Source organism: Bos indicus x Bos taurus, chromosome 11, assembly GCF_003369695.1.
Source record: "Bos indicus x Bos taurus breed Angus x Brahman F1 hybrid chromosome 11, Bos_hybrid_MaternalHap_v2.0, whole genome shotgun sequence".
NCBI lineage: Eukaryota > Metazoa > Chordata > Mammalia > Artiodactyla > Bovidae > Bos > Bos indicus x Bos taurus.
In genome coordinates this window covers 56,807,360-56,879,448 of record NC_040086.1, presented here as the reverse complement: position 1 = coordinate 56,879,448, position 72,089 = coordinate 56,807,360, and positions in this window count along the sequence as shown.

Here is a 72,089-nt window from a genome sequence, read left to right as displayed (position 1 = left end):
AATTAAAACCAAAGATTCTATCACTTAGCTATTGTGGTGAGTTAGTCACTAAGTCATGTCCAACTCTTGCAAACCCTTGAACTGTTGCCCATCAGGCTTCTCTGTGTATGGGATTTCCCAGGGAAGAATACTAGAGTGGCTTACCATTTCCTTATCCAGGGGATCTTCCTGATCGAAGGATCAAATATGGGTTTCCTGCATTGCAGGTGAAGCTATTAATATGCCTAAAATTAAAAAAGATGGACCTCACTAACTGTTGACAGGGATGAAAAGCAACTATCAATAGAAGTCCCATATGCTGCTTCCTTATACTATAGGACCCACCCCTTCTATAATTATACATCTTATCAAATAAATAAAAGTACATTCCCATATAGAAACCTGTATTCAAATGCTCATAGCAGCTCTATTTAAAATAACCATGCATTGTCCAGTAACCAAATGAGCATTAATAGGTGAATGGACAAAGTAATGTGATATATTCCTATAATAGATTCATTGGAAGAGAAGCAATGACAAACCTAGACAGCATATTAAAAAGCAGAGACATTACTTTGCCTACAAAGGTCCATATAGTCAAAGCTATGGTTTTTACAGTAGTTATGTATGGATGAGAGAGCTGGAGAAAAAACACAGGCTGAGCGCCGAAGAATGAATGCCTTCAAACTGTGGTTCTGGATAAGATTCTTAAGAGTCCCTTGGACATCAGGGAGATCAAACCACTCAATTCTAAAGGAAATCAACCCTGAATATTCATTGGAAGGACTGATGCTAAAGGTGAATCCCCAGTACTTTGGCCACCTGATGCTAAGAGCCCACTCATTTTAAAAGACTCTGATGTTGGGAAAGATTGAGGCAGGAGAAGGGGATGACAGAGGATGAAAGTGTTGGATGGCATCACCGACTCAATGGATCTGAGTTTGAGCAAACTCCAGGAGATGGTGAAGGACAGGGAAACCTGGTGTGATGTAGTCCTTGGGGTCCCAGAGTCAGACACAACTGAGCGATTGAACAGTGATATTAAAAAATAATAATAATAATTAAGTACTGATACCTGTAACAACACAGATGATTTCCAAAATATTTATACTGAATGAGAACCAAACAAAAAATGCAGTCTCAGTGACTCCATATGTAAAAATTTATAGAATACTCAAACTAATCTATAATGATAGAAATCATATCAGTGGTTATCCAGGGATTCCCAAGGGGTGTGAGTAATCTTTGAATTGTGGTGTATATGTTAATTATCTTAACTGTGGTTATAATTTCACTAGTGTCAAAGTATTAATTCTTTTGTTAAAGGGTGAATTTCTTGTGTATATCAGTCATATATAAATAAAGCTTTTTTTTTTTTTTTTTTTTTAGGAAGAAATGAAACATCATGGTTTCCAGGGATAAATGCTTTCAATTTTAGATTCAAAACTAACCATATCTAAGATTTTTTGTTCAATTTTAGGTTATATGTCTTCCTATGATTGGCTTATCTAGTTTCAGTAATTAGGCTAGGTCTTGTCAAAAAGAAAGCAAATAAAAATGCTAATGGAATCTCACATTCATTGGTGTTACCCTGTCTTCTATGACTGCATGCCTCCCAAATATGAACTGTCTTTGACATTAGTTGACCAATATGCCTAAAGATAGAGTCATCTTTCATTCTAAATCATTCCTTACAATCAGTAAACCTATTGATGTGTAGTGAATTTGATTTTCTAACATAACCCAAGATCATTGTTATTTTTGAACACAAGGGGCACAGCCTTTGCTTATTCAGGTATTTCTTTGCTTTTTTTATTGAGATATATTTGACATAGAAAATGTATTCCTTTTAGATATACAGCATAATGATTTAATATATGTATATTTTGTGAGATGATTATAATAGTTCAGTTAACATTCATTAGTTCACATAGTTATGAGTTTTTTTCTTGTAACTAGAACTTTTAACATCTACTCCCTTAATGACTTTCAAATATACAAAAGACTTCCTTGGTGGCTCAGTAGTACAGAATCACCTGCCAATGCAAGAGACCTGGATTCAATTCCTGGGTTAGGAAGATCCCTTGGAGAAGGAAATGGCAACCCACTCCGGTATTCCTGTTGAGGAAATCCCATGGACAGAGGAGCCTGGCAGGCTACAGTCCATGGAGTCCCATAGAGCCCTACACCACTTAGCAACTAAACAATAACATGGATAACTATCATGAGCACAGTGTACATTACATTCCAGGGGCCTATTTGTCTTATATCTTTGGATCCTCTTCACCTTTTAGCCCAGACCCCAACTCCCACCTCCAGCAACCACCCATATCTTCTCTGATCTCCATTTCTTTAAAATCTCATCTATGAGTTACCTTTTTCCCCCCACCCTGCATGTAAATAAAATCATACAGTACTTGTCTTTCTCTGTCTGCTTTATTTCACTTAAGATAAGCCCTCAAGTGTTATCCACATTGTTGTCATATTTTGCTATCAGAATATATGAGTCCTTTATATACCTTGCATTTTAATCCTTTTCAGGTGTATGATTTGCAAGTATTTCTTCTCATTCCATAGTTTACTTTTTCATTTTCTTGAGGATTTCCTTTGCTGTATAGAGGTTTTCAGCTTAATGTAGTCCTACTTGTTTATTATTGATTTTGTTGACTTGATTTTGATGTTAAATTCAAAAAATCATTGCCAAGACTTTTGCCAACATCAAAAAGCTTACCTCCTCTTATGTTTTCCTTTAGAAGTTCTATGGTTTCCTGTCTTCTGTTCAAGTGTTAATCTATTTTGAGTTGATTTCTGTGTATGGTATAATATAGTGATCCATTTTCATTCTTTGTATGTGGCTCTCTTGTTTTCTCAACACCATTATCCTTCCTCTAATATATATTCTTGAGTCTATCACTGTAAATTACTTGACTATATGTACATAGGTTTATTTCTGTGCTCTCTTTTCTGTTCCATTGATCCCTGTTTCTGTTTTTATAATGATACTATATGATTTTTGAGGGCTTCCCTTGATTCCCAGTCAGTAAAGAATCTGCCTGCAATGCAGGAGACCCGGTTTTGATTCCTGGGTCAAGAAGATCCCTTGGAGGAGGAAATTTCAACCCACTCCAGTATTATTGCCTGGAGAATCCCATGAACAGAGGAGCCTGCCAAGCTACAATCCAGGGGGTCACAAGAGTTGGACACAACTTAGCAACTAAAACACCATATGATTTTGATTACAATATCTTTGTAATATGGTTGAAAATAAAATGTGATGCCTCCAGCTTTGTTCTTTTTCTCAAGATTGCTTTGACTATCCAGGATTTTTTTTGGTTCAAAACACTATTTAGAATTATTTGTTTTAGTCCTGTGAAAAATGACATTGGATTTTTGATAGGAATTGCCTTGAACCTATAGATTGCTTTGGGCTGTGTGGTTGTTTTAGCAATATTATTATTATTTGATCCCTGAGCACAGAATAGATTTCTATTTACTTGCATCATCTTCAGTTTTTTTCATCAGTGTCTTATACTGAAACCAATCCACATATTTTTAGAGTTGTGCATGATCAAGATTTTCTAAAATTGGATTAAATCTAATTGGGTGAACAGATTTTGGTGGGAATGGACTAGGGCAATTTCAGATTAGGTTTCTTGCTTCAAAGTTTTCTTGGAATGCTGCTTTTGATAACAGTTTGTGAATTTCTTTGCCTTTAAGTAATCTGTATTCCCTGATTCCCAGGTAGGTGTCTCAGTGTTAAAGAGTCTGCCTGCCAATGCAGAAGACACAGGAGTCACTGCTTCCATCCCAGGATCTGAAAGATCCCTTGGAGGAGGAAAGAGCAATCCACTCCTCTATTTTTGCCTGGAGAGCCCCATGGTTGAGAAGCCTGGTGGATGGCATTCCCAAGGGTGTCACAAAGAGTCAGGTACAACTGAGAGACTGAACATGCGTGCATGCAATCCAGTTTTACCTTTGAAAGCTTTTCACTTTGGTTAAGTGAATAAGTTTCAAAGCCATCCTCAAGAAAAAAAAAAGTGCAAAAAGGCAAAATGGTTGACTGAGGAGAACTTAAAAATAGCTGAACAAAGAAAAGAAGCAAAAAGCAAAGGAGAAAAGGACAGGTATATCCAACTGAATGTAGAGTTCCAAAGAATAGCCAGGAGAGATAAAAAAGCCTTAAGAACAATGCAAAGATATAGAGGAAAACAATAGAATGGGAAACACTAGAGATTCTCTTCAGGAAAATTGGAGATACCAAGGAAACTTTTCATACAAAGATGGGCACAATAAAAGATAGAAATGGTAAGAACCTAACAGAAGCAGAAGAGATTAAGAGGGGGCAAGAATATACAGAAGAGCTGTACAAAAAAGTTCTAAATGACCATGATGGTGTGATCACTCACCTAGAGCCAGACAACCTGGAGTGTGAAGTCAAGTGGGCCTTAGAAAGGATTACTACCAAAAAAAAAAAAATCCAGTGGAGGTGACAGGATTCCAGCTGATCTATTTCAAATGCTAAAAGATGATGTTGTTAAACTGCTGCACTCAATATACCAGCAAATTTGGAAAACTCAGCAGTGGCCACAGGACTAGAAAAGATCAGTTTTCATTCCAATCACAAAGAAGTGCAGTGTCAAAGAATGTTTAAGCAACTGCACAATTGCACTCATCTCACAAGCTAGCAAGTTAGCCCTCAAAATTCTCCAAGTAGGCTTCAGCAGTATGTTAACCAAGAACTTCCAGAAGCACAAGCTAGATTTAGAAAAGGCAGAGAATCAGAGATCAAATTGCCAACATCCCTTGGATCATAGAAAAAGCAAGAGAATTTCAGAAAAAAAAAAAAAAAAAAAACACACACACACATCTACTTCTGCTTCATGAACTATACTGAAGCCTTTGACTGTGTGGATAACCAAAAACTGTGGAAAATTCTGAAGAGATGAGAATATCAGACCATCTTACCTGCCTCCTGAGAAACCTGTATGCAAGTCAAGAAGCAACAGTTAGATCCAAACATGAACCAATGGATTGGTTCAAAATTGGGAAAAGAGTACATCAAGGCTATATATTGTCACCCTGCTTATTTAACTTATATGCAGAATGCTTGCATGTTTGCTTTGTCACTTCAGTAGTGTCTGACTCTTTGTGACCCCATGGACTGTAGCATGCCAGGCTCCTCTATCCATGGGATTTCCCAGGCAGGAATAATGAAGTAGCTTGCCATAATACATCATGTGAAAGCCAGTTTGGATGAATCACATGCTAGAATCAAGATTGCCAAGAGAATTATCAACAATCTCAGATATGCAGATGATATCACCCTAATGGCAGAAATTGAAGAGGAACTAAAGAGCCTTTTGATGAAAGTAAAAGAAGAGAGTGAAAAAGCTGGCTTAAAACTCAACAGTCAAAAAACAAAGATCATGGCATCCAGGCCCATCTCTTTAGGACAAATAGATGGGGAAAAATTGGAAACAGTAACAGACTTTATTTTCTCGGTTGCCAAAATCACTACAGATGGTGACCACAGCCATGAAATAAAAAGATGCTTCTTAGAAGAAAATCAGTAATCCTAGACAGCATTTTATAAAGCAGAGATATCACTTTGCCAACAAAAATCAACAACATAGTCAAACAACTATGTTGTTTGGCAACAACATAGTCAAAGCTGTGATTGTTTGTTTGTTTGTTTTTTCCAGTAGTCATGTACAGATGTGAGAATTGGACCTTAAAAAATATCATGTATGAAACGAGTCGCCAGTCCAGGTTCGATGCACGGTACTGGATGCTTGGGGCTGATGCACTGGGACGACCCAGAGGGAGGGTAGGGGAGGGAGGAGGGAGGAGGGTTCAGGATGGGGAACACAGGTATACCTATGGCGGATTCATTTCGATATTTGGCAAAACTAATACAATATTGTAAAGTTTAAAAATAAAATAAAATTTAAAAAATAAGCAAAAAATAAATAAATAAATAAATAAATAAAAACCCTCTTAAAAACAAAACAAAACAAAAGGCTGAGCACCCAAGAATTGATGCTTTTGACTCTGAAGAGTCCCTTGGACAACAAAGAGGTCAAACAAGCCAATCCTCAAGGAAATCAACCCTAAATGTTCATTTGAAGAACTGATGATGAAGCTGAAGCTCCAATAACTTGGTCATCTGATGTGAAGAGCTGACTCATTGGAAAAGACCCTGATGCTGAGAAAGGTTAAAGGCAGACGGGGTAGAGGATGAGATGGTTGGATGGTATCACTGACTCAATGGACATTAGTTTGAGCAAACTGTGGGAGATAGTGAAGGACAGGGGAGCCTAGTGTGGTGCACTCTATGGGGTCACAAAGAGTCAGATATGACTTAAAACCTAACAACAATGTTGTTCGGCAGTTTCTAAATATTCTTTAGACCTCCAACTTACTTTTAGATGCTTCAGAGAGCCCCTAAGCATCTCAGATAGAAATATTTAACTCAAATATTTTATATGTTAAATTAAGTAAATATTGAAAGCAAATGGAGAATAGGATGGCAGAGGATGCGATGGTTCGATAGCATCACCAACTCAGTGGACAAAAATTTGAGCCAGCTCCTGGAGATAGTGAGTTACAGGGAAGCCTGTCATGCTGCAGGCCATGGGGTTGCAGAGTCAGACAGGACTTGGTGACTGAACAACAACAAACCAACAAGGAACTACTGTTTAGCACACGGAACTCTACTCAGTGTTATGTGGTAGCCTGGATGGGAGGTGAATTTGGAGAAGAATGGATATATGTATACATATGGCTGAGTCCCTTGCTTTTCACTTATAACTATTACAATATTGTTAATCATCTATACCACAACACAAAATTAATAGTTTGAAAAATAACAACAACAACAAAGATCAAGTCACCTGAGAGGAGATTAAAAGAGTGCAGGCTCTACCCACACCCTAATCTTATCAGAGGCCCCATCTTTGAACCACTGTTATTAAACCTTCATTAAATCCTATGGGGTTAGGACACATAGTTTTCAAGGCAGAGGCCTAATGAGTCTCCCTTTGCCTGGCAAAGCAATAAAGCTATCCTTTTCTACCTCAAGTCGGTAAACCAGGGTAAAGCGTCTGTCTGCAATGCTGGAGACCAGGGTTCGATCCCTGGGTCAGGAAGATCCCCTGGAGAAGGAAATGGCAACCCACTCCAGTACTCTTGCCTGGAAAATCCCATGGACAGAGGAGCCTGGTAAGCTACAGTCTATGGGATCACAAAGAGTTGGACATGACTGAGAAACTTTACTCTACTTTCTACTTCATCCAAAACTCATCTCCAAGATTTGATTCAGTACTGGTGTACACAGACCGAGCTTTTAGTAAAAATACTATTCACTGTATAGGTTTTTCATCTCATTGGTTTAATTTATTCCCAGATGTTTTATTCTTTTTGATGCAATTGTTAGTAAAATCATTTTCATATCTCTTTCTAGTAGTTCATTATTAGTGTTTAGGAATACAACTGAATTTTGAATAGCAATTTTTTGTCCTGAGACTTTATTGAGATGGTATTGCATTTGCTTATTCCAGTGTTTCTTAAATAACCATTCCCATTATTATTTATTGAGTTCCTACTTCAGTTAAACATTTATTCTCCTGTGATGATAGGTTTTAGAGGTCAGTTTGCCTAGGCTACAGTCCCCAGTTATTTAATCAAATACCAATCTAGCTATTACCTAAAAGGGTACTTTGTAGTTTTGATTAAAGTCTGCAATCAGTGACTTTAAGTAAAGGAGATTTTTCTAGATAATGTCAGAGTGCCTGAGTCAAAACAATCTTCTATGAATAGAAACTTTAGCTAATATCCAAAAGTTTCAACCTGCCCTTCTTGATGGCCAGCCCAACAGATTTTGAACTTATCTTACCCGCCTCCACAAGGGTATAAGCCAAGTCCATGAAATATATATGTGACCTACACATACTCACATACCTCTTCTATTGGTTATATTTCTATGACTGAACATTATTCCTTAAACCAGTGATTATGGTGTTTTCCATGCCTTTAAATCATTTTTGTAGCTTATAATTTCTACTCCTAGAAGGAACCAAATCTCATATTTACTTTTCTACATTTTTCCTAATGGCATTTATTTTTATTAAATGTTTCATCATAGTTTTATTGGATCATTGTTCTTCATTTTACTATGATCTTCGTGGTGTTGTTGTTCAGTTGCTAGGTTGGGTCTAATTCATTGTGATTCCATGGACTGGAGCATGTCAGTCTGTTTTGTCTTTCACTATATCCTGAAGTTTGCTCAAATTCACGTCTATTGAGTTGGTGTCTACTGAGTTTAGTTGCTACCTAAACTCTGCAGACCCCTTCTCTGTTTGCCTTCAATCTTTCCCAACATCAGGGTCTTTTTCAATGAGTTGGTTCTTGGGTGAATATTAACAAATCTTATTTTTATAAATTACCTTGCTCCTAATATTTTAGCTGTAGCTCATGCCATAATTTTAGATATTTAGTAACATCTTATTCATATTTTGTACTCTTTATGTGCAAATTTTATTTCTTTGAGAGACAATTTGTTAAAATATTTTTGCCATATAATTTAGATAAATCCATTTTTTCTCAAATGATTCAGAAACTGCAAATTTTGTTTTCATTTTTCTATTCTTTTTAGTTTTCAAAATTAACCTGAAATTCATGTTCTTTATCAAAATCCTAACACTATAAAATTTTATAATGATTATCACACTATATCATTCTTTATGGAAATATATTTTTCAGGTTTATTTATCCTTTTCCTTATCCAATTTCCATATGCTTGATGAACTAATTTTTTTTAGTCTAAATTGTTATAAAATATGCATTTTCCCCCCAAAATACTTGATATTTTAATTATTTTTATAATCTTATTATGACTTATTATTGAGTCATCAACAGAGACATCAGTGGTTTAATGTATGGGGATACTTACACACCTGACACAAGGTCCTGGAGTCCTTGATGACCACTTAAATTCCACCATGTGTGTAGCTGAAGAAGGCCATAGTGGCAGTCTGAAAAACCAGCAGAGGGACAGACCCATCACTGCCTCATTGATAAGAGCACTCTCTAGCTGTGGCCTAAAAAAGTCAGATTGTAGATTGTAGGTGAAGAAGGCATTGGTTGGTTGAGCAGGGGCTGTATGGAGATCAAGACAACAGCTATTTCAAGTGGCCTGATCATACACTTATTAACACAGGTTATTCAAACAATGTTTCTGATTTTTCTGTTCACCACCCTTCCTTTTATAACACATCTTACTCATAATCTTGTTTATTTTTCTCACATCAAGAAGCACTTGAAGATATATGAAGTACTTGCATGTCAGAACCTCCTCTTGTTTAGCTTTATAAAATTATGTACTAGCCTCATATTTTTTAATCCATGTATGAATTTGTTTCCTTAAAAATCTTGAAATTATTTTTATTTTTTACGACAAAATTTCATAGAAAAATTCAGAAAATAGTGTAATATTTTTTGCTCCTGTAGGTAACTTGATCTTTTATTTTCTCATTAATATGATTAAAGGTTATTTTTCTGTTCCATTTTCTGTAAACTTGAGAAATTTGATTATGATATCCAATTGTGGCATTCTTCTAATAAACTTTGTTTAGAATAGATACAATATATGTTTGCTTGTTTCTTTTGATATCATTATTTAACTGGATAACATTTACTTTAATTTCCTAGAGCTGTCCTTTCTATTTGATAGCTACCTGTTCTGAAAGTAAAGTTTTGCTTAGTTTTGTACTTATGCCTTTAAAAAAAAAATGTTTTTGCTTTTTGTCCAAATTTAGATATAAGATAGTTTGAGTTTACAGATATTGCAGGTCCGTGACAAAAGTTGATCTTTTCTGTTATTTCATTTCTCTAAATCATGAATTGGCAAAGTATGGTGCGTGTGTAGGCCAAAACTGTCTACTATCTGTTTTTATAAATAAAATTTTACTGTAGCACAGGTATCTCCATTTATTCATATACTGTCCATGGCTACTCTTGCACTAGAACAGCAGAGCTGAGTGGTTGCAATAGTCTAGGCTGCATGGTTTAACAAGTTGAAAACAATTACTATTCTGATCTTTACATAAAATGATTGTCAACTTTTAATCTTGAATATGGGCTTCTCTGGGGGCTCAGAGTATAAAAAATCTACCTGCAATGTGAGATACCTGGGTTCAATCCCTGGGTTGGAAAGATCCTCTGGAGGAGGGCATGGCAGCCCTCTCCAATATTCTTTCCTGGAGAATCCCCATGGACAGAGGAGCTTGGTGTGCTACAGTCCATGGGGTCACAAAGAGTTGAACATGACTGAGGGACTAAGCACATGGATGTATAATCTTGAATATACATGATTTATAATCTGAATATACAGTGGACATATAATCTTAAATATACATCTATTTAACCTATGTATTGGAATGGGCTATTGAAAGAGTAAGTAGTATAGTAGAAACTTGATTCCACAAACATCCTTCTTTAAATGGTATAATAATTCACCCTGGAACTCAGTGACAGCTGAGCCTTCAAATTTACCCAACTTAGCATCAGCAGCAAGTTGGGACTTTGAGAAAATATCTTGTATGGAAGCATAGTCTGCCCAGTCATGTAAATTTCTGCTGTCTTGAGTTTTATGATATTTTTTGCATTTCTGATAAAATATCCCTCTATTCTCTTTATATCCATTGATTTTTGGACAGCCCATATATCCTTCAACCAGCTCCACCTTCATCACCTTAAAAATCATGGTTTTTTTTTACACTAAAAATTAACATATTATTTTCTATTCCAATCTCAAAGAAGGGCAGTGCCAAAGAATATTCAAACTACTGTACAATTGTGCTCATTTCACTTGCTACCAAATTTATGCTCAAAATCCTTCAAGCTAGGCTTTAGCAGGACATGAACTGAGAACTTCCAGATGTACAAACTGGGCTTCAAAGAGGCACAGAAATCAGAGATCACACTGCTAATATTTTTAGATCTTGAAGAAATCAAGAGAGTTCCAGAAAAACATCTACTACTGGTTCATTGACTATGCTAAAGCCTTTGACTGTGTGGATCATAAATAACTGTGAGAAATACTTAAAGAGATGGGAGTACCAGACCACCTTACCTGTCTCCTGAGAAACTTGTATGCAGGTCAAAAAGCTGCATTTAGAATCAGACATGGAACAACTGACTGGTTCGAAATTGGGAAAGAAGTAGATTGTCACACTGTTTATTTAACTTCTATGCAGATTACACCATGCAAAATGTCAGGCTGGGTGCAAAAATGCCAAGTTTGCTGGAAGGAATATCAACAACCTCAGATATGCAGAATTCAGTTCAGTTCAGTTCAGTCACTCAGTCATGTCTGACTCTTTGCAATCCCATGAACCACAGCATGCCAGGCCACCCTGTCCATCACCAACTCCCAGAGTCCACCCAAACCCATGTCCATTGTGTCAGTGATGCCATCCAACCATCTCATCCTCTGTCATCCCCTTCTCCTCCTGCCCCCAATCTTTCCCAACATCAGGGTCTTTTCAAATGAGTCAGCTCTTCACATGAGGTGGCCAAAGTATTGGAGTTTCAGCTTCAACATTAGTCCCTCCAATGAACACACAGGACTGATCTCCTTTAGGATGGACTGCTTGGATCTCCTTGCAGTCCAAGGGACTCTCAAGAGTCTTCTCTAATACCACAATTCAAAAGCATCAGTTCTTTGGTGTTCAGCTTTCTTCACAGTTCAACTCTCACATCCATACATGACCACTGGAAAAACGATAGCCTTAACTAGACGGACCTTTGTTGGCAAAGTAATGTCTCTGCCGAATGATACTACTCTAATGGCAAAAAGTGAAAAGGAGCTAAAGAGTCTCTTGATGAGGCTGAAAGAGTAGAGTGAAAAAGCTGGCTTGAAACTCAACTTTCAGAAAACTAAGATCATTGCATGTAGTCCCATTACTTCATGTAAAATAAAAGGAGAAAAAGAGGAAGTGGTGACATTTTATTTTCTTGGGCTCAGAAATCACTGCAGATTGTGACTGCGGCCATGAAATTAAGGGATGCTTGCCCCTCAGAAGGAAATCTATGACAAACCTAGATAGCATGCTAAAAAGCAGAGGCATCACTTTTCCAACAAAGGTATATATAGTCAAAGCTATGACTTTTCCTCTAGTCATATATGCATATGAGAGTTGGACCGTAAGGAAGGCTGAGCACTGAAAAATTGATGCTTTCCAATTATATTGCTAGAGAAGACTCTTGAGAGTCCCTTTGACTTCAAGGTGATCAAGTCAGTCAAATCTAATGAAAATCAAGCCTGAATATTTATTAGGAAGATTGATACTGAAGTTCCAACATTTTGGCCATGTGATCTGAAGAGCTGACTCATTCATTGGAAAAGATCAAGATGCTGGGAAAGATGGAAGACAAAAAGGAAAAGGGTTGTCAGAGGATGAGATGTTTAGATAGCATTGCTGACCAAATGGTCATGAATTTGAGCAAACACTGGGAGATAGTGGAGGATGGGGAAACCTGATAAGCTGCAGTCCTGGGGTCACAAAGAGTCAGATATGACTTAGTGACTGAACATCAGCAGTATCTATTTTCTAGCCCAGTACACTTACTTATTCTCTTATTTTATGTACATATATTTAGTTCTGTAGAATATTTCTTAAACTATTTTTTGCAGCTCAAAAACATTTTACTACAAGGAATACTGTAACAATATTTTTTAAAAGTTGTTATAATAGTAAAAAGAATTTTAGTGCATTTTATTTATTTTTTAATTTATTTAATTAGAAGCTAATTACTTTACAAAAAAATACAAGTGTGTACAAGCAACTGAGGCATCACCATACTGATAAACAATGAAAACATTCCTTCCTGCATGTTTTGATAATAGAGATATATAGAGATATCAAAAAAATAGTAAAAATTTTAAGAGTCACTATATTTGGGGAATAATTAAAAATAGCATTTAGACACTATGTGGAAAGCAGTACAACAAAGAGGAAATGGTCTCCTTTTATTTTTTCTGGAAGTAGAATTAATATATTGGAAGGGATCAAGCTAGTGATTAACACTGCTAGTAAAATTCAGCATCAAATACAAAGAACTAGATAAAAACTGGAGATAACACTGACTGTGTAGTCATATCACATAAGTTTTACACATTTTCCATTTTTATTTAACCTGCATGGTTTTAACAATACATTAGGTGACAGCCAATCTTTACCAAAAGTTAGGATATTAGTTCTTAGTTTTTTGCCTCTGGGAATCTCATAGAGAAGCTAAAATCTCCTATAATCCAAACCACTACTAGCCAACTTTCCTTAGGACCTCAGTACTATTACATACTTTTTTATTTTGTCTAAATCATGATTATAAAAATTTTCAGAGTACTCCTTTCCTTCTCACATTTAGAGTTTTGGGATCAACTACTTGAGGAATCCCTTTTATGTATCACAGCCTTGTTATGGTGAAAGGGCTTATGTAACTCAATGAAGCTATGTGCCATACTGTGCAGAGCCACCCAAGTCATACAGGTCATAGTGGAGAGTTCTGACAAAGCATGGTCCACTGGAGGATAGAATTGGAAATTACTCCAGTATTCTTGCTGCAAGAACCCAAGAACAGTAGGAAATGGCAGAATTCTGGAATGGCATGAATTTTCATAATTTCTGCTTAGATATGTTTCCACATAAAATACATAATCAACCACTGAAAATAAATTCCAAAGAGAATATAAATAGCAAGATTTACTGAACTTGATGCACTGACATGTTGCAAATAGTACCTTTCACACTATAAAGTGAACATCATATTCACCTCAAAGGGGTTATTATGTGGACTAAAATTATTCAACAAATTTGAATAGATTCCATTCTGTAGGCACTAAGCTAACTGTTAGGAATACAAATAAGATATAATCCCTGTTTTAGATTGTTTTCTATCTGTTACTGCATACAAAACAGTTACTATAAATGATAGAAAATACTCTGTTATAATAGAGTGATATATGATATGAGAGCATATAGAAGAGACACATGATTCAGGTGGAAGCTAGCAGAACAAGGTTTTATAGCAAAGATAAAATTAAACAGCCCTAAGATGAATTGTAATCAGGAACAAGGAAGATATATTCAATGTCATTGGAGCAGCATGTGGAGAAAAGTGAAAAATAGTTTTCTGGTATAGCTGAGAAAATAAATATGCAGCTGAAAGTGAAATAAGGGAGCAGATGACAGATTAGGAGTTTTCAGCTTTTTTCTCACAGATAACATTAAATTTGACAACCATTCATGGACTAGAGTAGTTTTGAGGGAATCTAGTTAAGCAGAAACCATGTCTTCTGTGTCTTCTGCATTGCAGGCAGATTCCTTACCCACTGAGCCATTGGGGAAGCCCTTTCATAATAAAAATCCTCAATAAATGAGGTGCAGAAAGAATATGGCTCATAATGATGAAGCTCATGTGTAACAAGCCAACAATTAAAACACTTTATGGTGAAAAGCTGAAAATTTTTCCTCTAAGATTAAGAACAAGTCAAGGGTTTTCAGTCTTACCATTCCTATTCAACATACTAGAAGTCCTAGCCAGATCAATTAGACAAGAAAAAGAAAAAAAAAAGTCATCCAAATCAAAGAAGTAAAATATTTCCTGCTTACAGATGATATGATCTTCATGAAGGAAATCCTAAAGAGCTAAAGAAAAAAAAATATTAAAACTAATAATCAACAAAGTTGCAAAATACAAAATCAACATACAACAGTCAATTGTATTTCTTTACACTGACGATGAAATTGTTGGGGGAACCACTGACAGAAAACTTTCCCCTTGGCTAAGCCTGATTGTAATCACTTACATGAGTTACCTTACAAGAGCAGGTCCTGGTAAGGAGAAACTAACGCTATACTACCAAGCAGAAGAATTTGGGAAAGGTCAAAAGGAAAGAGGAGAGATCAGTGTATATGTCTTACCACTGAACTGAACTGAACCTCCCAAAAACCTTCTCACTGGAGTTCATCTTGGCTGAGTCATGTGTGCATGACCAGGAAGGACCCTGCATCAAAACAGTTGTCCAGAGACAATCCAGAAACCAACCCCATTACCATGAAAACAGACTGTGAGCCACATGACAGAGCAGTTCTTCTGGATTCTTTACCCAGCTACTCTCTGCTTAGGCACCCCTCCCTGGTGAAGTATCTTGCTTTGTCAGCACATTTTCTCCTCAGACAATTCATTCCCGAGTGTTAGACAAGTTCCCACTCTCAGGCCCTGGAAGGGATCCCCCTTCCTACAATGAATGACAATTCAGGTGGGATTTCTTCACTATGACTGACATCCTGAGAGTTTCGTGTAGTCAGGGACCAGCTTGCCCACTGATGAACCAGACTTAGAATGCAAATGGGACATTTTTGACCCTGATCTCCCTTGACATGGATGATTGACCAGAGTGCCCCAACAAGTTTAGAACAATAGACTTCTTTATTAATATATTTTCCCTTCCAGACATACAAGCTGGTCTTTAGAAAGTACAGAGGAACCAGAGATCAAATTGCCAACATCTGCTGGATCATAGAAAAAGCAAAAGAATTTCATGAAAATATATACTTCTGCTGCAAAGATTATGCTAAAGCCTTGTCTGTATGGATCACAGCAAACTGTGGAAAATTTTTATAAAGAGATAGGAATACCAGACCTTACCTGCCACCTGAGAAACCTGTATGCATGTCAAGAAGTAACAGAACTGGACATGAAACAATGGACTGGCTCAAAACTGAGAATGGAGTACATCAAGGCTGTATATTGTCTAATTTAACTAATATGCAGAGTACATCCTGAGAAATGCCAGGGTGGGTAATTATAAGCTGGACTGAAGATTGCTTGGAGAAATATTAACAACCTCAGATATGCATATAATATTATCCTAATGGAAGAAAGTGATGAACAACTAAAGAGTCTTTTGATGAAAGTGAACAAGTAAAGTAAAAAAGCTGGCTTAAAACTCAACATTCAGGAAACTAAAATTACAGTACCTGGTCCCATCACTTTGTGGCAAATAGATGAGGAAAAAATGGTAAGAGTGGCAGATTGTCTTGGTTTAAAAAATCACTGCAGATGGTGACTGCAGCTATGAAATTAAAAGATGCTCACTTCTTGTTAAAAAAAAAAAAAAAAGCTGTGACAAACCTAGACAGGATATTAAAAAGCAGAGACATCACTTTGCCAACAAAGATCCCTGTAGTCAAAGCTATGTTTTTTCCAGTAGTCATGTATGGATATGAGAGTTGTATCATAAAGAAGTCCAAGTACTAAAGAATTGATGTTTTTGAAGTGTGGTGTTGGAAAAGACTCTTGAGAGTCCCTTGGACAGCAAGGAGATCAAACCAGTCAATACTAAAGGAAATTGATCGTGAATATTCACTGGAAGGACTGAAGCTGAAGCTGAAGTTTCAATACTTTAGCCACCTTATTGGAAGAGCCAACTCATTGGAAAAGACCCTGATACAGGGAAAGATTGAGGGCGGCAAGAGAAGGACAGAGGATGAGATGGTTCGGTGACATCAATGACTCACTGGACATGAATTTGAGCAAACTCCAGGTGATAGTGAAGGACAGGGAAGCTTGGCATGCTGCAGTCCATGGGGTCACAAAGAGTTGCACACAACTTAGAGACTGAATGACAACAGTTGGTTGTTTCTGGATAGAGAAGAGAATGGAGAACAGGAAAGGGTGGAAGGTTTGTGGATGGTCAGGCTGACTAAGTTTAGACTGCAGTTCACTGAGGAAATGAATCTTGAAAGTAAGTTGGTATAAAACCTGAATTTGGCTTTTCTCTTTGTTAAAACGACAATTTTCTTAAAGTGTTAAACTGCCTCTGGTAACAGATTTTAAGTTCTTTATCTTTTAAGTGATCTGTTCTATATTTGCCTTTGAAATGTTTTATCACCACTTTGGCTAAGTGATTTTTTTTTTTTGGCTAAGTGATTAACTATTGCATCACAGTGACCCATGATCCTATCTGACTGAGTCTTCTCAAATCTTTTGATATTTTTTGACAACACTTCCTAAATCAAATATTCATTGCAATTCTTTTGAACTTCAGCTAACTTTGAGATGCTTTAGAAGGCCCATGTGGCATCTCAGACAGAGATATTTAATTAGTATTTTAAATTACGTGGAGAGTATTATTACCATACTGATAAGCCTTTTAAATATATCCTGTATGGATAAATGTTATTAATATGGATATTCTAGAAATCACATAGAATTTCTGAAAGTCTAGTATGTGCTGGCAAAATGTTGCCATCCATAATTTTAGTTACTTTAAAATGTTACATATCACAGCAGTAACAAAGTTTCTCTTGTCAATTACTTTGTGAGCAAATTTAGTAATGACTTTTTTGTGTTCCTGTGATTTATAGACATTTATTGTTTTATTCTGATAAATCTCAGATTATACTGGGGAACTGGGTAAATTTTTTTTAAAAATCCTAGGGGAAAACTTTATGGCTTCATAAAAAGTTAATCAAGAGGGTTATTTACAGAGTGAAATTACATGATTATAATTTTTATGGTTCTATCTGAAGCATTATTAGCTTTTAAACTATGTTTTCCAGATGTAAAGAAACATTTATCCACAAACTAATTATGATATAGCAATTTGGTAAATTATATCTTTGCAAGGAGAATTTGGGCTTCTCTGGTAGCTCAGCTGGTAAAAAATCCACCTACAATGCAGGAGAAGCCTGTTCAATTCCTTGGTTGGGAGGATCCCCTTGAAAAGGGATAGGCTACCCACTCCAGTATTCATGAGCTTTCCTGGTGGCTCAGACGATAAAGAATCCAACTGCAATATAGGAGACCTGGGTTTGATCTCTGGGTTGAGATGATCCCCTGCAGGAGGGCATGGCAATTCAGTCCAGTATTCTTGCCTGGAGAATCCCCATGGACTGTCAGGCTACAGTCTGTGGGGTTGCAAACAGTTGGACACTACTGAGTGACAAAGCACAGCGCAGCACAAGCAGGTTTCTATGTTTCACTTTTCTCTCTACATGGTCGCTCCAGAGACTGGAGACTCCCAGGTTCCCAACAATTTTATCAGTTAAATTAGGAAGTCTACTCCTGAAAGGTGCAGAGTCTGAAGGTATTTTGTGGACCTCAAAAAGGGAGGAATTTTCCTGAATCCATAAGGCAAAATCTGTGACAAGCCCTTGGCATGGCTTTCCTGGCCTTGGGAAGACTTTTATCAATTAATCAAACTTAGTTTGCAGACAAAGTAGCTTTGATTTGGCTATCTTTGATAGGAATGAGAGTAATTTTAGAGAAAAAGAGATATTGCAATGGATATCAAAATCGAATTCTGTTTACTGAGGTCTGTATTTGCTAAGTCTCACTTCTCAGAGTGAAGGAGACATGTTTATATTATGCTGTTGTAGGGTTTAATTGAATTATCAAAAGGACATTTTAAATTTGCTTCTGAAGTTTAAGTAATCTGTCTTTGGATAAAAATCAGATGCTGCATGATCTGCAATCAGGTGGTTAACATCAGATTATGGTTGCTTAAATTTAAAAGCTCCCTTATATTGGAAACAATTAAACAAATCTAGAGATAACCAGGGGCTTCCCAGGTTGTGTTAGTGGTAAAAATCTCATAAGAGATGTGGGTTTGATTCCTGGATTGAGATGATCCTCTGGAAGAGGAAATGGTAACCCATTCCAGTACTCTTGTTCGCAGAATCCCATGGACAGAGGAGCCTAGTGGGGGTTCCAAAGTCCATAGGGTTGCAAAGATTGGACACAACTGAAGTGACAGCATGCATGCAAGCAGGGATAACAAGCTTAGTGACACTAGGAGACTGTGCTGGTTATCTTATGGACAATTAAAATATATAATCTCCTTTACAGATGATGATTGGTACAGAAAAGATAAAGTCAAATGACCTGAGATATACTGAGCTGCATCTAATGGAAGTTCTTCACTTAAATTTTTCAGTTCAGTTCAATCACTCTGTCATGTCTGACTCTTTGTGACCCCAGGGACTATAGTACTCCAGGCTTCCCTGTCCATCACCAACTCCTGGAGCTTGCTCAAAATCATGTCCATCAAGTCAATGATGCCATCCAACCATCTCAACCTCTGTCATCCCCTTCTCCTCCTGCCTCCACTCTTTCCCAGCATCAGGGTCTTTTCCAATGAATCAATTCTTCGCATCAGGTGGCCAAACTATTGGAGTTCTAGCTTCAACATCAGTCCTTCCAATGAATATTCAGGACTGATTTCCTTTTAGATTGACTGGTTTGACCTCCTTGCAGTCCAAGGGACTCTCAAGAGTCTTCTCCAACACCACAGTTCAAAAGCATCAGTTCTTCAGTGCTCAGATTTCTTTATGATCCAACTCTCACACCCATACCTGATTACTGGGAAAACCATAGCTCTGACTAGATGGACCTTTGTTGGCAAAGTAATGTCTCTGCTTTTTAATATGCTGTATAGGTTTGTCATAGCTTTTCTTCCAAGGAGCAAGTGTCTTTTAATTACATGGCTGCAGTCACCATCTGCAGTAATTTGGAGTCCAAGAAAATAAAGTCTGTCACTGTTTTCATTGTTTTCACTGCTATTTGCCATGAAGTGATGGGACTGGATGCCCATATAAGAAGAAACAAGAGCGAATATTTTCCTGGACCATAAAAGATGAGTAAAACAGATGGTCTAGAGACGTTAGACACTGTTATTAAAGCCTAGTCCAATAATAAGCATAACTGAGTGGCCCACCAGTGAAATCTTCATCAGACCTAGGAATGAGTTTTTTTTAGCACCATAGGATGAAATAGTCAGGAAATGTTCCCCAAACCATGGTTGAATTTATGACCCCAAAGGATCAATGGCAACTGATGATTAGTATCATCAGGCACTTGTCATCTGCCTCTTCAGAACAAGCCTTTAGTTAGCTAATTTCAGAAGATTTTATGACCCCAAGTTCTAGCATCATCTCATATGTAGAAAGGCACTAAAATCATAAACAGTGATATCTGCTTTGGCCACTGAGGAGGGAAATACATTCAAAGGTCAAAATAGAGTTACTGGTTCAGACATAGAAGGCAAAATTGTGTGGTCATTGAGGATTTCATAAATGTTCCTGTATTGCTGAGAACTCAAATTTCAAATCCTCTGAGCTGTGTCAGGCTCTTTGGCAGTTGGTAGCTGCAACCTTATGGATTCAAGGTATTCTGTTGCGACTATTACATTGTTAGAAAATGCAATTATTTTCAATCAAATATTTGTAGAAAAAGGAGACATGCAGTGACCAGTAGTTGCTGTTATATGTATATTAATGCCACATTGGAAGTAAACAACTTGGATAAAAGTCTCCCCAAGGTGCAAGGTCCAGACTGGGATTCAGACTTACTCTTATACCAAAATGGCAAACCAAACAATTGGGACCTTAATCATAATAAACTCAGATCCAGGCAGAAATATTTCCCATTCAGTTTCTATTCTCCAAGTTAAGACAGGTCTGTGCCTCATTTTAGCAGAATGTGGTTAGTGCCATCATCTCCCAGTTTCCCGAATTGAATTAAAACTGAGTAGGATTCTGTCGGGCTCTGGAATACAAATCCTGAGTCCTTTGTTTTTTGTTTGTAGGACATAGACTTCATTCAGCTACCTTGATCTTCTTTGAATTCCAAACAGCAGGCTCAAACAGTTGCTAATAAAGGAAGAGAGGATATGCAATAATAGGTTTGTTCGGTCACTAAGTCATGTCTGACTCTTTGCGACCCCATGGACTGAAGCATGCCAAATTTCTCTGTCCTTCACTATCTCCTGGAGTTTGTTCAAATTCATGCCCATTGAATCAGTGATGCCATCCAAAAGGGGCGACAGAGGAGAAACAGTCAAATGGTGGCTCAGCCTTGGGGTAGTGTCCTGGTTCCTCTCCAAGAAATTGGCATAGCAATATCTTTGAGTACTTCTGCAGAATTGGGTTCCCCCTCCAGGTGGGGAAGAGCACAAGATTATGGAGCACCACCCTGTAACCTCATTACCAATCAATCAGAAAAAACGCCACACATCTTGTACCCCTGACCCCAAATTTCACCTTCCTCTTCTGGGCCCAGCAGTGACCATGCTGTGAGGACTCCTGTTTGGAATTTGTCTGTTTCAACTGCTTACAAGGTGTTGACTCAAAAAAGATGTACAATGTGAGAATTGAGAGTTAAGTTTTATTTGAAACAAAATAAGGACTACAGACCAGGAGACAGCACCTCAGATAACTCTGATAAACTGCCATAAAGAGGTAGTGGCGGAAGGTCAATATCTAAGATTTTTGTGAAAGGGGAGTTCAGTGCAGTCAAGGGCTTACTTTACAAAGGCTTTCTGCTAATCAGGAGGAGCTGATGTCACCATGAAGGGATTTAGTGCTTTTCCAGATAATGAGGAGATGCAAGGATTGGAAGCATGAAATCAATTACTGAAAATACTTATTTAAGACCTGTTCCACCAGATTCCCTGGAACACAGAGTGCCTCATTCTCCACCCTGAACTACCTTCAGGGCATGCTGAAGGTCAACAGCTGAAGCAGCACAGGATTCACTCTCTGCAGAGGCAGATGGCAAAAGCTCTTGGCAAACACTCATTTGACAAGATTCATTTCTGACAGGGTCCAACAGTTGAGGTTAAATTATTATTACTACAAGAGTGAATGCTGGTTTCTGACACAGGATACCTGGATTTAAATTAAGTCGAGAGAGACTCCTGCTCTACTAGAATGACTTCATACTCTCAACAGAAAGTAGGTACAGAAAAAAAGAGACCTCTGCCCCAATTCCCAAGGAGTATTTTGAGTATGAAGTCTCTCAGGGGGAAATTGTTAGGGGAAACACAGAGAAATCACCCTTCCTGGCTAGATCCAATAGTAATCACTTGTGTGAGTTATATTACAACAAGAGGTCCTGGAAGGAACTTGGAACTAACAACTACCACCAAATGGAAGAATGTGGGAAAGGTCAAAAGGAGAGAGGAGATGCCAGTCCATATGTCCTACCAATCTGGAAAAATCCTTCTCACTGGAGTTCATCTTTACTGAGTGGCATGTGCATGACCAGAAAGGAGCCTGAGTTAAAATGGTTGGCCAGAGACAACCTGGAAACTTACGCCATTACTATAAAACCTGAGACTGTGAGTCATTCTCCTAGGTTCCCTTACCCTGAGGCTCTCTGCCCTAGTGCTCATTCCCAATAAAGTCTCTTGCTTGATTCAGCATATGTGTCTCCTTGGACAATTCATTCCTGAGTGTTAGACAACAGCCTAAACTTGGACCCTGGAAGGGGTCCCACTTCCTACAACAAAATGTCTGAAAAAAAAATTATAAAAAACTACTATATTTAATAGCATCTGAAAGAATTAAAAGGTTAGAAATAAATGTAATCAAAAAAGTGAAAGACATGTACACTGAAAACTATAAAATATTGATTCAAAGTATTGAAGAAAACACAAATAAGTGGAAAGATATCCATGTTCATACATTGGAAGAATTAACATTGTTAAAACATCCATATTATACAACATGATTCTCAAATTTGATGAGAATCCTTATTCTTATTCCTTATCCATTCTTATTCCTTATCCTTATCCATTCCTTATCCATCTTATTCCTTAATCCATTCCTTATCAAATTTCCAATGGCACCTAAAAAAATAATAAAATAACCCTAAAATTTGTATTGAAGACTTTGAAGAGCTAGAGCAATTTTTAGCAAGAAGAACAGAGGTAGACACAAAACAATTACTATTTTTAGATTATTTACAAAGCTGTATCAATCAAGACAGTATTGCACTGGCATAAAATCAGGCTTATAATTCAGAGTAACAGAATGGAAAGCCTAGACATAAATCCATGCATAAATGGTCAATTAATATTGACAAGGCACCAAAACCACAATTATAAGAAACGGTTTGTTCAACAAATGACACTAGAAAAATTGAATATTCACATGCAAAAGAATGAAACCAGTCCCTTGTCTTACACCATACACAAAAATTAATGGATTAAAGAAAGAAACTTAAGATCTGAAACCTAAAACCCAAGAAGAAAACATAATGGGAAACAAGTTTGACTACAAAAAACTGACCATTTATGCACAGCAAAAGAAATAATCACAAAGATGAAAAGACAGCTTATGGATAGGAGAAAATATTTCCACACCATATATTTGATAAGAGGTTAATATAAAAAATACATAAGGAGCACTTACAAAAATCAGGAAAAGGGACTTTCCTGGTGGTACAGTGGATAAGAATCTGCCTGCCAATGCAGGAGACAAAGGTTTGATCCCTGGTTCAGGGAGATTTCACATGCTGCAGAGCAGCTAAGCTCATGTGCCATAACAAAAGAAGTCCGCCTCCTCTAGAGCCTGCACATCACAACTACTGAAGCCTGTGTGCCTAGAACCTGTGCTCCACAACAGGAGAAATCACCACAGTGAGAAACCTGTGCACCTCAACAAAGAGTTGCCCCCAGTGGCCACAACTAGGGAAAGCCTGAGTACAGCAATAAGGCCCAGTGCAATCAAAATTTAATTTTAAAAATTAAATTAAAACAACAAAAAAGTTAACCTAAAAGAATTGGGAAAGGACCTAAATAGATGTCTTTTAATAAAAAGCAAAAAGAAAATATGCTTAAAATCAGTAATCATCAGGGAAATTCAAATCAAAACCATGGTTAGGTACTACCTCACATTTGTTAGGATGTCTATCATAAAAAGTGAAAAGATAGCAAGTGTTGGTTAGGTGGGGAGAAAAGGAAACCCTTGTCCATTATTGGTGGGAATGTAAACTGATAAAACCTTTTTTGAAACAGTTTGGTGGTTTCTGAAATAATTAAGCATAGAACTACCATATGGTCTGGGCTTCCCAGGTAACACTAGTCATAAAGATCTGAATGTCAATGCAGGAGACATAGAGACATGGATTTGATCCCTGGGTCCAGAAGATTCCCTGGAGGATGGCATGGCAATCCACTCCAGTATTCTTGTCTGGAGAATCCCCATGGACAAAGGAGACTTGTGGGCTACAGTTCATAGGTTTGCAGAGTCAAGCATGACAAAAGTGACTTAGCACATATGCATGGTCTAGAAATCTCACTTTTGAATATATAATCAAAGGAAATGAAATCACAGTCTTGAAGAGATAACTATACTCCATTTTTATGCTCCATTGCTCAGTCATTTCCAACTCTTTGCAACCCCATGGACCATAGCCCACCAGGCTCCTCTGTCCATGGAATTCTCCAGGGAAGAATACTGGAGTGGGTTGCCACTTCCCTCTCCATACTCCATTTTCATTGCAGTGTTACTTACAATGACCAAGATATGGAAACAACCTAAGTGTCCATCAACAGATAAAAGAGTAAATAAAATGTGATCTATGTATACAATGGAATATTATTCAGCCATAAAAAGAAGAAAAATTGGTGTTTGCTATAGCATGAATGAACCTGGATGACATAATCCTAGTGAAATTAGCTAGAGAAAAATACTTGTATGATTTCACTTATATGAGGCATCTTTAAAAAGTTGAATTTATAGAAACAAAGAGTAGAATGGTAGTTAACAGGGAATGAGGGCTGAGGGCTTGTGGAAATTTTGACCTGCAAAAAAATTTAGTTTTAAGATTGATGGGATCTGGAGACCTAATGTATATAGCACAGTGACTATAGTTAATAATAATGTATTGTATACCTAAAATTTGCTAAAAGAGTGAATCTTATGTTTTCTTGCCACCACTCCAAAAGGTAACTGTGTATAGTGATGATATATAAATTAATTTGATTCTGATTAGTATGTTACAATGTATACATATGTCAAAACATCACTCTGTACAATATATACATATACCATTTTTATTAGTCAACAATGGCACCCTGCTCCAGTACTCTTGCCTGGAAAATCACATGGATGGAGGAGCCTGGTAGGCTGCAGTCCATGGGGCCACTAAGAGTCTGACATGACTGAACGACTTCACTTTCACTTTTCACTTTCATGCACTGGAGAAGGAAATGGCAACCCACTCCAGTGTTCTTGCCTGGAGAATCCCAGGGATGGGGCAGCCTGGTGGGCTGCTGTCTATGGGGTCACACAGAGTCGGACATGACTGAGGTGACTTAGCAGCAGTTAGCAGCTGCCGGGGTCCAGCCCCGGCTCATCCAGGGAGTTCGAAGCGGGGATGGCGTCGGCAAGGGTCAGGATACAATAGTTTCAATTAGATATTAATTAAAGATATAAAGAGTAATAGAATAAGGATAGCTCAGTAGGAAAATTCAGTGGAGAAAAGAGGCTGAGTGGCTTGGTTTACACGGGAGACCAACAAAACTTCAAGACAAGAAGTTTGCACCACTTACGTAGGCCACAGGCGTCCTTCTGTTCTCCTGAAGGAGAGAAGACACTGAGGCCTCCCCGGTCGGATCTTAGAAGCCCAGGCATAATTAGTAAGCATGGTGGGTTCCACGCTCCAGATGGAGACTCAGCCAGAGTGAAAGAGAGAGAGACATGGGGAGACCAGTATTTCGAGAAACTGATCCCAATTCTTTATTTTCCAGAGTCTGTTTTTATACACTGAGATGTTATACAAAAGTCACGCGGGGACAGCAGTCCTGACTTTTATTAAAGTCAGGTGCTTCATACAAATGTATACAGAGGTCTTAGGGGTGTTACATCATCTTCTGGCCAGGGGGGCCTGCTGACAATTTATGACCCTCTCCTTGTGACAGTGGTCAGAACACTTTTTTCTCCAAGGGTGATTATTCTTAAAACAGACGCCACCCAAATAAAGTTACATTCCTATAGGGTGAGGGTGTAGTGGATTTTAGTTAAGGAAAGAATTTACTTAGCCTAAGGTCTAACGTGATTAATATCAAAGGTTAATACTTATTTATTCTATATATTCATTAATGTGTGTAAGGGCAGGGGATGTAGAGACTTAGCAACAAACATTGGCTCAACAAATGAAAAACCCTTCACCAATACAATTTCTAATCAGCCCATTATACTTATACTAATAGTTTTCTAACTTTTCTAAGGAGCCTGTTTTTAGAAGGTTTAAAGCATCTCGTGCCTCTCATGGTTGGGAGGCTGTGAGCAATCACATGTGGCCAGACAAGCCTGTCAGGCAGGCTAGAGAACCTTCAGAGGAGTTTGTAGGTTAAAACACTCTTATCACGCCCAGGAATTATTATTAACTGGAGCTCTAAGTTAACTCCTTCTCCGAAAGAGGTGGTGGGGGACAGCCCCCCGTAAAGTCAGAGGTGTAGGTGAGAGCACAAAGTTGTAAAGTAGGCAGGGTCTGGTTATGGGGATAGATGCTCGAGGATTTCCAGGGGGACTCCTGAGGCTCGATCCCGCCTTTGCGTATGTCGAGCCTCCTTCCTCATGACCTTTGTCACGGGCGGAGTACCTCACTCTGGCCCCCAACAAGCAGCATACCTCAATAAACCTAGAAAAAATAAAAAATAGAGAAAAAAAAACTTAAGGATGATTGATAAATCTGGACAAATTTTGAAAGAGATAGTATGATATATTAAATAGTTTGGGTTGTACTATTCATGCCAGAGTTGTACACTCATGTGCTTTCAGAGACCAGAGTTAAAATCTGATTCTGTGAAGTTGGCAGTAGTAATTAGTACTGAGTATGGGGGACTCTGAACTACTGGAGACCAGGTCACTTCTTCCTAAAAATTATCCAAATGTAGGTGATTTAGAAAGATGGTAACAATAATCCTGTGTACGAGACAGCAAAAGAGACACTGATGTATAGAACAGTCTTATGGACTCTGTGGGAGAGGGAGAGTGTCGGAAGATTTGAGAGAATGGCATTGAAACATGTAAAATATCATGTATGAAATGAGATGCCAGTCCAGGTTCGATGCACGATACTGGATGCTTGGGGCTAGCGCACTGGGACGACCCAGAGGGATGGTATGGGGAGGGAGGAGGGAGGAGGGTTCAGGATGGGGAACACATGTATACCTGTGGTGGATTCATTTCGATATTTGGCAAAACTAATACAATTATGTAAAGTTTAAAAATTAAATAAAATTTTAAAAAAATAAAAAGAAAGAAAACAGTGAACCAGCCAACAAAATACACCTAGGGCCAGATTTACTCAAAGGCCAGCAGATTTTATTCCCTGAATGGGGCTTTAGATTGCCATTGAAGTACTTCAATGATGTCATGATGATCTGAAGAGGTATAAATCTCCATAACCACTGCTTTGTCATTTTAACAAGACAGTTTAGGAAAAAGAAGGAATGAGACAATGTTCTCTGAATGTGTTGTATTGCACAAGGCTTGGAGGAAAAAATAAATAGTAATATCTTTCTTTTTTTTCACCCTTTCTGCCTATAAGGGACTATACAGAAAAGAAAAAAACAAGCATAAGGGGAAATTTATCTTAATAGTAAGAGTTGTAGCAGTTTTCCATGACTGTCATAAGAAATTATCACAAACTTTGTGACTTAAAACAATAAAAATTTATTCTCTCACAGTTCTTCAGGCCAGAAACCCAAATTCAGTTTTATTGAGGAGAAAATAAAGTTTTAGCTGAGGTTTAGTTCCTCAGGAGGTTCTAGGGGAGAAACTGTTCATTTCCTCTTTCATCTTGTGGTGGCTGTCAAACATTCCTTAACTTGTAATCACATCACTCAAATCCCTGTCTGTGTGGTCACATTTTTCTCTCCTCTTCCTGTCAAATGTCCCTCTTATAAGGATATAAGGCCCACTCATACAATCCAGGATAATCTTCCCAATGCAAAAACTTTAATGACATTTTATGTGCTATATGGCAGTGTTTGAAGGTTCCAGGGGTTGGGAACTTATTATCTTCTGGGAGCTTAGTATTAGTATTAGATGACCAAAACTAAGAAATAGTTGTTTGAGCAAGTTATTTTCTGGAGTCTGATTTAAGTCAGGGTTTTCAAGAGAAACAAAAACAATAAGAGATAGAGGGATGACAGATATAGATACAGCTATTATCTGTAGCTTACTGCCAAATTCAGACTTAAATTGAAGAAAATAGGGAAAACCACTATATCATTCAGTTCAGTTCAGGTATGACCTAAATTAAATCCTTTATGATTATACTAGGCTTCCCTGATGGCTCAGACGGTAAAGCGTCCTCCTGCAATGTGGAAGACCTAGGTTCGATCCCTGGGTTGGGAAGATCCCCTGGAGAAGGAAATGGAAACCCACTACATTACTTTTGACTGGAAAATTTCATGGACTGAGGAGCCTGGTAGGCTACAGGCCATGAGGTTGCAAAGAGTAGGATATGACTCAGCAACTTCACTTTTACTTTTTTCACTTTACAATTATAGAGTGGAAGTGAGAAATAGACTTAAGGCATTATATCTGATAGACAGAGTGCCTGGTGAACTATGGGCGGAGGTTTGTGAAATGGTACAGGAGATGAGATCAAGACCATCCCCAAGAAGAAGAAATATAAAAAACCAAAATGGCTGTCTGAGGAGGCCTTAAAAACAGCTGTGAAAAGAAGAGAAGTGAAAAGCAAAGGAGAAAAGGAAAGATTATGCATCTGAATGCAGGTTCCAAAGAATAGCAAGAAGAGATAAGAAACCCTTCCTTAGTGATCAGTGCAAAGAAATAGAGGAAAGCAATAGAATGGGAAAGACTAGAGATCTCAAGAAAATTAGAGATACCAAGAGAACATTTTATGTAAAATGAGCACAGTAAAGAACAGAAATGGTACAGACCTTACAGAATCAGAGATACTAAGAAGAGGTGGCAAGAATACACAGAAGAACTATACAAAAAAGACCTTCATGACCCAGATAATCATGATGGTGTGATCACTCAACTAAAACCAGACACTATGAAATGCCAAGTCAAGTGGGCTCTAGGAAGCATCACTACAAACAAAGCTAGTGGAGGTAAGGGAATTCCAGTTGAGCTATTTCAAATGCTATAAGATGATGCTATAAAAGTGCTGCACTCAATATGCCAGCAAATTAGGAAAACTCAGCAGTGGCCACAGGACTGGAAAAGGTCAATTTTCATTCCAATCCCAAAGAAAGGCAATGCCAAAGAATGCTCCAACTGCTGTACAACTGCACTCATCTCACATGCTAGTAAAGTAATGCTCAAAATTCTCCAAGCCAGGCTTCAACAGTGTGTGCACTGTGAACTTCCTGATGTTCAAGCTGGTTTTAGAAAAGGCAGAGGAATCAGATATTAAGTTGCCAACATCTGTTGGATTAACAAATAAGCAAGAGAATTCCAGAAAAAAAAAATCTGTTTCTGCTTTATTGACTATGCCAAATTTTTGGCTCTGTGGATCACCACTAACATTGAAAAATTCTTAAAGAGATAGGAATAGCAGACCACCTGACCTACCTTCTGAGAAATCTGTATGCAGGTCACGAAGCAACAGTAATAATGGACATGGAACAACAGACTGGTTCCAAATAGGGAAGGCAGTACATCAAGGCTGTGCAATGTGACCCTGCTTGTTAATTTATATGCAGAGTACATCATGAGAAACTCTGGGCTGGATGAAGCACAAACTGGAATCAAGATTGCTGGGAGAAATATCAATAAACTCAGATATACAGATGACACCACCCTTATGGCAAAAAGCAAAGAACTAAAGAGCCTCTTGATGAAAGTGAAAGAGAAGAGTGAAAAATCTTTCTTAAAACTCAACATTCAAGAAACTAAAATTATGGTACCTGGTCCCATTACTTCGTGGCAAATAGATGGGGAAACAGCAGAAACAGTGACAGACTGTATTTTCTTGGGCTCCAAAATCACTGCAGATAATGACTTCAGCCATGAAATTAAAAGACTCTTATTCCTGGGAAGAAAAGTTACGACCAACCTAAACAGCATATTAAAAAGCAGAGACATTACTTTGCCAACATAAGTTCGTCTAGTCAAGGCTATAGTTTTCCAGTAGTCATGTATGGATGTGAGAGTTGGACTATAAAGAAAGCTGAGAGCTGCAAAATTGATACTTTTGAAACGTGGTCTTGGAGATGACTCTTGAAAGTCCACTGGACTGCAAAGAGATCCGACCAGTCCATCCTAAAGGAAATCAGTCCTGAATATCCAAAAGAGACCAGTCCTGGATATTCATTGGAAGGATTGATCAGATCAAATCAGATCAGTCGCTCAGACACGTCCGACTCTTTGCGGCCCCATGAATCGCAGCACGCCAGGCCTCCCTGTCCATCACCAAATCCCGGAGTTCACTCAGACTCACGTCCATCGAGTCAGTGATGCCATGCAGCCATCTCATCCTCTGTCATCCCCTTCTCCTCCTGCCCCCAATCCCTCCCAGCATCAGAGTCTTTTCCAATGAGTCAACTCTTCGCATTGGGTGGCCAAAGTACTGGAGTTTCAGCTTTAGCATCATTCCTTCCAAAGAAATCCCAGGGCTGATCTCTTTCAGAATGGACTGGTTGGATCTCCTTGCAGTCCATCCCTTGGACTCTCAAGAGTCTTCTCCAACACCACACTTCAAAAGCATCAATTCTTCAGCTCTCAGCCTTCTTCACAGTCCGACTCTCACATCCATACATGACCACAGGAAAAACCATAACCTTGACTAGACGAACCTTTGTTGGCAAAGTAATGTCTCTGCTTTTCAATATGCTATCTAGGTTGGTCATAACTTTCCTTCCAAGGAATAAGCGTCTTTTAATTTCATGGCTGCAGTCACCATCTGCAGTGATTTTGGAGCCCAGAAAAATAAAGTCTGACACTGTTTCCACTGTTTCCCCATCTATTTCCCATGAAGTGGTGGGACCGGATGCCATGATCTTCGTTTTCTGAATGTGGAGCTTTAAGCCAACTTTTTCACTCTCCACTTTCACTTTCATCAAGAGGCTTTTGAGTTCCTCTTCCCTTTCTGCCATAAGGGTGGTGTCATCTGCATATCTGAGGTTATTGATATTTCTCCTGGCAATCTTGATTCCAGCTTGTGTTTCTTCCAGTCCAGTGTTTCTCATGATGTACTCTGCATATAAGTTAAATAAGCAGGGTGACAATATACAACCTTGACGTACTCCTTTTCCTATTTGGAACCAGTCTGTTGTTCCATGTCCAGTTCTAACTGTTGCTTCCTGACCTGCACACAAATTTCTCAAGACGCAGATCAGGTGGTCTGGTATTCCCATCTCTTTCAGAATTTTCCACAGTTTATTGTGATCCACACAGTCAAAAGCTTTGGCATATTCAGTAAAGCAGAAATAGATGTTTTTCTGGAACTCTCTTGCTTTTTGTATGATCCAGCAGATGTTGGCAATTTGATCTCTGGTTCCTCTGCCTTTTCTAAAACCAGCTTGAACATCAGGAAGTTCATGGTTCACATATTGCTGAAGCCTGGCTTGGAGAATTTTGAGCATTACTTTACTAGTGTGTGAGATGAGTGCAATTGTGCGGTAGTTTGAGCATTCTTTGGCATTGCCTTTCTTTGGGATTAGAATGAAAACTGACATTTTCCAGTCCTGTGGCCACTGCTGAGTTTTCCAAATTTGCTGGCATATTGAGTGCAGCACTTTCACAGCATCATCTTTTAGGATTTGGAATAGCTCAACTGGAATTCCATCACCTCCACTAGCTTTGTTCGTAGTGATGCTTTCTAAGGCCCACTTGACTTCACATTCCAGGATGTCTGTCTCTAGGTCAGTGATCACACCATCGTGATTATCTGGGTTGTGAAGATCTTTTTTGTACAGTTCCCATAGAAAAGAAATGCAAAAAAGCAAAATGGCTGTCTGGGAAGGCCTTACAAATAGCTATGAAAAGAAGAGAAGCGAAAAACAAAGGAGAAAAGGAAAGATATAAACATCTGAATGCAGAGTTCCAAAGAATAGCAAGAAGAGATAAGAAAGCCTTCTTCAGCGATCAATGCAAAGAAATAGAGGAAAACAACAGAATGGGAAAGACTAGCGATCTCTTCAAGAAAATCAGAGATACCAAAGGAACATTTCATGCAATGATGAGCTCGATAAAGGACAGAAATGGTACGGACCTAACAGAAGCAGAAGATATTAAGAAGAGATGGCAAGAATACACAGAAGAACTGTACAAAAAAGATCTTCATGATGCTGAGGCTGAAACTCCAATACTTTGGCCACCTCATGCAAAGAGTTGGCTCATTGGAAAAGACCCTGATGCTTGGAGGGATTGGGGTCTGAAGGGGACGACAGAGGATGAGATGGCTGGGGCATCACTGACTTGATGTACATGAGTTTGGGTGAACTCCAGGAGTTGGTGATGGACAGGGAGGCCTGGCGTGCTGTGATTCATGGGGTTGCAAAGAGTCGGGCATGACTGAGTGACTGAATCGAACTGAACTGAAGTATGTATATTCAATGAGATAAACATATGGATATACAAAAAGACATCACTTTGCAGAAAAAGGTCCATATAGTCAGAACTTTTTCCAGTAGTCATGTATGGATGTAGGAGTTGGATCATGAAGAAAGCTGAGTGCCAAAGAATTGATGCTTTTGAATTGTGGTGCTGGAGAAGACTTGAGAGTCCCTTGGACTGCAAGGAGATCAATCCAGTCAATCCTAAAGGGAATCAACCCTGATTATGGATTGGAATTACTGGTGATGAAGCTGAAGCTCCAATACTTTGGCCACTTGATGTGACGAGCCAGCTCCTTGGGAAAGACCCTAATGCTGGGAGATTGAGGGCAGGAGGAGATTGAGGCAACAGAAGATGTTTTGGTTGGATGACATCACTGACTCAATGGACATGAGTTTGAGCAAGCTCTGGGAGATAGTGAAGGACAGGGTATCCCAGTGTACTTCAGTGCATGGGGTCACAAGGAGTCAGTCAGGACTTAGTGACTGAACAACAATGTATAGATAGATATTGAGTTAAGTCCCCGTCTGAGTCTGAAGCCAAAGGTAAGAGATGTTCTAATGTTCCAGCTAGAAAACAGTCAGATTGTGTGAGCAATTCTCCTTCTTCCACCATTTTCTTTTACTCAGACCTTCACCAAGTTGGATGATGCCCATCCACAGTGGGGAGATAATCTGCTTTACTCAATCTATGGATTCAAGTATTAATATCATCCGGAAACACTCAGAAATATGTTTAACCATTATCTAGGTACCACACAGCCCAGTCAAACTGACATATGATTAATAACCATCTCAGGAATCTAAATCATTATTTTAGAGGCAGCGAATACCACTTATAAATGGAATTCTTCTTAGGTTGCTCCGCCTCACCTCATTATTTGAAGCACTGTCATTAGTAACTACTTCAAGTGTTTCTAGATATTAAAGAAGGTGAGAAAAGTGTATCTCATATACTGTAGCAAAGCAGGCACAGTACATTATTTACCTTAGATTTCTCCTAAGACTAGGGCTTATAGCAGAAGCTACAAATACCAGTTTGGAAACTAAATGTAAATATTCTAGAACTCAATTATCAAATATTTTTCCTACTCTATCTTGTAATTAAATCACTTATCTCATTGCAGACCACTAGTCTCTATACAACATAATACCCTACTATTCCAATGGAAAAACATACTGGACTTTGAAAACAACTTTTCTTCTACTTCTCAGCCTTATTATAAAAAGCAGGTATCTTTGAACTCAAAAGTTTGTAGTAAGCCAACTTTCAAAATAACAACTTAAATCTTTTATGATAGAATAAATAACTACAGTTACGTATAAACTTCCCCATATAATAAAATGCTCAAGGTTATTTCCAACTATGGTAATTTATGTCACCTGGTTGTGAAGCTTCTGACAACTCTAACACATGGAGTTTTGACTAAATGGACCATCTGTTTGTTTTTCCCTCACACAATGGCAGGAAGGGCCCCATTCTGTGTGAAAATCTATCAGAGCTTCTTTAGATTTACCTGGTCACTGGGAGTGCTGAGAATCCAGACTGTTTAGTATTCATACAAGGGACTGTTTCCACTATTCACCACATTTTGAGAAACACCATAGTTGGCAGTTTTACTAAACAATGGGGGGAAACAGCAAGTGCTACAGAATTGTAGAATCCATGTGATTTACAGAGGGAGTTATAGAAAGTTGTAAGGTGAAATTATAGGTAAAATAAAGGAAGTCTTTTGAAGCAATCTTTCCACTAACAGTTTATGCAAAGTTAATATTGCAGCTGTCCAGGAAGCCTAATTATTCCATTCTCTGTTGATTTACAAAACATCCATATAATAGAGCAGGAAGGCAAGTGGGAAGACAGTAAAACTCAAGCATTCTTCTTTCTCTTTATTCCAGATACATAATAAAATCCTTGCATTGTGAAGAATTATATAAATTTAGTAAAGAATTTAAAACAGAAAACTCTAGTCTCAGTATCACATAAACCATTTTAATAAAATAGAAATGCACATAATTATGTAAATTACTACTATCAAAATAATGGAAAAATGCAGAATAAAAAATTTGAAAGTGAGAGGAATTTAAATGAATATATTATGAATATTTAGAAAGTATTAACTACTATAATTATATATTAGAAGTTGATGATATGTATTTTACTACAACAGATGGAACATAGGATTAGTATTATAGATTATTCTAAAATGATTTTGAAAACACAAATATAGTGATATCAAATATTAAAGTAAGAGGAAATATACCATCACATGACAAATATGACTTTACTAAGTAGGATACTTTTATAATATTTAAAACTATTTGCTTCACAGTTGACTATAGGTCTCGCCAATCTCCTTAAGTTTAGTAAATTCACAATAAGGAAGCTTTTCAGAATTATTTAGCAGGTAGTGATATGCCAGTGAAACAAAGTAGCTGTTATTTATCTTGGATGTGTCTGTAATGTATCTGATTCAGGGTTTTTTATATTATTGGAAAAAAAGAAAACACAATCTTCCATCTTATTTTAATAATACCTTGTAGCTCTTCCAGAACTTATCTTTTAATATAATCTACCCAAACTTTTTTTGTAAGTTGACTGCTGCATAAATAAATATTACGTATGAAAGGAAGAGGTTCTGTTTCCGGTTTGGACATAGAAAATTATGAAAGGTTGTCACTCCAGCTAAAACAATAAGAAGCCTCCAGATAAACCGACAAAGTCATCATTTGTTATAAAGCCAGTGACAAGCTGTACACTTAAAGAAAATTACAAAAAACCTAAACTCTAGAGCTATCCTTTCCTAATCTTTTCTTTGGCAGTAAAGGTTGGAAACACTTAGACATAAGGGCATAATCACTGAGGCAATTACTGGGGGCAAGAGCAGAAAGGAACAGCCCTTCAAAGAAAGACAATTCACCAGCCAAGAAGAAAACACCCAAATGCTTGACAAGTCTGTGTGTCTGAAATTGGAGGCACCTAAAAGAAGACAACCTTTGCCAAGTATGCTGCTGCTGCTGCTAAGTCGCTTCAGTCATGTCCGACTCTGTGCGACCCCACAGACGGCAGCCCACCAGGCTCCCCCATCCCTGGGATTCTCCAGGCAAGAACACTGGAGTGGGTTGCCATTTCCTTCTCCAATGCATGAAAGTGAAAAGTGAAAGCGAAGTCGTTCAGTCATGTCCAACTCTTTGCAACCCCATGAACTGCAGCCTACCAGGCTACTTAGTCCATGGGATTTTCCAGGGAAGAGTACTGGAGTGGGGTGCCATTGCCTTCTCCATTGCCAAGTATAGACACTTTGTATCAGTGGGTTCCACTTCCTCAGATTCAACTAACGTGGATGAAAAATATTTGAAAAAATTCAAAAAATTTCAAAAAACAAAACTTAAATTTGCTTCACACCAGCAACTTTTGACATAACATGCACATTATATTGTTTTATAAGTAATTTTAAGATAGATGATTTAAAGTTTAGAGGAAAATGTGCACAGATTGCAAACAAATACTGTACCACCATTGTATTTAAAGGACTTGAAAAACTTTGGATATTTTTTATTGGAGGAGAGATGCTCCTAGAACCAATCACTTGAAGACATCAAGGAATGACTAATTACTTTCCAGGAGAATTTTGCAAATAAACAGAGGCTGAGGAAAGTCTGCACAGTAGAGAAATGACTACCAGTTTTGAGGGCTTTCCTTGTAGCTCAGCTGGTATAGAAGCCACCTGCAATGCAGGAGACCCTGGGTTGGGAAGATCCCCTCGAGAAGGGATAGGCAGCCCTCTCCAGTATTTGTGCCTGGTGAATCTCCATGGAGAGAGGAGCCTGGAGGGCTACAGTTCATGGTGTCTAAAAGAGTCAGACAGGACTGAGCGACTAAGCACAGCACAGCACAACAGTTTTGGAGAGTCTGTAACTTAGCAGACAGTATAAGACCTAGCATACTTGAATTCTGCTGTTTTGGGACCCAGAATCCTTGCCGTGTTTGACCTGAATGGGGAACCCGGCAGCGCTGAATTCACCTTCAAAATAACTGAAGCCAAAGTGAATTAAGTTATGTAAGCTATAACCAAACCTCCAGCTAATTCAACTTCTAATAAGATCAATGATAACAACAACTCCGTTTAGTGGAAGTTTGATAACCAAGTTAAAAAAAACTGAGATCATAGAATTTCAGGTTTGGAATGCCAAAACCTTTCTGTTAGAAATGTTGCCCCTTTGAAAGAATAGTGCAAATTCCTTGAAAAACACAATTTATAAACTGAAACAATAACATAGAAAACTTTATTAAAAGCCATATTAAAGACATTAAATTCATACCAATAACAGTTTTAGAAAGTTCTCCACAAAGAAATCTACAGGCCCAGAAAGCTTTGCCGGTGAACTCTATTAAAATTTTATGTGTAAATTACACCAATAATTTTATAAACTTTTTTTCAGAAAATAGAGGAAACTCATCTCCATTCATTTTGTGAGGACAGCATAACCACAAAATCAAATTGGATGATCATATCACAAAATAAGAACTTACAGAACTTGATTTAATGCTGTCATCGTGTTGAAATACTTAATCATTTTTTAACCCAAGGCCCCAAAATTTCATTTTGTACTGGGCCTCCCTTAATTTTAAAAAAGACTGAGTGCTTTCTTCTTAAGATCAAAAAAGGTCAATATATCCACTCTCCCAACTTCCACTTGAACTTTGTATTGGAAGCCCAGCTGGAGAGGAAAAAATAAAAAAGAAAAGCAAAACTGTCTCCAGCTCTTAAGTGGAAAAGCCTAAGAAAAAAACTGTTATAAAAATTATTAAAATTGTGAAGTCAGTTTATCAGTCTGGCAGATAAAAAGCCAATACACAAAAATTGTTCACATTTCTACATGCTAGTAATTAACAAGTTGAAAAGGAAATTTTCAAATTATCATTTAAATTTGTATCTAACATAAAATGGTGTTTTTGGTAATGGTAATGGTAATTTCACAAAAGATGTGTAACTCTATACATAGAAATATATAAACATTACACTGAGATATTACAGTGAGTATCTAACATAAAATGGTATTTTTGGTAATGGTAATTTCACAAAAGATGTGTAACTCTATACATAGAAATATATAAACATTACAGTGAGATATTAAGGGACTACTAAGTGAATGAAGAAATAGACCATGTTTACGAATTAAAATAATATTTTTACAATAACAATTCTCTTCAAATTGATTTATAGGTTATTTAATTAATTAATTAATTTAATAAATAAATAATTTATTATTAATTTATTTAATTCCAATAAAAACCCCAAGAGGTTTTTTTTGTTGTTGTTTTTAGCTTCTAAGGAATTGACAAAATGAATCAAATTTATTGGAAAAAAATAGTTTTTAGAAAGGCCATAACAATTTCGAAAACAAAATTTAAGGAAGGATTTGCACTACTTGATTTTTAAACAATGTGAAGCTGAAGATGTATTGATGAGAACAATAATAAATACATCAAATGTATAGAATAAAGGAATTTGAAAAAGATCAATGCTCATAGTCAGTTGATTTTTAACAGAAGAGCCAAAATAATGCATAGGGAAAGGAATCGTCTTTTCAAAAAATAAGTGATGCAATATCCAGGTGTCTGTTTGAGGTTGTAAATGTGTAATATTGATTCCATGAAAATATTATTGGAGGATGTATCATAAAAATAAAAGCTAAAGATATAAAGACTCCAGAACAAAACTCTAGAAAATATCTTAGCTACCATGAGATGGATAAAGATTTCTTGTTAGGTATAAAAGAAAGCATAATGAATTGGATCTCATCACAATTAAAATATTCTACAGTTCAAAAGGTAGCATTAAGCAAGATAAAAAACAAAACACAATATAGACTACAGGAAATATTTACAATAAATATGTCTAACAAAGTCTTTATGCTTAAAATACATAAAGAACCTCTATAACCCAATAACAAAAAATTATAGCTTAAGATGAATGAAACATGAACGTGTATTTCATGAATACAACTTATATCTCAATTGTCACATAGTTACATGGCTATATACATTTCATAAAACTCATTAAATTGTATTGTTAAAATCTGTGCATCCTATAGTAGTTCAGTTCAGTTCAGTCGCTCAGTCGTGTCCAACTCTTTGAGACCCCATGAATCGCAGCACTCCAGGCCTCCCTGTCCATCACCAAATCCCGGAGTTCACTCAGACTCACGTCCATCGAGTCAGTGATGCCATCCAGCCATCTCATCCTCTGTCGTCCCCTTCTCCTCCTGCCCACAATCCCTCCCAGCATCAGAGTCTTTTCTAATGAGTCAACTCTTCGCATGAGGTGGCCAAAGTATTGGAGTTTCAGCTTTAGCATCATTTCTTCCAAAGAAATTCCAGGGCTTATCTCCTTTAGAATGGACTGGTTGGATCTCCTTGCAGTCCAAGGGACTCTCAAGAGTCTTCTCCAAAGCCACAGTTCAAAAGCATCAATTCTTCGGCGCTCAGCTTTCTTCCCAGTCCAACTCTCACATCCATACATGACCACAGGAAAAACCATAGCCTTGACTAAATGGACCTTTGTTGGCAAAGCAATGTCTCTGCTTTTGAATATGCTATCTTGGTTGATCATAACTTTCCTTCCAAGGAGTAAGCGTCTTTTAATTTCATGGCTGCAGTCACCATCTGCAGTGATTTTGGAGCCCAAAAAATAAAGTCTGACAGTTATAGTAGTTAATTATACTTAAATAAAATTGATTAAAAATGAAAGTGGAAAATGACCCTAAAATCCCACAATAGGTAAAAATATTTAAATTTCTCTCTAGAGTTTCCACACTTTATCTACATGTTTACTTTTTTGCCTATCTATGTTTATAAATATTTTCTGTTAGTTTCACTTCCCATTAATTGAGAAAGAAATAAAAATACTTTTCACAATTTCAAGTCTGTTTTTATGATAATCATTTTATTAGTTCCTCCACTTCTAATAGTCATCAGTCAGTTCAGTTCAGTCACTCAGTCGTGTCCGACTCTTTGCCACCCCATGAATCCCAGCATGCCAGGTCTCCCTGTCTATCACCAACTCCCAGAGTTCACTCAAACTTACGTCCATCAAGTCAGTGATGCCATCCAGCAATCTCATCCTCTGTTGTCCCCTTTTCCTTCTGCCCCCAATCCCTCCCAGCATCAGAGTCCTTTCCAATGAGTCAGCTCTTCACATGAGGTGGTCAAAGTACTGGAGTTTCAGCTTTAGCATCATTCCTTCCAAAGAAATCCCAGGGCTGATCTCCTTCAGAATGGACTGGTTGGATCTCCTTGCAGTCCAAGGGGCTCTCAAGAGTCTTCTCCAACACCACAGTCCAAAAGCATCAATTCTTCAGCGCTCAGCTTTCTTCACAGTCCAATTATGGAGGATCTCTTAGTTTTCTGGCAATGCATAAGGTCATTTGCATGCATTATTTCATCTTAATCCTCAACTTATCATTTAGAAAACAATTACCCTAAAACGAGCAACATTATATTGATTTACATTCTTTTTTATTTTAAGAATTAATGAATCTAAAATTATGCATCTGCCACTGAAAAAGAAATATGCCCACTTTCTCATAGACATACTATATGCTCATTATTCATATTTTCTTCATATTCAGTGCCATTTTTCACTCTCATTTTTTTTTGAACTATAGGAGTGGTTGTTTCTAAGTGTATCAATTTTCAAGAGAGGTGTATTGGCTAGAATTTTAAGTTATAAACACTAGAATCTACTTTAGCTAGTGGTAGAAAAAAGATATGAATAAAGATATAGAAATATTGGGAGATATGAAGACATAGCTAAACTGAACTTCTACAGGAATGGTTCTTTAAGGTTTAGCATAAGAACTTGTCTGTGGAAGGACTGCTGCTTCTCCTATAACTAGGAAGTTTCAAGATATTGTTACCACTGCTTCAGGCTCCAGAGGTACTCAGAAATTCCATTACTGCCACTGATTGCGGGAAATAACCATGAAACAGATATTGTGCTCTCTGCCTGATTTTGTCCACATGACTTTTTCCACATCAAAGTAAATGAGTTCTATGAGTATATCAGATTGGCACAGCCTAAATCACAAATATGTATTCTCATGGCAAATGAAACTGGAAATGCAGAAGTTTCATTCATTCATCCATTCATTCATTCACTCTCCCACTGAGTTATTTATATTCCACAGTAAGGACTGAGGAAGGATAAGCCTCAACATGGTGGGAAAATTGAAAAAGAATTTAAACAGTGTTGAATAACAAATTCACAAACTTAATGGAGTTGGATCTTTGTATTTTAACATTTATTTAAATGTTCCTCCCCAAATAAGCTGTACTATTTAGTTCTTTAATTATATAATTTATTGAGCTTTTCTTTTTGACTGATGCATGATTAATTTTAATGCTCATAAATGTGGAAAAATTGCATATGATTTTTGTCAGGTGCAAAGTTTGACACACACACTGGTAGCTTATCAATCTTCTATAGCTATCATTTTTCGTAAGCCATACCCAAAAGTGACTTCCATTGCCTTCAAGTCACTGATTGGTTGTTTTTCATTGTTCATCAGCTGCCTGAACAGTCATTTACCTCTTTGCCCTATTTAGATTGCACCTTTCATTTCTATAATTTTATCCTTACATTCTCAATTCCCTCTGCATACTTTCCCATCCAGTGTCCTCACATGGTAAAATCCAAACCATCGTTAAAATCTTCTTTCTATTAATTCAGGTATCATACACAAGCAGCTGAATCTAATCTAGAGAAATGCTAAAAGCAGGGTGACAGATTTCACTTTCCATTTATGTCCATGAATATCAAATATATCCTTGGAACTTTCAAAATTCTGTTTTCCTCATCAATTCATCTTTCAGTGTCCCAGACTGCAATTTCATAACTTTTGGTTCTCAGACTTCTCACAGGATAATTTTGCATTTGAGTAGTTGGGAAATTTTAGAAGAAAACTTCATGTTGCCACCCAGCAACTTCCCAACTTCATGCCCACATACTCTGCCTTCTCTCATAAGGAATTACTATGCATCCCTGCTCCTCTTTAAAGGCAATTTGTTCATTTAAAGGTTTGGTACCTGTAATATCTTTTTTTTTCCTACCATATCATCAAATTCTTCTCTACTGTATCATTTCCAGAGACACATAAACATGCCATTATATCTTTTTTTTTTTTAAATTGCATTCTCTTATGTACCCATCCAGTTAACCACCAGTCCATTTCTTTGCTCCTTTTCAAAGGAAAGTCCTTGAAAGAGATAAAATTTAAACTTACTGTCTCCTCTTCCTCTCTTGTATTTTCTTCTCAGCCTAATCAAGCTTTCATTCCCACTACATTACAAAGCCATTCTCAACAGAGATTAGTATGTTGTAAATCAATAAATTATGTGTCAGTGTAAGCAGCTCCATTGCCCCTTTTCTCTTTGCTCATCCCTGTCTTCTTTAGACCTTAATCACAAAGATGAGCTCATTAGGCAACAGTTAACTTAGCTCCTGATTTCTGCTCTGCTAAATATACACAACACCTTACCTAACATGTTGATTCCTTTCCTAGATTAAAGGAGTAAAAATGAAGAATTAAGTACTTAAAGAGGGACTGACCCTTACCCCTAGCTTCCTTTAGTAAATATGCTGGTGGATCCCCCCAGGTGCAGTAGATCAGATGGGCAAGAGAACATTCAAATGCAGGCAGACCATGTGAGCTAGGCTGCTTCCCAAGGAAGACTCGAAGTCAGCAGTCCTATATACAATGGAAAAATGGCAAAGAATCTGATTTCCCGCCTTAACACCTGAGATCTTTCCCCCTTTTCCCTTTAATCTTCCAAGTTGATCTTTAGACATAAGTCCACCCTCTCCCCAGATTGCTGGCTTTTTTGAATAAAGTACCTTTCTTCCCTGCCAAAGCTTGCCCCTCAATTTATTGGCTGTTGAGTGGTGAGCAGCCAAGCCTGTATTCAGTTACACCGGGCCCCTTGCTTTCATCCAGCCCTGTCAACACCCTGAAAGGGCTCTAGCAATGTTTTCACATTGTCATATATTACTGCCCTTATTGTTTTAATTTGTAAAAGAAAGATAAGTTAACAGCAACTTGGTGGGACAGCTGTCTCATGGCATCCATTGCATCATGCTATCCAGGCCAGCCACCTCTACTTCTTGCCTGATTCATTAAAATGACCTCTTTATTGGTCTCCTTCAGCCACTCTGCTATCTCTTCCAGTCAAGTATACATAAGGGAAAGATAGATCTTCCTGAAATATAAAGTAAACGAGGTCTCTCCTGTGAAAGGTTCTGAAAGACTAAAGGTTTTCTACAGTAGTCCTCCTTTAGCTCCCAGTCATCCCTCTCCATCCTTCTAAATAAACCCAGATTGTCCAGCCATGGCTACTAAACCAGAACCCCAGTCTTGCTGCTCCTAATATCCTCTGCTGTAACTAACTCAACATAAAATTTCCCGACATTTGAACTGTAGCAAATTATCAAATAAACTGACTTTTCCTTATCTATTCTATAATATACTTAGCTACATACATACCCAGAACAGTTTTTTAGAGTTGCTCTCACACTATAATATTTTTATAAAACCTTGTTTATGGGCCTTTGTCAATTTTCTCCTTTGATACTCATAGACTTAATTCTAGCTTGTGGATTCCTTTAACAGAAAGTAAATTAATTAATTAATTAATAGATTATAAATTTGCTCATAACCTTTCTTAACATTCATTCCTTGCTCACTGTATTATCTACTCAGGACAACCTGTTTTTCAGATAAAACAAGATATTTTCCCATGATGGCTTTTGTTCATGTTGTTTATTAAGTCTAGAAAATGCTTGTCTCATGACACTCATGTGTTTACATGACTTTTTCTCTCACATATTTTTAAGTCCTTTATCAAATGTCCCCTCCAGGGAAAAACTGTATCTTAGTAATCGATCCATGGTAGTACTGTCAACCTTTCCCTGCCCTTACCTGCAACTCTTTCCGCTACACTGTGTATTGCTATCGTAGTACAAAATCTTATATGTCCTTATACTAATATTTGATTATTTCATGTTTCCCTTTCATTGACAGAAGGAAGAACCAGGAATTAAGAAATATTTCTGGCCTCTTAATCAATCACTTTTTGTATTTCAATCATTTGATTTTTATAAATAAAAGTTAATATCATTTGACATTAAAAGATTTCTAGCAACTATTTTTACCCAGAGTGGCAACAAATTTTCATCGATGGGATTATGAAGACATAAAAAAGACTGACTTTCCCTGTCAATGTGGAACAGAATGTTCAGAACATGGGCAGAGAATGAGAGGATCATTCTGAAAGCTTCTATATCTATGGCATGCTTAAATAAGTTCCACTAAAGATGCCTACACCTTGATTCCCAGGATGGCGAAAGGTATTACAGGGAGTGATAAAATGCAAGAGTGTTGCAATGGAGACATATACCTAGATTATCCAGATGAGTTCTAGATAATCACATGAATTCTTAAAAAAGAGAGGTGGAAGTGTCAGGGGCCGAGGGAAATGTGACAACAGACACAGAGATCAGAGAAGGAGATTGGACAACGCTTCTCTGCTGTTTGAAAATGGAAGAACGGGCCACAAGAAGGGAATGCAGGAGGCTGGAGGCTTCTAAAGGCTGGAAAAGGCAACAGGCAGATCCTCTTTCAGAACTTCCAAAAAAAAAAACAAACAGCCATGCTGACCTGCTGATTTTGGCCCTATATATAAAACTCATTTTCAGACAGATGACCACCAGAACTGGACAGTTAGAAATTGGGGTGCTTCAAGACAGTAATTGCCAACATCTGCTAGATCATCGAAAAAGCAAGAAAGTTCCAGAAAAACATCTATTTCTGCTTTATTGACTATGCAAAAGCCTTTGACTGTGTGGATCACAATAAACTGTGGAAAATTCTGAAAGAGATGGGAATAACAGACCACCTGACGTGCCTCTTGAGAAATCTGTATGCAGGTCAGGAAGCAACAGTTAGAACTGGACATGGAACAACAGACTGGTTCCAAATAGGAAAAGAAGTATGTCAAGGCTGTATACTGTCATCCTACTTATTTAATTTACATGCAGAAAACATCATGAGAAATGCTTTGGATGAACCACAAGCTGGAATCAAGATTTCTGGGAGAAATATCAATAACCTCAGATATGCACATGACATCACCTTTATGGCAGAAATCAAAGAGAAACTAAAGAGCCTCTTGATGAAAGTGAAAGAGGAGAGCGAAAAAGTTGGCTTAAAGTTCAACATTCAGAAAACTAAGATCATGGAATCTGGTCCCATCACTTCATGGCAAATAGATGGGGAAACAGTGGAAACAGTGGCTCCAAAATCACTGCAGATAGTTATTGCAGCCATGAAATTAAAAGACACTTACTCCTTGGAAGGAAAATTATGACCAACCTAGACACCATATTAAAAAGCAGAGACATTACTTTGCCAACAAAAGTCCATCTAGTCAAGGCTATGGTTTTTCCAGTAGTCGTATATGGATGTGAGAGTAGGACTATAAACAAAGCTGAGCACCAAAGAATTGATGCTTTTGAACTGTAGTGTTGGAGAAGACTCTCGAGAGTTCCTTGTACTGCAAGGAGATCCAACCAGTCAATCTAAAAGGAAATAAGTCCTGAGCATTCATTGGAAGGACTGATGTTGAAGCCTAAACTCCAATACTTTGGCCACCTAATGCGAAGAGCTAACTCATTTGAAAAGACCCTGATGCTGGGAAAGATTGAAGGTGGGAAGAGAAGGGGACAACAGAGGATGAGATATTGGATGGCATCACTGACTCAATGGACATGAGTTTGGGTAGACTCCAGAGTTGGTGATGGACAAGGAGGCCTGGCGTGCTGCATTCCACGGAATCACAAAGAGACGGACACAACTGAGCAACTGAACTGATCTGAACTGAAAACGTGCTAATTTCTTACAGCAGTAATGGGACACTAATACAGATGCATCGTAGTTCTCAGATACAAAATGGTTCATTCCTTTTTGATGCATGAGACCTAGAATTTGCCCCTCTTTTGATAATATGGTGGATGACATGATAATTCTGAAGTTCTTTTTCTCTACAGCTTGCATAGCTTGTCTTTGCTGATCCAATCTAGACTTTTCTCATATTATAAGAGAACTCTCTTCTAGAACTCATGCATTTTACTTTGCAAAGTGTGTTTTTTTAAGATAGGTTTTAATCTTTTTACAATTGTACCTTGGTTATATGTATTTAGACTAAATTAAATCATTCTACTTTATCTACTTATGTTTACTTTTTATCAAAATTTATTATCTTATTTATCCTCTGTATCTATATCTCCTTTCATTCTAAACTTCCACTTTCCTGTTTTTAACTCTAAGTATCATGTTAGTCTCTACTCATATAAATGAAGAAACTATTTGTAAACCTTTAGTCCCTCCTGAATTATGTTACAAATCTTCTGTTTATCTATAGAGTCATTTTTTTAAAAAAATCAGACATTTTCTTTGCTTGAAGACATTTTACATGCATTGTTTGTTTGATTCTCCTAAAAAAACTGGAATGCAGGTAGGGAAGACCTCATCGTTCCCATTTCTATAGACTCCTAGTAGTTTTAAGCCCATTAAACTTCTTTCCTTATCAGCGCTGCCTTCAGTCTCAACCAATTATCTCAAGTAAGAGCAGAGAAAGACAGTGGTACAATGTAGGTAATGGAAAAATCATCTTTAGTTTGTTGTATTATCACTTATACACTTATATCTGAATTATAGTTTGTTATTTTAAAATAAATCAGCTCTTGGTGGTGGTGCTGACTCTCATGTGACTTCAGTGTGAGAACTGGTAGAGGGAATTACTGACAATGAGAAGATATCAGAAATTAAATTATGATAGAGTGGCCAGGATAAGCAGAAATAAGACCTACCCTAAAGTTGCTAATGGATAATTTTGTCATTAAGTCATTTCATTTACTCACTCTGACACATTCCCTGACACATAAGTAAATTGGACTTCTGTTGCACATATTTAACCAGAAAAAAAAGCATAGCATCAAAGTATGTTTGAAGGGAAAGCTAGATAGTATTGGAGAAAATATATTTTAACATAATTTTTAGAAAACTCTGATATCCCAATTTCAGATACTGATACAATTATAGACAGTCCAGGGTTATAATAACTGGTGTCAGATCAACAGAATATTTTTTTTTATTATTCTTTCACCCAAGTAAGAAGAAAATAAGACACAATTCATTGAGTACATCTGAATGCTAGGTATGGTACTGAGAATATTTATGTATGTTCTCATTTCATCTTGTCCCAGTAAATCTGGTATTTTTATAATATTCAATATATTATTTAGAAAACTATGATTAGAACACACACATTTAAAAATGACCAAGAACAAAATATACAGTAAGCATAGCATTTCATATAACAGTCTACAAAATCAGGCTCATATAGAACATAGAAAAGAAATACTATATTTATCTTGTTATAATACTTAATTCTGAAAAATATAAGCTTCCCCTGTTGTGATGGTTCTCCAAATGAGGTCCTGGATCAGCAGAATCTGCATAACAAAGGAAATTAGCAGAAATTAATACTATTGAGTCCCTCCCTAGACCTACTAAATGCAGCAATCTGTTTTAACAAGTCCCCTTGGTGATTTTGGATGTCTCAAGTTTGAGTTTGAGAAGCAATGCCTAGTCTTTGCCTCTCTGCTTTGTTCTTTTTTCCTTTTACCATAAAAAGTGTGTTAGTCACTCAGTCGTGTCCAACTCTGTCTGATTCCACGGACAGTAGCCCACAGGCTCCCCATGTCCTTGGACTTCTCCAGGCAAGAATACTGGAGTGGGTTGTTGTTCCTTTCTCCAGGGGATCTTTCCAACCCAGGGATCGAATCCAGTTCTCATACATCACAAGCAGATTCTTTACCACTGAGCCATCAGGGAGGTTCTTTCTGTAAAAAATTCCTTGTAAAATCTTCCATAGGACAAGACCCTCACTAGGAAAATTATTTATTTTGTTTCTTGGGTATTTTCTTGTAGAATGGATCCTTGAGTTTTCTAGACCTTCTTTTGGCTTCAATATAGTGTGTCTGAATCTTATTCCCTTTCCACATTGCTAAGAACATGTTTTCTTTTCTTCTAGGAGTTCCAGTTTACAAGGTTAAAATATAGGGTATGAAGAGGGAATGGGCACTTAAGAGAAAGATCAACTGGATCTTGGGTCAGTCATGATTGATCTATGTGATTTTTGTGATTTCTTTAAATGTCTCTTGCTAGGGATGAAAATGTAGAATATCTTACTTTGTAAGGAATGGGAGATGTTGTGCTTGAGCTCAATATTATTTACTCAATACAGTATAGGGTCCTGGAATCATTTTTAATGATTAATTGCCATGGGCATATGCTAAGGTGACTCCCAAAGATTTCTACCTTCTGGTGTTCAAATCTTCATTAAGTTATTTTTAAGATTTTTTTTTAATATGCACCATTTTTAAAAACTGTTGAATTTGCTACAATATTTCTTCTGTTTTATGTTTTGTTTTGTGGGGGCTGAAAGGCATGTGGGTTCTTAGCTCACTGGATAGGGATCGAATCTGTGCCTCTTGCATTGGAAGTCCCTTCATTAAATTATTTTTCCTTGGTGTGAGCAGGACCCATGACTAGTGTCTCACCAATGGTAGATGGCCAAGGTGATAAGATGTCACTCCTATGATTAGATTTGTTATTTATACAATTTTATCATAGCTCACTGGAGCTAGAAACTGTCCTTGCAATCTTGAAGTAAGTGGCCATTTGGGATAGTCCATATCATAAGTGTCAGCTACAAATTGACACTTGCCATCTACATCTACAAAGATTAAATCATGTGCTACTGCAGCTGCTGAATTTCAACACTCCCTGAAAGAACTTCAGGATGAAAAGCAGAAATAAGGTAGTTTGTGTTCTGGGAAAAACTAGCAGAACAGGTCTTCAGAGAGTTAGATATTTTCAGGAGCTGATTTTATGAGCCTAATTCTTGTATCTCCTCAGATCTAGAAAAGCACTATAATCCTTCATGGTGATAACTGCTTCTTGTGACTAGCTGAAACCTTCTGCAAAAAATATACACTCTTGATTACATGTACTCTCCCTTAACCAAAATCACATATATACTGACCTCATCTTGCCTGGGAAATCTCATGGACAGAGGAGCCTGGTGGTCTATAGTCCAGGGAAGTCACAGAGAGTCAGACATGACTTAGTGACTAAACAATAAATACTGACCTTTCCCCTTGCCTCTTTAGAGCAGTTTCTCAGAGCTATCTGAGATGCTATCTATTGGACTGTAGTTCTCATTTTGCCCCAAATGGAACTTGACTCACAACTTTGTGAATTTTTTTTTAACTTGACACAAGGAAATTTGGGCAGCCTGAAGGTAAACTACAACCAGGAAAAAACTAGAGATCATGGTCATATAGCAATAAAGAGATCTATTCTTCCCACAACATGAAAGAACTTAGAAGTAGATTTTTCCTCACCTGAGCCTCAAGATAAGAATACGATCCAGCCAATATCTGCCTTGCAGACCACGAGACCAATCCTAATTAGAAGACCCAGGAAAGCCATGTTAAACTCCTGATTTACTGAACTTTTGAGATAATATATTCAAATTTTTTTAAACTGCTGGTTTGAGACCATTTTATTACACATCAATACAAAATTAACACACTATTTTCCTCTGATTTTCAACTCTTGTTACACTTTTCACTCTTCCCTGGCAGCAACCTGTAAAGGGAAAAGACAAGGAGAATGTGATAATGTGGACCACACGGTTCCTAGTGGACTTCTATCTCCCTCTTCCCTGAAGGCTGCCCAGTTCCACAATAGTGCACACCTTGCTTAGTTTCTCTTTAGGGTCAGTATTGTTTTGGGCAGAAATAATTATCTCTGGAATATCAGAATAATGTTAATTGGTCTATTTCCCTTTTTCCTCACAGAATGAAAAAAAACAAATCACAAAGTTTGTGAATGCCCCCACCCTCCTGATTACTTTGCAGTAATTGTTGATGACTTCTTTTCCAGGAGTTTTCAAGTCATTCCAACTGACTGCCTAATTATCTCTTCAGTCTACTTTTTTTTCAAATATGAAACGTTTGTGAGATTGTATCTCACTGGCTTCCCAGTACTGCTTCTGGGAAGGCTGAGGTAGAAACTAAGACTTTGTTATTGCTATATTTTTCTCTTTCTTTCCCTGTTCACCACTTTTTAAAAAATTATGACATAACACTGTGACCCTTCTTTTAGTTTCAGTAATATGGGTATTGTTTGCTAGTTTCCATCTTATTTTTTGTTCATTTTTTAGAAAGGATATATTTTTTGAAATATCTTATGTCCTTAAAATCCTCTTGCCCTCTGGCTTCCCTCCTATTGAATCAATGAGTTTCAGTGCTGCAAGGGAAAGATAAATTACCAGCTAGAGAAACAAAATCATTTCTCAACTTTGACTGTTATTTCTTCTTTACTCCTTGCAAAGCAATAGTTTTGAAATCGAAGTCTAGCTTAAAAAATAAAATAGAAAGTTTTACACATTCCTTGAGCTACCACTAAGTTATCGTGGGTTGCCATTGCTTTCTCCGAAGTTATCAACAGCTGTGCTTATATCCGGAGAAGGCAATGGCACCCCACTCCAGTACTGTTGCCCGGAAAATCCCATGGACGGAGGAGCCTGGTAGGCTGCAGTCCATGGGGTCGCTAAGAGTCAGATACGACTGAGTGACTTCACTTTCACTTTCCACTTTCATGCATTGGAGAAGGAAATGGCAACCCACTCCAGTGTTCTTGCCTGGAGAATCCCATGGACGGAGAAGCCTAGTAGGCTGCAGTCCATGGGGTCGCACAGAGTCGGACACGACTGAAGCGACTTGGCGGCGGCGGCGGTGCTTGTATCCTGAATGCTTCCACTAATTTGAGGAATCTAGAATAGACTCAGAGAAGCAGAGATTAGAATGGTGGTGGCCAGAGATTGGGGTGGGGGGCCGGAATCGAAATTTTCAATATAAAATTTTCAATTTTATATTTCAACTGAAATATAAAGTTTCAGTTATGTAAAATGAATAGAGTTTAGAGAGCTGCTGTACAATATAGAGTCTATAGTTAATATCACTGTATTGTGTGCTTAAAATGTGTTAATGGGGAGCATATGGATTACAGTTAATAATGTTATAATAACTTTTTGGTGACAGATGGTAATTAGACTTATTGTGGTGACTATTTTGAAATGCACATAAATATTGACTCTCTGTGGTGTATACCTGAAACTAATGTACTATTACATGCAAGTTATAAACCAATAAAAGAGGGTAGATCTTACCTTAAGTGTTCTTGACAGAATAAAAAGACAAAAACAAAAATGAAAGGGCACAAGGGAACTTTTAGAGGTAATGGTTATGTCTGTTACCTTGAGTTTGTGATAGTTTTACAGGTGTATATATTTTATGTTAAAGCTCATCAAATTGTATACATTACATATATGCAATTTTTTATATCAGTTATACCTCAGTAAATTTATTTTTTAAAAAGTGGTGCTCATGTACTTGTATGATACCTTTTCTGTAAGTCAGTGCTTCTCAAAGTGTTGCCCCTAGACTACGAACATTAGTATCATCCTAGAACTTACTAGAAATGGAAATTCTATGCTCCTTCCCAGGACTATACCCTAGGAGTGAGGTCTAGCTATCTAGATTCATGAAGCCCTCCAGGCAATTCTCTTGCATAGTAAAGATTGAGACCTGCTACAATGAGGATAGGTGTTGAAAGAGAAGATAGAAGTGATGATGTATAAGAATTTGCTGAAAAATGCAAACGATCAAAGTTCTACATCTCTAGCTAGCTTCAGAGACATAGGGAAGGAGAAATGAAGAACTGTAACTAGTGGAACTCTCCAAATATATCTGGGGACTTTGAAAATATTGGAGCCTGTGGCCTATTGTCCTGGGCATTCCCTAGAGTTTGGGTGGGATTCAATCCTTAGGAGAAGTTTCACTTTAGTGTTGTTTCAAATGGTATCAGAGCAATAGAATATGTTTGGCAGAAGGAGATTGGTGAAATAGATCTCATGGGCTAATGCTGCTGCTATTCCATGTCTTGTGCACAGTATGCAGGACACTGAGATTTTCGTTTTTTACCCACATAGGATCCCAGAAATATGGAAAGGATGTTAGGGACCTTTGGTTCGGAATATGAAGCTATGTGAGGAAAACCCAGTGAAAAGAGATGATGACAAGTGATTGACAATCATCTGGTTAATTGCCAGCATCCTTGGGCACCAGCACATCCCCAAAGGTCAGGCAGCACCAGGCATATCACAAGTGGGGTAGGTGTGGGAAGAGGCTGCTCCCTAGACATAAGTGAGCTACAATAGCTCAGCTGGAGGCCCTAGAGAAACACAGCATATGTAATTCCTCCCTCCTGCCAATAGTTACTGTGAAGACTCCTGTTCACTACATTTAGGCACCATATTGTGAAAGAACAGAGGGAAGAAGGGAGAATTCTTTCTGAGAGTTTGATTTATATTGATGCAATATTTATCAAAAAGAGAAAAACTTCAAACAAAAAGGGTATTTAAACCAGTGATCACTGATTTATCCTTGAGAGATGAGTTTATACACATACCTCATCATCTCCTATTCTGCTCCCACTTGGGATATAGGTGAATGAAATAAATAACATCTGCTTTAGAAAATAAGGCTTTATTTTTAGTAACTTAACATAAGCTTGAGTTAAATTTCAGTCTCATTGGATTATGTTAATTGCTAGGAATAAGAATTTGAGATTCAACATTTTTTTTTTTTTTTTTTGGCATTTTACAGTGGCTTCCCTAATAGCTCAGTTTGTAAAGAATCGGCCTGCAATGCAGAAGACCCTGATTCGATTCCTGGGTCAGGAATATCCACTGGAGAAGGGATAGGCTACCCACTCCAGTATTTCTTGGGCTTCCCTTATTGGTCAGGTGGTAAAGAATCCACCTGCAATGCAGGAGACCTGTGTTTGATCCCTGGGTTGGGAAGATCCCCTGGAGAAGGGAAAGGCTACCCACTCCAGTATTCTGGCCTGGAGAATTCCATGGACTATACAGTCCATGGGGTCACCAAGAGTCTGACACGACTGAGCAACTTTCACTTTCACTTTTCACAGTGGCTATTAGAATACTTCTGTTTACTCTGCTTCTCAAGGACAAAGTATAAAGTTTTTATTTTTTTATTTTATATAAAATATTTTTAATCTTTGTCATATTTTATGCAGTTGACTTAGTTTTAATCTAAACAAAATATTTTTAAACTATCTCAATTTATATGCTTAATCTGATTATGTTTAATTTGAGAGAAAGAATAATTTTTATTAAATCACATATTGAGTGCATATATTTCCCTTGGGTTTTTAATTTAATTTTGCTTTTAGGTGATTTGTTTTGAATACACAGTGCATATGTTACCATTATATGTAACTATAGATTCCTTGATCACAGTATTGATTATTGCAAAGATATTTTCAGAACAGTGATAAAATCAATAATTCAGCCTCCAACTGTAACAGGAGAAGGTGCTTTCTAGGTTGAGCCTAGAGATTACATGGTTAAGTTCAGGGCTTTGATTGCATTTTTTCCTGTGTGTAGATGTATAAAGAACCTGTAGTGGGTTGAAGAAAGTTCCACATGATTATTGCTAATGTGAGAAGAAAAAAATGTTGATTTCATGTGGTTGGGTTCATTCATTCGAAAATATGTTTTAAATTATTTTTTTATTTCTATCTTAAGCCCTTGGGACCTTGATGGGGTCAGGGTAGATGTTAGCTTCTCTCTATTACTTGTTCATGATACAGTTTAAAGATAAAATATAACTGATGACAGAGTAAATAATAATTTCTGAAAATGGAACTATATTCAAAGTATAGTTTTGTCATTGGAGAAAGATACACTAAGTCAGCCTGTAAGTGGTCAGGGCAACTTCATAAAAGTGGCAAAATCTGAGCTAAAATTTAAAAAGACAATCCAGAGGGACAAGCAGGGGAAATATATTCTAGAAGAAAGGTTGTTTTTCCCTTGATATACTTCTGAGAAAGATTGGAAATTCAGAGTAAAATGCTCCCTTGTAAGCTGCAGAGATAAAACTGTAAGAATAAAATTGTTAAAACTGGGAAACAAAGATTCTCTACCACTGAAATAAAGACAGTGAATCTGTGATTACAGTTAATTAAAAGAAACTCAGATATGGTTGGTAAATCCTGGAGTGGATTGTGAAGACTGAACTATAGACAAAACTGTCCTTGGGTACTGCTTTGTTAGAAGAAAAAAAGAAGCATGAAAAAATTTCAAGTCAGAATTTGTACTGCTTTACTATTGGGAAACAAGCCACTGTCTCCTGATTTTTGAACAACAAAAGAATCCCAACTAATGTGTGTTTCATAATATCAGCACCAGTTGAAACCACAAAAATATCAACTTGTGTAAAATGAAGCTTGCTTTCCTCTTAATAAGCCAGAATTTGAAAGAAATACTGTGTGACCTCTGCTATTAATATATGGTTGATAAAGTTTCAAACTTAACTGTCCTCCATTGAGAAATGACAAAGACATTGTATGTGTGGTACACATTGGGTAATGGCAGAGTTGTCCTCATTGACAGAGTATTAAATACCCTTAATTGCACTTTAACGGTATTGCCCTATGCTAGTTTCTGTCACATTCTCTCTGGTTCTTTGCTGCCTTTGATTTATCTTAGCAACAGTCTCTGAAGCTCTAGTCAAGTGGTACTGCTTTGAGTACAACTGGCTCTGCTCCCCAAATATAGTGCAAGGCCATCAAGCCTGTCCAAAATGCTAAATACTGTTACACGAAAACTCTAAAATTGATGATCAAATTGCACTTTCTTACTCCTTATTTTCATAAAAATGTTAGTTTCAATGGCAAACCTGTAAGAAGAAACCCACTGTTACCAGAACTTAGGTGAGTTCAGAGCAACTAAAGAGCAAATTTTGATTGGTAATAACAATCTTTTAAATTCTAGATCCTTTGCTTTTATGATAGGTAACAAAATTCACTGAGTACAAAAATAAATAAATAAGTTATTTTTTCTGCTAGTTCTACATGCAGTGACTAAACTCACATTCATTTGAACTATACATATGCATATTCCTTCTCTTTGTATATTTTCTTTTATAACACAAATATAGTTTTGTTCACTTGAACAAAGGGAACTTATTCTTAATGGTATAACAATCCCAAGCTAAGTGACTGATAATATCAGAAAATTATATGTGGCAATGGAAAAAAAAATATTGCTCTACAGAACAAAATATAGAAACTGTTATAAAAGGTGTCCTATAATCTATGTTCTATTTACACTGTATTAAATAGTACAAAGAAAGAATGTGAGTTGTCATGACCTGGAATGAGTTGTTTTGTTTGTTTGCCAAAGTCCCTTCAGACTGGTCTGGCCACACCATTCTTCCCCTGGTTCTCAGAGCCAGATATGAGCACTCTTAAATGTGACAGGAAAAAAAAAAAAAATGGTAGAGACAGGGCTGCTGAGTGCAGACCCTTCCCAGGACAGATTGGGCCACAACTTCCTCCCAGGCTACTTAAGGACCAACCTGAATCAGCAAAGGCCAGAAGTGAACCACTGCTGCTCAGTCCTGGAAAAAGAGACAGTTCTGTCACTTTTGCTCATGGCAACTAGGGAATTATCAGATGGCCAGGTCCACCTAGGATATAGGCTTCAGCAGTATGTGAACCAATAACCTCCAGAAGAACAAGTTGGGTTTCGAAGAGGAAAATGAACCAGAGTTCAAGTTGCCAACATTCATTGGATCATGGAGAAAGCAAGGGAATTCTAGAAAAATATCTATTTCTGCTTCATTGACCTCTTGAAAGCCTTTAATTATGTGGATTGCAACAAGCTGTGGAAAATTCTTAAAGAGATGGGAATATAGACCACCTTATCTGCCTCCTGAGAAAGCTATATGTTGGTCAAGAAGCAACAGTTAGAACTGGATGTGGAACAAAGTACTGGTTCAAAATCAGTTAGGAGTCTGGTTAGGAGTCTTACAAGGCTGTATAATGTCACCCTGCTTATTTGAGTTCTATCAAATAAGTACAGAGTACATCATGCAAAGTGTCAGGTTGGATGATAAATCACAAGGAGGAATCAAGATTTCTGGGAGAAATATCAGCAACTTCACATATGCAGATGATACCACCCTAATGGCAGAAGTTGAGCAGAATGAATGAGCCTCTTGTTGAAGGTGAAAGAGGAGAGTGAAAAAGTTGGTTTGGAATTCAACATTCAAAATCTAAGATCATAACAAAAATAAATTAAGATCATGGCATCCAGTCCCATTACTCCATGACAAATAGAAGGGGAAAATATGGAAGCAGTGACAGATTTTCTTGAGTCCCCAAATCACCGTGGACAGTTACTTCAGCCATAAAACTAAAAGACACTTGCTCCTTGGAAGGAAAGCTATGGCAAAACTTTAGTTTACTAAAAAGCAGAAACATTACTTTTCCAACTACAGTCCATATAGTCAATGCTGTGGACTTTCTAGTAGTCATGTACAGATGTGAGAATTGGACCATAAAGAAGGCTGAGTGAAAAAGAATTGATTCTTTTGAATTGTGGTTCTAGAAAAGACTTGAAGATTCCCTTGGACTGCAGGGAGATCAATTCAGTCAATTAAAGGAAGTCAACCCTGAATTTTCATTGGAAGGACTGGCTGAAACTCCAATATTTTGGCCACCTAATGTGAAGAGCCGACTCAATTGAAAAGACCCTAATGCTGGGAAAGAGTGAAGGCAAAAGGAGAAGGGGGTGGCAGAGGATGAGATGGTTAGATAGCATCACCAACTTAATGGACATGAGTTTGAGCAAACTCTGGGAGATAGGGGAGGACAGAGGAGTCTGGCATGCTACAGTCCATGGAGTTGCAGTGTCACACATGACTGAACAACAACAGGACCATTGCCCCTTCTAAAATGGACAACCACATCCCCTTACTCTGGTATCTAAAAGTGGATTTATTAAAGTCTTTGAGCCTCAAAACATACATGTTTTATTATTTATGATAATATATATTATAAAAATTATATGTAAGCTATAGCTGTTAGAATACTCAACAAATGTGGCTGTTTCCATACATTAAAAAAAAAAAAAAACTTTTTTGTGATTCTGAGTATACTCTCATATTTATTACCTTTCTGAGACTTTATTTCGGCCTCCTATATAGCTGATTTCTACAAATGATCTGTATGTTTAAAAAAGATAGTGCTTTCTCTATATCTCATGTTAGAGCTAACTGTCCTCTATCTAGCTATTTAACATCTAACATCTATTTTTCTGTTTCTCCACTGATAAGACCTTATTTTTATACATACACCATAGACACAAGCACACACACCAAATCTTTCCTTTTCTGTTTTTGCTTATTTTTTTCTGTTAATGATTTAAAATCATTCACAAATAATTATTTGTCTATTTTTCCATCTTTGATAGTTATATTTTCCTGTATTTTGAAGGAAGTCAGTTAGATGCATATTCATGAGCTATTCTCAATGCTGTCTTCATTATCTTTATCAGAACACAGTTTTATTCTTCATTTCTCATCTTAAATTTTGTTTCTCTCTGAAATTAAATTTATTTAACATCTTTTCCTTTTGCCCATGTTTCTAATCTTTATTTTTATTTTTCTGAATCATATCTATTTAAAGTCTGTTTGTTTAAATTTCAAAATATTGAATTTCATGTGATTGTTGAGCCTGAGAGTATCTCCACTTTAATTTTTAAATTTAATCTCTTATGATTATTATTATATATTATATATGGATATATTTGCTTTTTTAACTCATGCTTTATATTTTGTGAATTTTTATTTTTTCCTTCCTTTTTTCTTTTCTTTTCTTTTTTTTTACTTCTTTCTGCTTTCAGTTACATAGAGTGCATTTCAGCTGCTAGATTGAAAATTATTCATTTAAATCTCTGTCTGATGTTTCCTTAATAATCATATTTATATTTATTTTTCCCTAATCCATCTTTAAATATGTGTAATATTTCCCTAGACAACCAACTTCTCTCAGCACACTTTCACTTCCTGGTTTCCTTGCCTGTGTTGATAGCAAATGGACTTTTGTTCTGTTTCTGGGTATGAGAGGAAGGTGGGGGACTGCTGCATAGTTTCCCATTAGATTCATTTTCTTCCTTGTCTTCTGCTTTATTCTCTTGCTTTCTGAAATATTCTATTTTAATCTTTCATTTCAAAAGTAGTGAACCAGATATAAAAGTATAGGATACAATTTCTTTTCCTCAAAACTTTGAAAATGTCTATTTTCTCCTTAAAGTTTTTGTTAAGAAATTTGATGTTATTCTAGTTTCATTCTTTTACAAGTGGTTGACCAGTTTTCCCAGCACCACTTGTTAAAGAGATTGTCTTTAATCCATTGTATATTCTTGCCTCCTTTGTCAAAGATAAGGTGTCCATATGTGTGTGGATTTATCTCTGGGCTTTCTATTTTGTTCCATTGATCTATATTTCTGTCTTTGTGCCAGTACCATACTGTCTTGATGACTGTGGCTTTGTAAGTAGAGCCTGAAGTCAGGTAGGTTGATCCCTCCAGTTTCATTCTTCTTTCTCAAGATAGCTTTGGCTATTCGAGGTTTTTTTGTATTTCCATACAAATTGTGGAATTTTTTGTTCTAGCTCTGTGAAGAGTACCGTTGATAGCTTGATAGGGATTGCATTGAATCTATAAATTGCTTTGGATAGTATACTCATTTTCACTATATTCATTCTTCCAATCCATGAACATGGTATATTTTTCCATCTATTAGTGTCCTCTTTGATTTCTTTCATCAGTGTTTTATAGTTTTCTATATATAGGTCTTTAGTTTCTTTAGGTAGATATATTCCTAAGTATTTAATTCTTTCCGTTGCAATGGTGAATGGAATTGTTTCCTTAATTTCTCTTTCTGTTTTCTCATTATTAGTGTATAGGAATGCAAGGGATTTCTGTGTGTTGATTTTATATCCTGCAACTTTACTATAATCATTGATTAGTTCTAGTAATTTTCTGGTATAGTCTTTACACTTTCTAACACCATACACAAAAATAAACTCAAAATGGATTAAAGATCTAAACGTAAGACGAGAAACTATAAAACTCCTAGAGGAGAACATAGGCAAAACACTCTCTGACATACATCACAGCAGGATCCTCTATGACCCACCTCCCAGAATATTGGAAATAAAAGCAAAAATAAACAAATGGGACCTAATTAAACTTAAAAGCTTCTGCACATCAAAGGAAATTATTAGCAAGGTGAAAAGGCAGCCTTCAGAATGGGAGAAAATAATAGCAAATGAAGCAACTGACAAACAACTAATCTCAAAAATATACAAGCAACTCCTACAGCTCAACTCCAGAAAAATAAATGACCCAATCAAAAAATGGGCCAAAGAACTAAAAAGACATTTCTCCAAAGAAGACATACAGATGGCTAACAAACACATGAAAAGATGCTCAACATCACTCATTATCAGAGAAATGCAAATCAAAACCACTATGAGGTGCCATTTCACACCAGTCAGAATGGCTGCGATCCAAAAGTCTACAAGCAATAAATGCTGGAGAGGGTGCGGAGAAAAGGGAAGCCTCTTACACTGTTGGTGGGAATGCAAACTAGTACAGCCACTATGGAGAACAGTGTGGAGATTCTTCAAAAAACTGGAAATAGAACTGCCTTATGATCCAGCAATCCCACTGCTGGGCATACACACTGAGGAAACCAGAAGGGAAAGAGACACGTGTACCCCAATGTTCATCGCAGCACTATTTATAATAGCCAGGACATGGAAGCAACCTAGATGCCCATCAGCAGATGAATGGATAAGAAAGCTGTGGTACATATACACAATGGAGTATTACTCAGCCATTAAAAAGAATACATTTGAATCAGTTCTAATGAGGTGGATGAAACTGGAGCCTATTATACAGAGTGAAGTAAGCCAGAAAGAAAAACACCAATACAGTATACTAACGCATATATATGGAATTTAGAAAGACGGTAACAATAACCCTGTATACGAGACAGCAAAAGAGACACTGATGTATAGAACAGTCTTATGGACTCTGTGGGAGAGGGAGAGGGTGGGAAGATTTGGGAGAAAGGTATTGAAACATGTATAATATCATGTATGAAGCGAGTCGCCAGTCCAGGTTCGATGCACAATACTGGATGCTTGGGGCTGGTGCACTGGGACAACCCAGAGGGATGGTATGGGGAGGGAGGAGGGAGGAGGGTTCAGGATGGGGAACACATGTATACCTGTGGCGGATTCATTTCGATATTTGGCAAAACTAACACAATATTGTAAAATTTAAAAATAAAATAAAATAAAAAAAAAAAGACATAAAATACAAATGATCATCCTGAAGTCAACAAAAAAAAAAAAAAAGAAAAGAAATTTGATGTTATTCTAACTTATGTTTGTACTATTGCTGTCTTCAAAAAAAAATGTGAATTTTTTATTGTCTAAGATACTTGGCTTTTTATAAAGATTTTCAATCTGATTTCTTTTACATTAACTATAGAAAAACCATAGTCCTGATTTTCTCATCTATCATCCTTTTTATTTATTTTTGTAATATTCATAATTAGAATTTTTCCTTTCATTTATCATAATATTATTTTAATTTTTAAAACTTTGTAATGTTTTTACAGTATAGTTTCTCCGTTTGACAGTACAGCATAATAATTTAGCCTAGGGTTATGTATACTCCCCTATATTTGAGCATTTTGAACTATTTCATTTATTTCCAATTAGTTTTTATTTATTATTGTACTACCCTTAGGCTTTTGAAAAATCTCACTTATTCACCCTTCTTTATTAATTCTACATCTGATATGAATTATGCTCCTCAGAGTCTACACATTTATATTTCTTTGCAAAACCTATATTCCTCTAATTCTATATTGACCAGTCATGTGTACCCAAATTAAGGTACTAAAATCCCAAGCCTAACTAATAGGGTAATAGGTACATACTTAATTTTATAAGAAATTCACACAGTGTTTTAGAAAATGGATGTAAAATATGATATTCACAGCAAATCATTGGAAATTTTTGTTCCTCTGCATAATGAACTGATGCTGAGCATTTTCTCGTGTGCTCATTTTCCACCTGAATATCTTCTTTGCTGAACTGTTTGTTCAAATATTCTTTCATTTTATCAATTTGAATATTTTTATTGAGATTATAGTTCTTAATATTTTCTAACTACAAAATCTTTGTCATATATAAATATTAAAATTATTTTCTCCTAGGTCATGTCTTATTGCTTTATTTTCTCTGCATTATCTTTTCAAGAGCAACAGTTTACAGTTTGGATGAAGTAAAATTCATTTTTTTTCATTATCAATTGTGTTTTTGCTCTGATACACAAAAAAATATTTATTTGAAGACTGCAAAGATTTTCCCATATGTTTCCTATAGAAGTTTTATAACACTAGGATTTTTTAAAATCTATGATTCATTTTGAGTTGTTTTTGTATGAGGTGAGGCATTAAATTTTTTTGTTTTTCTTTTTTTTAGATTTATTATTATTGTTATTATTATTTTTACTTTACAATATTGTATTGGTTTTGCCATACATCAACATGCATCTGCCACAGGTATCCCCTGAAGTAGGAAATGGCAATACCCTACAGTGTACTTGTTAGGAAAATCATATGGACAGAGGCTGGCAGGCTATATAGTCTATGGGGTTGCAAAGAGTTGGACATAACACACACACACACACACACACACACATACACACATTCAACTTTTCCATCACCATTTGTTGAAAGGATTATTATACTCGTCATTGGATTTCCTTTGTACCTATATGAAAAATCAATTAACTACTTATGAGTGGGTAAATTTCTAGATTTTTGTTTTATTGATTTCTGTGTCTGTTCTTTAGCCATATTCAGCATCCTGTTTACTGTATTTAGAGTAAATCTTAAATTTAAAAGTTGTACGTCTTCAATTTTTCTTTTTTAAAAAGTTTTATTGGAGGATATTTGCTTTACAATATCGTGTTAGTTTCTGCTATACAGCAAAGTGAATCAGTTATACAAATGCATATATCCCTTCTTTTTTTAGATTTCTTTCCCATTTAGGTCACCACATAACATTGAGTAGAGTGCCCTATGCTATGCAGTAGGTTCTCATTAGTTATTTTACACATCATTGCTCTATAGTGGCTAAGTTGTATCTGACTCTTTTGCAACCCCATGGAGTACAGCCTGCTAAGCTCCACTGTTCATGGGATTTCCCAGGCAAGAATACTGGAGTGGGTTGCTGTTTCCTTCTTCATGGGGTCTTCCTGATTTTGAGATTGAATCCACCTTTCCTTCATTGGCAGGTGGATTCTTTACCTCTGAAACACCAGAAAGTGAAAGTAAAAGTCACTCAGTCGTGTCCTACTCTTTACAACCCAATGGACTATACAGTCCATGGAATTCTCTAGGCCAGAATATTGGAGTGGGTACCCTTTCCCTTCTCCAGGGGATTTTCCCAACCCAGGGATTGAACGCAGGTCTCCCACATTGCAGGTGGATTCTTTACCAGTTGAGCCACAAAAGAAGTCCAACATTACTGGAGTGGATAGACTATCCCTTCTCCAGCAGATCATACTGACCCAGGAATTGAACAGGGTCTCCTGCATTGCAAATGGATTTTTTTTTATCAACTGAGCTGTCAGGGAAGCCTTCTGAACCATCAGGGAAGACCTATTTGATACATAGTAGTTTATACATGTCAATCTCAATTTCTGAATTCTTCCTACCCTTCCCCTTTCCCCATAGATAGCCATGAATTTGTGCTCTAAATCTGTGTCTCTCTTTCTGCTTTACAAATATGTTCACCTATATCATTTGTCTATATGTATATAAACATATCAGTGATAATACAATATTTTTGTCTAACTTACTTCACTCTATATGACAGTTTTTAGTCCTATCCATGTCTCTGAAAATGGCACTCTTTCATTCCTTTTTATGGCTAATAGTTCAGTAATATAGTAATTACTGTAATTACAGTAATATAGTAATAAAATCCACCGTTTTCTTGACTCCACTGTCAATGGACACTTAGGTTGCTTCCATGTTCTAGCTATTATATATAGTCCTGCAATGAAAATTGGTGTGCATGCATATTTTTGAATTATGATTTTTTCCAATTATATACCCAGGAGTGGGATTTCTCGATCATGTAGTAGTTACATTTTTACTTTTATTGAGGACCTTCCATACTGTTGTCCACAGTGGCTATACACCACTCTACATTTACATTCCCATGAACAATGTATGATGGTTCCCTTTTCTCCATATAATTTCTCATGGATTAGGTGACCATAGAAGCATGAGTTTATCTCTGGGCTTTCTAGCCTGTTCCTTTGATATATAATTCTGTTTTTATGCCAGCACCATACTGCCTTGATTACTGTAGCTTTGCAGTATAGTCTGAAGTCAGGAAGCCTGATACCTCCAGCTCTGTTTTTCTTTCTCAAGATTGCTTTGTCTATTTGAGGTCTCTTGCATTTCCATACAAATTGTGACAATTTTTGTTCTAATTCTGTGAAATATGCCATTGGTAATTTGATAGGCATTGCATTGAATCTGTAGATTGCTTTGAGTACTATAGTCATATTCATAACAGTAATTCCTCGAATCAAAGAACATGGTATTTCTTTCTATCTCTTTGTGTCATCTTTGATTTATTTTATCAGTATCCCAGTTTTCTGAGTATAGGTCTTTTGTCTCCTTAGGTAGTTTATACCCAGGTATTTTATTCTTTTTATTGTGATGGTAAATGACATAGTTTTCTGATTTCTCTTCATGATCTTTCATTGTTACCATTATGGGACTGCAAAAGATTTCAGTGTAATTATTTTATATACTGCAACTTTACCAAAATCATTGATTGGCTCTAGTTGCTTCCTGGTGGCCTCTTTAGGATTTTCTATGTACAGCATAATGTCATCCGCAAACAGTGACAGTTTTATTTCTTTCATAATTTGGAGTCTTTTTATTTCTAATTCTTCCATCTTTGTACTTATTTTTCAGATTCATTTAGACTATTCTCATTCCTTTAACTTTCCACACTAATTTTAGAATCAGCTTAATTATTTTTGTAAAAATCTAGGATTTTGATCGGAACTGTTACATCAATAGATAAACATTGGGAGAATTGACATCTTAATAATATTGATCTTTTAAACCCATGAGCATGGCTTATCTTCTCATTGATCAAGATAATCTTTACTTTCATAAGTTTTGTAGGCTTCAGGATACTCATTTAGTATATTTACTGTACTGATTTGCTAGATTTAATGTGCCTTTATATTTTATGTGCTGTTTTAAATGGAACTATTTTTAAAATTTCCATTTCTGATTATTGTTTTCATATAGAGACCACTTGGATTTTGCATATAAATTATACAACTTTGCTAAACACAAATGTGTGTGTTTAGTTGCTCAGTCGCATCCAACTCTTTGTGACCCTATGGATTGCAGCCAGGCTTCTCTGTCCATTGGGATTCTCCAGGCAAGAACACTGGAGTGGATAGCCATTTCTTCCTCCAGGAGATCTTTCCAACCCAGGGATTGAACCCAAATCTCCTTCATTGATAAGTGTATTCTTTATCAAGTGAGCCATCAGGTAAGCCCTAAGCACAAATATTAATTCTAATTTTCTTGGAGATACTTAAGAATTTTTTTCTATATTCTATTGTGAATATATCTTTATTTCTTCCTTTACAAACTTTATGCATTTTATATATTTTTTTGTCTTATTGCTATGAACATAGCATGTTACTAAATAAGCAGTGATGAGAGGTATGGTTCCAATCTTAGGGAAAATATCCAGCCTTTTATCATTAAATATGATATTAACTGTAGAATTTTATAGATGTATTTTATAAGATTAAAATATTTTAATTCTGTTCCTAGTTTTATGAGAGCTTTTGTAGCCCCACTTCAGAATCTGACCTTATTTGGGTTTCAGTTTCCTGCTGATGAATTATATCTTGGCTCCTGTTCAGAGAAGATGTATTTGGCATCCTGTTGTCCATGGGCATTTCAGAAAGAGACTCCCATTGTGACTTTGAGATCTCTCTTTATTTCTAATCCTGAAAATTAGCTCCCACACAGATATACATGTATTCTTTTCTTGTTGATATTGTTGAAATCTTCTATATGTATTTAAAACTACAATTTCTCATTGTTTCTGGACACAGAACATTCATTTAATCATGTATATTGCTGAAATTAGAAATTATTATCCTTATGTGACAGGTTATTAATGAAAAATCAGTTGCCTTCTTTTTTCAAAAAGGAAAACTGTGTTCCCAGGATGTTAAGAAATGAATAAAATTCAAATCCACCTGATCTTAAAATTTCCTCTTTCTGGTAGTCCAGGAAGCATTATATAGATGCAAAGAATATCAAATTTGTGGGAAAAGGTATGATTTAAGCAATGGGCATAATTATATTTGTGACTTCTAAACTATTTGGTTTTATAAAAAGTGTGATAAATAATTTGCTAATTTAAAACATTTTCTAATGATGAATTTTTACCTGTTCCAACCCTAATTGAATTAATTTTAAGCAACAGCAATATAAAAATATACAGAAGACAAAATGATTGGAAGAGATGGTAGAATCTAATAAATAATGGATACTTCTAATTTAGTAATGGAAAATTCAAAAGTGCATAATAATACAGAAAGACTTTCTAATAATCATCTCTTTTGATATTTAATGTCTTATAATATAGAGAAGGCAATGGCACCCCACTCCAGTACTCTTGCATGGAAAATCCCATGGACGGAGGAGCCTGGTGGGCTGCAGTCCATGGGGTCGCTAGGAGTCGGACACGACTGAGCGACTTCACTTTCACTTTTCACTTTCATGCATTGGAGAAGGAAATGGCAACCCACTCCAGTGTTCTTGCCTGGAGAATCCCAGGGACGGGGGAGCCTGGTGGACTGCCATATCTGGTGTCGCACAGAGTCGGACACGATTGAAGCGACTTAGCAGCAGCAGCAGCAGTCTTATAATATAACATACACTTACGTGATCTTAACTTTAGTTGGTACTATGAATTTGTGTTTGAAAGAGCCAGTTTTTAAGTTAAATAAAAGCAACAAGTAAACTGGTTTTTGTTTTGTTTTGTTTTGAATGAGAGTCAATTTTACCTTTTTAGGTCAAGTGAACATATACTGCTAGATACAAATCACTGACATTTTAAAAATCTGTTATATGTTACCTTTTGATCATTTTCAGTGAAATTCTATGCTTTATTTTGACTTCTAAAGCAATAAAAAATTCAAACTGCCCTTCTGAGGACTATACTTTCAAATATTTTAACACCTTAATGGCTTCACACTGAAGATAAAAATATTTATACATTCATTTTTCAAAGCATTTAGATTATAGAATGTGCATAATAAGATGTAAAAACAAATTGTGATTACTAGAGCATAATTTTTTTGTGTGTCTACATATGCATAATGAAAGGAAGAAAAATGTCTTACTAAAGCATATTAATACAGATATTCATAAAATGGGAAGAAGGGAAATAATTAATGACTTCCTCCCAGCATGTTATTTATACAAACTTCTTGACAAGATAAAGCAACAGCTACCAAGTTTCCATTTGTGTTAAGTGTTTTCATATGGTAACGGATGAAATAACTCTGAATTTAAGAAAATTTCTGATGTGTTCCTTTTTATGTCTCCCATATTTTCCAACTGCTGTACCAGTCTTTAATTTATCTTTTATCACCTGAGCAATTAAAGATGGGCTTTATAGTTAATCATGTTTATCTCATAAACTACTCAAATCGTCATGACAAACACCAAAAATGGCCTCATGTTGTGTCATAAATAGAACCAAATGAGGAGCCAGAAAATTTACTCTGTAGTATAAATGCCAAAGCAAGGCAGTCGTATATGCACAAGGGTTAGGTAATCATCTAAATAGGCTTATTAGAGAGGCACTTGGGAAAGAATTCTGCTAGGCAAGGATTTCCTCCACTATTTGACACATTTCCTGAAATTATACATTTAGGATTCAGTCCTTTGGCTTCAAACATTGGACTTTTTAAAATTTTCATTTCTAAAAAGCAGGCAGCCTGGAAATTATAGTAGTAGTTCCCAATCTAGCTACTTATCCATTGTTGTTTATAGTTCAACTGATTTTATTATCAATAAAATTATAAACATTTTACTTACTAAAATTTTCAATTTGATTTCTCTGGTCCTCTGATACTTGTGTCCCTCTGTTCTACTAGTTCATTGGTTCCATTCCCAATATGAGAGAATATCTATCTACATAATCTTTGCTATAATTCCAGTATTAAGATTTATATGTACCCTATGAAATACAGAAAATAGTCTGTTGCCTTCTTATCCTCGAACATGCTTATACGTTTTGCTCACTATAATTTCTGTATTCAGATGACAAAAGTATAGATCTTCTGTGGAGATATTGGAGGATTTTGTGAAAACCTTAAGGTTAATTTAATAAAAATCTAAAAATAGAACAGCTTGGGCCCTGGGTAGCAATATTTGGTTATTTGGTTATGCAATTTAAATCCAGATTATCCTTTATTTATGGGAGATGCATGTGTTTAGAGAAGGGACATCATTATTCGGTATTGCTGCTAAAAGCTGTTACATTATAAAGACTGACTGGGGCTGCCTTACCACTTGTAAGGCATATCAAGTTATATCAAACGGAACAGCTGATATCAAATGGAAATTTTCTATAAATTTTGAGGTAAATTCCCTTAAAATCTATTAGAAATGAGTGAACTTTAGAGATAACTCTTTGACTAAGTTTTATTGTATTCTGTGATTTTTTCATCAGATCAGATAGCACTTTTGTTTCTTGCAGGCATTCTTGGTTACTCAGTCATGTCTGACTCTGCAATCCCAAAGACTGTAGCCCACCAAGTCCCTCTGTCCCTGGAATTCTCTAGGCAAGATTACTGCAGCGTGTAGCCATTCCCTGCACCAGGGGATCTTCCCACACCAAAAATCTAACTTGCATCTTTTGAATCTCCTGCATTGCTGGTGGATTCTGTCTGAGCCAACAGGTAAGCCCTTGTTTCTTCAGTTTAGTTCAGTCATTCAGTAGTGTCTTACTCTTTGCAACCCCATGGACTGCAGCACACCAGGCCTCCTTGTCCATCACCAACTCCCGGAGTTTACTCAAACTCATGCCCATTGAGTCGGTGATGCCATTCAACCATCTCATCCTCTATCATCTCCTTCTCCACCTGCCTTCAATCTTGCCCAGCATCAGGGTCTTCTCAAATGAATCAGCTCTTTGCATTAGGTGGCCGTAGTATCGCAGTTTCAGCTTCAACATCAGCCTTTCCAATGAATATTTAGGACTGATTTCCTTTAGGATGGACTGGTTGGATCTCCTTGCAGTCCAAGGGACTCTCAAGAGTCTTCTCCAACACCACAGTTCAAAAGCATTAATACTTCAGTGCTCAGCTTTCTTTATAGTCCAACTCTCATATCCATATATGACCACTGGAAAAAAAACATAGCCTTGACTAGACAAACCATTGCTGACAAAGTAATGTCTCTGGCTTTTAGTATTTTGTCTAGGTTGGTCATAACTTTTCTTCCAAGGAGCAAGTGTCTTTTAATTTAATGGTTTCAGTCACCATCTGCTATGACTTTGGAGCCCCAAGAAATAAAGTCTGTCACTGTTTCCACTCTTTCCCCATCTATTTGCCATGATGTGATGGGACCAGAGGCCATGATCTTAGTTTTCTGAATGTGGAGCTTTAAGCCAACTTTTTCACTCTCCTCTTTCACTTTCATCTAGAGGCTCTTTAGTTCTTCTTTGATTTCTGTCATAAGCATGGTGTGCTCTGCTTATCTGAGGTTATTGATATTTCTCCCAGCAATCTTGATTCTAGCTTGTGCTTCTTCCAGCCCAGCATTTCTCATGATTTACTCTTTATATAGATTAAATAAGCAGGGTGACAACATACAGCCTTGATGTACTCCTTTCCCGATTTGGAACCAGTCTGTTGTTCCATGTCCAGTTCTAACTCTTGCTTCCTGACCTGCATACAGATTTCTTAGGAGGCAGGTCAGCTGGTCTGGTATTCTCATATCTTTAAGAATTCTCCACAGTTTGTTGTGATTCACACAGTCAAAGGCTTTGGTGTAGTCAATAAAGCAGAAGTAGATGTTTTTCTGGACCTCTCTTGCCTTTTTGATGATCCAACAGATGTTGGAAATTTAATCTCTGGTTCCTCTGTCTTTCCTAAACTCAGCTTGATCATCTGGAAGTTCACGGTTCACGTACTGTTGAAGCCTGTCTTGAAGAATTTTAAACATTACTTTACTAGTGTGTGAGATGAGTGCTATTGTGCAGTAGTTTGATCTTTCTTTGGCATTGCCTTTCTTTGGAATTGGCATTAAAACTGACCTTTTCCAGTCCTGTGGCCACTGCTGAGTTTTCCAAATTTGCCGGCATATTCAGTGCAGCACTTTCATAGCATCATCTTTTAGGATTTGAAATAGTTCAGCTGGAATTCCATCATCTCCACTATCTTTGTTTGTAGCGATGCTTCCTAAGGCCCACTTGACCTCGCATTCCAGAATGTCTGGCTCTAGGTGAGTGATCCTACCATCGTGATTATCTTAGAATGGCTATTATTAAAAAGACAAAAAATAACAATTGTTGTTTAAGATGTGGCATAAAGGGAATTTTTGTTCCCTCTTGGTAACCATGTCAACTCGTGCAACCACTATGGAAAACAGTATGGAGGTTCCTTTAAACATTGAAAATAGAACTATTATATAATTCAGCAATTCCATTTCTATGTATTTATCTGAAGAAAACAAATGTATTCACCTTCTCCATGTTCATTTCAGGCTTCCCTGTGGCTCAGATGGTAAAGAATCTGTCTGCCAATGCAGGAGACCCAGGTTTTATCCTTGGATTAGGAAGAATCCCTGAAGGAAATGACAATCCACTCCTGAATTCTTGCCTGGGAATTCCCATGGACGGAGGAGTCCATAGAGTCCTAGACAGTCTGAGATAACTTAGCAACTAAACAGAAGAACATACATCTATACAACAATTCACACACACACACACACATAATAAAATGTTGCCGTTTGAGACAACATTGATGAAACGAGAGCATTTTGCTAATAAAATAATCCAGACAGATAAATACTAAATCTAAACAACAAAAACAACAAAAGGAGGAAAATCTCATAGGTACAGAGAACAGATTTGTTATTGACATAGGCAAAGCATGGGAGTTGGGCAAGATGGGTGAAGAGATTTAAAACATGCAAATTTAGAGTTGTAAATATTAATAAGTAATGGGTTTACTTTAATGTAATGTATAGTATGTTGCCTATAATTAATAATATTGTTATACATTTAAAAATTTGTGAGAGGAAATCTTAAGTTTATCATGAAAAAATGTTTAGCTATGTATGAAGATGGATGTTAATTTGAATGATTGTCATGATAATTTTGCAATATATAAAAATATTGAATCATATTATATACTTGAAACTAACATACTGATACATGTCAATTACCCTGACTCATAGAAATTTGAAGTAAATATTAGAGAAAGCTTGATTTAAATTTAATGAGAAGTTTTTTTCTCCTGTTTCCCAACCTAACAGTGTCTTTTGAAAAGGAATTGATAATATGTTGGCTTAATAATTGCTAAAGATCATGTAGGGAAACACCAGCTGCCATGCTTGGGCCAAGCATCTCATTAATAATCTTCTAACCTTGCCTATGTGGAGAAGGCAATGGCACCCCACTCAAGTACTCTTGCCTGAAAAATCCCATGGATGGAGGAGCCTGGTGGGCTGTAGTCCACGGGGTCGCGAAGAGTTGGACACGACTGAGTGACTTCACTTTCACTTTTCACTTTCATGCATTGGAGAAGGAAATGGCAACCCACTCCAGTGTTCATGCCTGGAGGACCCCAGAGATGGGGGAGCCTGGTGGACTGCTGTCTCTGGGGTCTCACAGAGTCGGACACGACTGAAGCAACTTAGCAGCAGCAGCAACCTTGCCTATGAGACCATTGCTTGTATTCTCTCCCATTTGAAGATGAGAAAAGTTAAGTTTCTCAAGTTATATGACTAGAGAATAAATTTCTGTTTTGAATTAGCTGTCTTATTTAAGGATTTCTTTCCCTCTTCGTTCCTTTTCCCCTCTGCTCCCCGATCTTCTCTTCTCTTTCTTTCACTTTCTCAGTGATTTCAGATTTTCTTTGAAATGTTTAATATATCAGTGTCATCTATATCTTTAAACCCTTAGACATGTTTGAATTTAATCTTCACGTTCAAAATTTATATCCAACAGATGGATCATTGTCATGCAAACAAATGATACAAAAGACATTACAGAAATGAGAAAATGGGACACTCAGCTGACAGCCTTGCCCAGTATGTTCTTTGCCTAATAGGGACTGGGAGCAGGGGATGCAATTTGAGGATGTCAACTCTTACCATTTCTTTTCAACATTATGCTGGAGGTTCTAGACAGTGCAATCAAGAGAAAATAAATCATGACCTCCATATTGAACCTGGGGCTTCCCAGGTAACACTACGGTAAAGAACCAGCCTGCCATGCAAGAGATTAATAAGAGACATGGTTAGATCTCTGGTTTGGGAAGGTCTTCTGGAGGAGGGCATGACAACCCACTCCATTATTCTTGCCTAGAGAATGCACATAGACAGAGGAGCCTGGCGGGCTACATTCTACTGAGTCACAAAGAGACACGACTGAAGCGACTTAACACACATGCACTCTTACCATTTCTTTTCAGCATTGTACTGGAGGTTCTAGATAGTGCAATCAGGGAAAACTAAATCATGATATCCATGTTGCATTGGAAGAAGCAATACTGCCTATATTCATAGGTGACATGGTTCCATATGTAGAAAATCCCAAGGAATCAAAAAGAAAGAAAGAGGGAGAGAGAGAACGAAAAATAAAAAAGGAAAGACTGTACTAGATCCAATAAACTCATTTATCAAGGTTGCAGGATTTAATTGTGTTTCAAAATATTAGCAACACAATTTGAAAATAAAATTAAGAAAAAAATCCATTTAAAATATTATCAAAATATAAAATACATAGCAATAAATTTAACAAAGAACCGAACTTAAACACTAAAAGCTGCAAAGTATTACTGAGCAAAATTAAAGATCCAAATGAATGAAGAGAGATTCCATGTTCATTGATTGAAAGAATCAATATCATTAAGATGACAGTTCTCCCCATATTGATCAACAGTTTCAGTGTAATCACTATCAAAATTTACAAATTAACCCTAATATTTGTGTGGAAGGACAAGCAACCTACATTTGTTTTCAAAGCAATTTTTAAAAGAAAAGACAAATTTGAGTATTTATATTCCCTTAATCCAAAACTTACTGTGAAGCCACAGTAAATTAGACAGTGTGTTATTGGTTCAAGGATAAGCTTATTAATCAACAGAGAGGTGGAGAGGGAAACAAGACAAGAATATAGAGAGAAGCACTCCTTTGTTTTCTATCTGCATTAGACTTCACATCTCTGTTTCAAGGTGAAATATAGTGTCTGCCTATCCAGAA